Genomic DNA, 72,089 nt, shown 5'->3' with positions numbered 1-72,089 from the left:
ATGGATGAGATTTATGGCTTCTAGTCATAATTTGTCTTGGCTTACTTGGTTATGTGAAACCTTGAAAACAAACTGTAGAGCATTAAGTTCTTTGTAAGGCTAAGCCATATCAAGAGGTCAATCTATTATGTTAAGACATAGGTCTAGTTAAGCAAGTTCTATTAATCGATTATAGGTACCGTGATGAATGTAAGTCTTCAAGTATTGTAATGTAAAAATTGAAGCTTGACTCTACTAAGAAAGTAAGACTTAATAGAACGAAACTTCTCTTAATTATTCATTTTGAAGGAGTCTTACATATATATAGTGATGTTTAGAGTGTTTTAGACACTTGATTATAGTTGTATTACGTTAGGGCATTCTAGATATATTTATTTATAGCTATACAAATCTCATAACATCTAGACTCTTCTACATTCATCTTAACTTTAAGACTAACCAAAAATTACAACAAATAAATTACAAAAAAGACAAAATTATTCAGGAAAAATCTCACTTTTGCTGTCAGGTGCATCTCTCAATTAACTATCTATTTGATCTCCATTAGGTTTCATGGGAATTAAATATACGTAACTAATCCTCTTGTTAAATCTTAGATAAAAACAATGTTTAACTTAAGCTACTTATCCAATTAATCAACTAAGTTCACCTACATTCTAGCTAGAGGAAATTAGTTCATGATTAAACTAAGATGAATGAACATGGTACTAAAAATGAAGCCCATAAGACATTCATATAGAAAGAAGTTCACTGTGAACATAATAAAAGAAAAGCGATACTCATGTAGGCTTCTTATTGGAATAACAATCCTCTAATAAGAAGACAACATCCTAAAACCCATGTGTAAAATTTATAAACAGGAGCTTAAGGGAATATCTGAAATATGTTAAAAAACTCTAGCCTCAATTGCTTTCATTATTCTTAAGAGTGATATTGATTTTGACATCAGAGCGTCTACGTCGAACAATTGTCACCTTTCTTATTTTACAGGGAAACATTTAAATGATAAAGCGCTTTTGGTGAGTTGTGCGTTCAAAAATTACACAAAATATCAACTAATATTTTGTAGATAAAGTTATTTCAGATTTTATTAATGATACATTTAACAGAATCTTATTACTTGTTAATTTATTTTCATGACTACACTATCTAAACTCTACTAGTGTATACATATAATCAAAATTAGTATTAATTTTGCACAATTTTATATGTAGAGTTTAAATTTGTTTTTCTCGGAGAACTATATGACTAAATTTGTACTTGAGGGTGATACATATGTGAAAATAGATTAAGACCCTGTTCTTTTTGACTGAAATTAAATTAAGGCCATGTTCTTTTTGACTGAAAATAGATTAAGGCCCTGTTCTTTTTGACTCAAAATTTGAACTATTGGATCTATAGTTAGTAAAGTCGGAAAATGATTTATCTATAATAACTATCATTTTACGGTTTATAAGGAGAGTTTATATATGTTGTCTTCCGGTGACTAATTTTGTATCTTTAAAAATGAAAATAAGGATAATTAATTTATTAGTTTCTAAATTTGTGTATATTAAACTAGTTAGTCCCTCTATATATATATTTAGAAACACACTATAGCATCTTTGAGTTTCAACAACACTAACTATTTATTCTCTTCATCCATAAATTTATACAAATGATAAGTTTACCTTTCTATCACTAATTAAAATTTTTTTATATTTAATTAAATTTTACATAATTTTATTTATTATATTAATACAAGAATAAAAAGTAATATTAGTAATAAAATTATATTATCAATTAGTATATTTTTAATTAAAAATAAATAATCAAATGTATAATAATTTAGTATTTTTTCAATTTAAATATATGTTTCAAATAATATATATTTTATATGATATTTGTTATATATGCACTATTGAATTTATAAATTGTGAATTAATATGAAACCTAAGTTAAATAGTCAATAGTTTTTTTTTTTTTGTAAAATATAAAAATAATAATATAAAATTAGTTAATATAGAAAAATATATTTGTAATATATATTTTTAAAAATGTGTAAACATTAATATTTCAATAACAATATCATTAAAACAATTCAAACAGCTATGGTTTTCTCCTTCTCGTGGGAGCTACGGCTTGTGGTTTGGTTATTTTGAGGTTTGTTTTCTCTCTCTCAGAACTGTATTCTCTCTCTCAGATCTGTCTTCATTATATCTCGGATCTATTCTCTCTCTCAGATCGATCTTCTCTCTCTCAGATCTGTCTTCTCTCTCTCTCAGATCTGTCTTCATTCGATCTCAGATCTATTTTCTCTCTCTCAGATCTGTCTTCTCTCTCTCTCAGATTCGTCTTCTCTCTCTCAGATCTGTCTTCATTCGATCTCATATCTGTTTTCTCTTTCTCAGATCTATCTTATCTCTCTTAGATCTGTCTTCTCTCTCGCAGATCTGATGGCGAAAGACAGAGAGAGAGAGAGACCTAGGGTTAGGCGGACCTTGGAGGGGGGCGGTGATGGCGGCAATTCCGATCTTGGTGAGGCGGATCGGGCGGCTGGGGTAGGGCGGGCGTCGGATCTGGTGCAGGATGGAGTGTCGGCTGGCGGCGTTGTGGCTTCGGCAGGGGATGTAAGGGAGAAGAGGGGGCATGGAGAGCGGGTGAGGGACCGCTCCCGGGAGCGGGGTCGGGGGGCTTGGCAAGGGTCCGATGGGTTAGATCAGGCAGGATGCGGCGCCGGTTTAGGGGATTGGGGGGCTGGAGGGGCCTGGGATCGTGGGGACAGGGGTGTGGCGCCTGGATCGGTTGCCTTGCTTGCGGATTCGGCTGGGACGCAGGCGGCGCCGCTGGAGGGGGATTCATCGGTAGGGAGGTTAGACGAGCGGTGCCCTGTGCCTGGGGCAGTGGTTGCAGGATGTTTGGGGGGTGGGCGCATGACGCGGTTGCCCGCCCCTTGCTCCCCACGATCCCGGATGGACGGGTGGGCAAGTTGCCGCCTGCAGACTGTGCGGCGCCTGTCCTCCCTGCCGATGGCGCCGGGCACCGCAGGGGGCCTGCCATGTTGGGGCTGGGCCTTGGCTTGGTTTTTCCGGTATTGTGCCTGGCATTGATTGTCCTATTTCGGTCAGTGTTGGGCAGGCTGACGCTTCATTTGGGGGGCAGGTTGCCTCGAGTCAGAGCCCTTTTGAGGCTGGGCATGATATTCAGGGACAGGGGAACATGGCCTCCCCCAGGACTGCAGTTGGCAATAATGGGATAGGTAAAGGGTCTTGGAAAGACACTGTTATGGGAGTGGTTGAGGAGGAGCTCTGCTTTGAGGAAGTGGAGATGGTAGGGGATTCTGCGGATATTTTCTCTGATTCGGACGAGGAGGATGGTGTCCAGGATGATCCTCTTTGTCCGGTTATTAGACTGTCTTCGGAAGAGAAGAGGGAACTCAGAGAGAAGTGGAAGGTGTCTTTGATAGTTAAGGTGTTGGGGAAGAGGATCAGCTTTAATTATTTTGCCCAAAGGATTCAAGCCCAGTGGGCTAGGAAAGGGAAAGTCAATATTACTGACCTTGAAAATGACTTCTATGTCATCAAGTTTACTAGAGTTGAGGATTACAATACTGTGATCAAGGGGGGCCCATATATTATTTCCAACCACGTTTTGGCTTTACGGCCTTGGGTTCCTAATTTTAATCCCCATGATTCTACTGTTAATAGGATTTTGACTTGGGTTAGGTTTCCGGGCCTTCCCATTGAGTATTACAGTGAGAAATTCCTAAGCAAAATAGGAGGCATGGTTGGGAAGGTCCACCATGTGGATAAGACTACTATTGGTGCCATTAGGGGCAAGTTTGCTAGGGTTTGTGTGGATGTGGATCTTGCAAAACCCTTATTATCTAAGTTCTGTGTTCAGAACAAGGTGTTCTTTATCGAATATGAAGGCTTACATAACATTTGTTATGATTGTGGCATTTATGGTCATTCTCAGGAAGGTTGCCCCAAAAGGGAGAGTGTTTTGAAGGAGACTGTTATGGAGAGTGGGAGTATTTCTGTAGGTAACAAAGGGAATGAAGGAAACTTCGGTCCTTGGATGGTAGCTAAACGGACTACTCGTCGTAGAACTCAGCCTCCTATTATGCAGAATCTTCCTCCTGATATTATCAAGAAGGGGATTTCCGCTCCTTCTAAGCCTATGGCTGCCCCTAGTGTGAAGGAGAAGCCTATCCCCAAGGCTAGGGAGGAGGCTGGTACCAGCTTAGCTCTTAGGTCTGGCTCTAGGTTTGGTGCCCTATCTATTGAAGACGTTCATGAGCCTGTCCAGGGAGATGAGCTTATGGAACACAGTTTGCTGGGTCTGGAGTCTGTTGTGTCTTCTGAGCTAGTGGTTGATTCTGTTAATCCCCTCTTTGCTTCCAAGAATGAAGCTCAGGGGGCCCCCTGGTTCAGGCGGCCCGAAAGATGAAGGAAACTAATGAGGGTGGTTCTTCTATTCTTACTGGTGGACCTGGAATTGGGAATCCAATGGGGGTTATTATACCTGGCTTGAAAAAGCCAAAGGGCAAACAAAAAAGCATCCAGAATTCCTTGGCTTTTTCAGAGAAGAGGGGACCTGCGGGTACCTCGGTGAGGCTCTCAGGAGCCCCTAGTAAATACCTGGCTTAGGTAGGTTGGTGCGGTCAGTCTCCTCCTTTCTATGGACTTGTTGTGCTGGAATGTTAGGGGTGCGGCTAGCAAGGCTACCCGTATCCATATTAATGACCTAATTAAACAGTTTAACCCCTCGTGTTTTGCTTTACTGGAAACTAAGATTAGTGGAGAGAAAGTAGATGAGGTGGTTAATAAGTTTAAGAACTGGAGGTGTGTTAGATCGGAGGCTACTGGCCGAGCTGGTGGGATCTGGCTTTTCTGGAGGCCAGATCGGATTCATTTTGATGTTATTAGTATCGATAAGCAGTTCATTCACTGTAAAGTGAGCATTTCTGGTATTACTCCCTTCTTGACTACCCTTGTGTATGCTGATCCGATCTTAGTTAATCGCAAACGGCTGTGGGAGATCCTCTTTTCGATGAGTGGCAGCATCTCTGAGCCCTGGTTTATTGCGGGAGACTTTAATGATATCGGCCTTATGAGTGACCAGAGAGGAGGTTCCAATCATTATGTTAATCGCTGTCTTCACCATAAAAATAATATGGATTTATGCGGGCTTTCCGACTTGGGGGCTTCGGGTCGTAGATTCACATGGAAACGCAATAGTACCTTTGTTCGTTTGGACAAGGTCTATGCTAATGTGGCTGCCCTGACTTCTTTCCCTGAGTGTTCTGTTTTAAATCTTCCGTTCCGTCATTCGGACCATTGCCCTATTTTGTTTAGACTTTTGAGAGGCAACCGACCTAGGGGGAAGAGACCGTTCCGGTACCAGCTGGCGTGGGAGTCCCATCCTAAGTTTAAGGAGTTCGTCCAAGATAATTGGAAACCTCATTCGAATGTCCTGTAAGCTTCTGAAGGGTTCAGGAAGAAGGTGCTTGGTTGGAATAAGAATGTCTTTAGGCACATTATTAGAAGAAAGAATAAGTTGTTAAAAAGGATGGAGGGCGTTCAGCGTAGGTTGGATGTGAGGTTTGATCACAGTTTAGATGGCCTCCTTAGAACCCTTCAGAAGGAGCTGGAAGCTGTGCTTAGGCAGGAGGAGCTTCTCTGGTTCCAGAAGTCTAGGAAATCCTGGATTAGGGATGGGGATCGTAATACCAGGTACTTCCATCTGTCTACCATGATCAGGCGGCAGAGGAATAGAATTGAGGCTATCAAAGATTCTGATGGGGAGTGGGTGTATGAAGATGAGGTGATTCGGAATTTGGCTCTGGAGTTCTATAAGGAGCTTTTTAAAGAGGATCATGTTCAGCTGGAGAGGGCTCACTCTATTGCTACCTTTCCTTTGATCAGTGAGGATATCAGTCAGAGTGCTTTTCTTCTTATTTCCCGAAAAGAGATTGACCATGCCATCTTCAGCATTGGGGCGTCTAAAGCGCCTGGTATTGATGGTCTTCCAGCTGGCTTCTACCACAAGCACTGGGGTGTTGTGAAGGAGGGTATCTATGAGTTTATCATAGGTGTGTTCAATGGGTCTAAGGATATTGAGCTGGTTAATAGAACTCTCATGGTCCTTATTCCTAAAATTGATAAGCCTTCTTCCTTTTTGCATATGAGACCCATCAGTCTTTGTAATGTTCTTTACAAGACGATTACAAAAATTGTGGCTAATAGAATCCGTGGCATTCTTCCGGAGATCATTTGTCAGAATCAGGGTAGTTTTGTACCCGGTAGACAAATGATGGATAATGTGGTGATTGCCCAAGAAATGGTGCACACTATGAAGATTAGGAAAGGCATTGTGGCTCTTAAGCTGGATTTGGAGAAGGCCTATGATCACATCAACTGGAACTTCCTGATGGAGAGTATGGAGAGAGCTAGGATCCCGAATAGTTGGAGAAATCTTATTAAGGTTTGTATTACTTCTCCTGTGTTTCAGGTTATGGTGAATGGGGATATGTCGGAGGAGTTGTAGACACCGAGTCGGAGGACCTATAACGAAAACCTGTAAACAAGACGGGCGAAGCGGTTGATTCCGGAAGTTTTAAAACAAAAATATATAATAAGAAAAGAAAAGTTAATGTGAGTCGCGGTCGTCAAGTGGACGGCTCGCGAGTGCTCAGCGACGTGGTGCGAGCGCCTAGCGGCAGCCGACGTGTGTCCGACGACAGTTGGACGCACGCCCGGCAGCGCGGGGCGCACGCTCGACGCCCGGCAGCGCGGAGCGCGCGCTCGACGACCGGGGGGCGCGCGCGCCTGACGGCGCGGGGCGCATGCCCGACGGCCGCTGGGCAAGCACGCCCGGCAGCCGCTGGGCGAGCGCCCAGCGACGTTGGGCGGACGCCCAACGCTCGTTGGGCGAACGCCCAATGTCAGTTGGGCACGCACGCCCAACGCTGGTTGGGCGCGCGCCCAACGAAAGTTGGGCGTTCGCCCAACCGGCTTTGGGCGACGCCCAATTTTATTTGGGCGTCGCCCAAAGCTTCCGGGATCCGTTGCCTATTTAAGGCACGGATCCCAATGCATTTGAGGAGAGGGATTTTTGGAGACTTTCTCACTCTAGACATTTTTAGAGAGAGAAAGTGATTTTTTTTTTAGAAAAATATTTTTTTTCTCAAAAAGTCCAAATTTCCCAAAAGTTAAATTTTTACTAAAAAAGACGAAAGACACAAAAAACCCGGAAAATCCCGATTTGGGGAATCAACCAACTTCGACCGTCAATACCGAACTTGAGGTATTATCCGAGGACTAGACTCGTTTTATTTTATTTAATTTATTTCCTTTATTTATTTATTTTTCATGTTATAGTTTTATTTATTTAGTTGTTTATTTATTTGTCACGTTTTATTTAATTTCCCGTATTTATTTATTTTTATCCCGTGTTAAATAAAAATTCGGTTTTGTTTTAAAATAAAAAACCTCGTTTTGATATCCCAATATGAACCGTGATCCGATTAAAAGGTAGTTCGGGTATTAAAAAACGTTGTAATTATAAGTTTAAAAAGATATTTTCAAATAACGTTTTAAAATAAAAACGTCGTTTTAGGAAACTCCGTTATAGAATATGATCCATTTTTGGTAGTTCGGAGATCCAAAACGATCGAATTAGACTTAATTTAAAGCTTTTGAACGAATCTGGAAAGTTTTAAACTGCTGCTGTAATTCTCCCTTTTCTGTCACTAATAGCAGCTTGGCGACGGATTTTCCGTCGATAATCTACTGGAAAACGAAAATTCATCTTTTTAGCCCATTTTCTCCACCTTTTGGTATTTGATTCTTATATATATAAGTATGTAATTATATAATATGACTATAAAAATTATTTTTGGGGTCATATAACTATTAATTATCTATTATGTAGTTATTTACTCCACATTTGAAATTTAATTTGTTTTGATTCATTATTTATATATATATATATATATATATATATTTTTGGGTTATCAAAATGTGGGGTTTAGCTATTATTTGGGGAGGGGTTTTCTATATACTTATTATATCAATTTTTTGTATTTATGGTCTTCCATTACTTTTACATGGTTTTAGTTAGGATGAAAATGTATTATATTTTGTATTCTTTTTCATTTTCTTTATTATATCATATAGCATTTCTCACTTATTTTTATATATAAATATATCCTTATTTTTAGATAAAATCATATATATATATATATATATGTATTTCTATTTTATTTTTGGTATACATGTATATATTCCAAATGAGTTTTACTTGGTGAATTTTGGTTTAATTGGTTCATTGGTGTAATTATGTGTGAATAAAGAGTTGATTGAGTGAAAAAAGGGAAAATAAAATCACAAAAAGAGACTTTAATTGGTTTATTTAAATTTAAGTTTTCTAGATATTCTTAAAGTGTAAATAACGTTTTCTTGACCTTTTTAAACTATTTCCAAAATATCACGTGTTGAAACCTTAATCCGTTCCAACGACGGATTAGGCGAACCTTGTAATTAAAATCGTCTTTATTGTAAATAATAAAGTTTTGAATCGTTTTCTTAAATGATTTGTACAAAATAAATTGACTTGTATGCCTAACCACGTTTTTGGGTTAAAATTCTTTATTTCACGTCTTCAAACGCTCGAGTCGTTCCAACGGCGATTCGAGTAGATGCCATGTAAATCAACGGGGTTTTTGAAACGTACCTAAATCGTTCCAACGGCGATTAAGGTACGAACCATGTAAATAAACTCGTTTTCGGGGAGTGAGTTTAGCGTAGAGTTAACATATGGATCGAAGCACAAGACACACTGAAAAATAAATCAATTCTCCCTTCTCCCCTTCTCTCTTTTATATATTTGGCATCAATGTAAATGGGTGATTCTTTACCAAAAGTGGCTTTTAATAATATATGCTCAAAACGGTTTCAAAACGAGAAAGAAAAGGGTTTCAAATGAATTTTAAACTTAAAGAAATATGCGATTAGTCCGTTATCGCCTAACACACTGAGTAGGAGGCCGGTGGTTCATAACCGGGCGATGTCGGGGTGCCTAGTAGCCTTTCTCCGGAAAGGAGCTAGCCTTCTCGGCTCGTACCTAAGTTTCCCGAACCCTCACTGGTCTCCCACAAGGGATCGGTGTTCATTTTCCCATTCGTGGGTGGCGACTCTTCCATACTCCGAGCTCCGGTCCTGCCGAGCAGCTTGATTCCACGATTGGTTGCTTTCAGCGCCAATCACCGCTTACGTCGCCATGAGGTGTCCACCCCCCGGTCCGCCCGGGAGATTAGGCCGCGGCACCTCGTCTAACAAGTGGCGAATCTGCTGGGAAAGCGAGAAATTTGATTCCGGAAGGCATGTATTAAGCCATTAACGGGGACAGATCGTATTATTTCTTTTCGTATGCATTCATAAGCATTATTGCAAACCTTTTGGGTAATTTCCGCGAAACCTCTAGCGAGAGTCCATTCGTCGCTCGAAAGAGGCTAGTGTAAGTTCCCCCTTACAGTAAGGCGCCAAAGGGTCCCCATCCATTCGTTAGGGGCGAATTTGTGCGGTCCTGTGAGGTCCCGCGATCAGCCGTGTCAGCATATAGTAGCCTTAGAAGTTGCCATAGGATTACCCGTTACTATTTTTGGTGTGATGAATGAATCAGTTCGTGTTTTCAAATTGCCATGATACGTGTCTAAATCCTAAAATATGTAAAGAAAATGAAACGATACGTTAATATATACTCTTAAACCGATATACAAACTACCCCAAAACATCAAAACGATTCGAACTAAAAACGACTTAGTCATCTCGTATGAATGAACTTGTGCGACCCGCCTGGTCCCTTTCCGTGTCCCGAAGAAGGCATATGTTCAGGAAATACGTTGTGATGTAAGCACGTATTGGTTCAAGTCGGTTTGATATTAAGGATAGTTATATCTCGATTCAAAAGACTATATTAACAGTAGCCGTTATTCACATTCTTTAAATAGGTTAGGATGAAACTAGATTATGACAAAACGAAAACAAAGAACATTTCTATTTCGAATGACCCCGTTGTAACGTAAAGAGTTTCGCAAACGTGGCCCGTCCCTTCCGAATAAAAGACGAGCTCTTATGTTATGCCTTGTGTCGTTCTTAAGAGAAATGGACGTGTCCGCAAAAGTGACTAAGAAAATAAAAGAAAAGCAAAAATAAACAAACGACCAAAGTCATTCTGTATCTACGATATATATCCATCCCAAGGGTAGTTAAAGAAAATGAACCAATACCATTGAATACGTGTCTCGAGTCGATATGTATGCCGTTTAAAATCACAAAGCCGAATTAAGTTAAACCATATAATGGCGCCATGTGGACGAGACTGTGGGTTTGACTAACGACTCGATCATTTCGACCGTTACCAAAACTACAAGAAATATGGCCCGATATGCATGTTTGCTTAAACTCGTGCCTAAATGAAAAAGAACGGTAATATCCCTGCTTCGAATAAGCATGTGATTCAACGAAACGTTGATTTTCTATAACCACGCTAAGGTGATATATCCCGAAGATTGGAAAGAATAAAAAGTTGTTGCTAGCCGAAAGATTACCGTGCGCTCAAATAAGACTCACCGTCTTTTTACGTAGCCAAAACGAGCAAGCGGATTCTTAACGCTAAAAACAAACACGTTACGCGATGAGTCCGTTCCTTAAAATAAAAGTGCTTTCATCACTGAATGAACACGTGGTTATGTCTCTCGATAGATCCAAAAGATCCCGTCGTAATCGAGACACGAACCCACATGAATAAAAGGGAACGAGTCATTGTCAATAATGAACGATTGAACCAGAAGAATAACTCGTACCGCGTCTAAATCTGAGATACCCTCAAAAGGGAATCAAAACCCGAATGAATGCGTCTCGCGAAATAACAAAAGATGAGTTATTTGAAGGGACAATCCACTTGGTCGATATCTTAGTCACTGAACGTTGATACGTCAAAACGAACTGTATTGTCTGATGAATGATTTACTTTTCTGCAATAATCGTCAGCATCACACGTCCCCTGGACCGCAATGTGAGCCCCAAACCAAAATCCTAGGAAAGAGACTTGGACCATCGAGTGCGTGGAGGAATAAGGGTGGAAGAGAGATGATGTGATACGTGTAATTAGACTGACGTTTGTTCTTCTTATCTTATATATCCGTAAATAAATAAACGTACACACCACGAATCATGCATATAAAATCATGCATACATACTAATGGACGACCGTCCGCGCAGACTTCATCATTAAGTGGTTGTGGTTTCGCGAGAGTAACCGACTAGCCAGGCAGTCTGATCAGCTACGGGTTGACAGTTCCGAAGCAGCAGTTGTGACGTCCGAATCATCGTTGTCCGAATCAGCTCAGTCTTTGGTCGGTATGTCTACGCCAGATGAGAGAATATCAGTGTTAGAAAGAGTGGTAAACAACCTCAACGATCAGTTAACCGCAATTTTAGTCCAGCTGGACGAGCTTGCAATTAAGAGTAACAAGAGTGGCAGTAAACCAGCTGAGAACATTGTGAGCACGGGTCCCCGTTTTAGAGATAACTATCAGGATTGCGTAACAAGCAGTTTGGGGAAAAGAAAGAAAAGGGAAGAGGAATGGAAGCAACACATCACTCAGGAAGTGCATGATCTACGCGGGATAGGCTCCGGGAGTCAGGATTTTTATAACTTGAAGAACTGCTTATCGACGACTGCTTTGCCTTTGAAATTCCAACTCCCAGACATGAAGAAGTTCGATGGAACTGGGGATCCTACCGCCCACGTGAACCAATATGTGGCAGCAATGAAGCACATAATTCTGACGGAGGAACAGATCCTAGGGCTGTTCAGTGCCTATCTGGAAGGAGTTGCCCTTGTGTGGTTTCATGCATTGCCGCTGGGAACGAAGAGAGATTGGAAAGAACTAGCAAAGACATTCATCACCCAATATAGCTTCAACACTATGTTTGAGATTACTTTGAGGGAGCTAGAGAGCACCAAGCAGCAGGCTGGGGAGTCTTTGTCCGACTTTGTGAGTAGGTGGAGAGCTAAGGCAGCAGTTATGAAACAAAAGCCATCGGAGCAGGATCAGATCCGGGTGGTAATCAGCAACACTTTGCCGTATGTTAAGAATGAGTTGCGGTGCATACCTTTCACCGATTTTAATCAGATGTATGGCTATGCTTTGACAGTTGAGGGGGATGGAGAGCCGAAAAGAGCGTGTACTAAACGGACGAAGTCGGGGTATAGTGCCGGAGGGCCAAGTACTAATATAGAACCTACCGCAGTGAAAGTGCTTGAACTTAACGCTAATCGGGAAAAGGCAGTTCGCCCAATTTGATCTGACCTATGCGAAAGTTTTTGAACGATTGCAGAAAAAGGAATTGTTGAAAGCCCTTACTCCCAAGAACAAGACAGGACCCACACCACGGATGATAACCAGGGGGTATTGCGAGTTCCATAGTAACTACGGGCACACCATTGAAAATTGTGAGAGGCTAAAGCATGAGATCCAGGATCTGATTGAGAAAAAGAAAATAGTCGATCCATCGTCAGCAAACCCTCCCCTTAGGTGCAATCCATCACCTAGTCATAGGGTGAGCGCAATTGGATCTGGGTTGGAAGAGAGCCTTGTGATGGAGTCATTCTGCGAATTTAAGGAGGAGTTGTTGGACTCCTATGAGAAGAATAATGTGGGAAATGGTTTGTATGTGTCGGCTTTGGAAGAGGAGCCAACGGAAGAAGTGATGGATGATGGAACTAAAACTGAGAAAACCGAGGAAGTATCATCTCGGAGGATCATGCCTGTGTTGAAACTGTTTAGTGGGGTAGAAGACCCCGAAGCTCATTTATATGGATACGTGTGCGTTATGTTTGGGGAGCCATACAAAGTGGAAGAAGTCGCTCCATGGTTCTATCTCTCGCTGGTGGGCGAACCTTTGAAGTGGTTTCAATCGCTACCTGACTCGACTAAGCATGATTGGTCACTGATATCAAGCTTGTTTTTGGTGAAGTATCGAAAAGCCCAAACACATGTGGGGGAATATAGCGCGATGCAAATTGGGCCTATCAAACGTTCGTTTCCGACTGTCGGCAAGTATAATGAAGGCAAGGACCCCATGGAGCACTTGCATTTTTACCTATCCGCTATGGGTCCTTTGGGCTTCAAAGAGGACGAAATCACGAGTTTGTTTTACAACTCGTTGGCGGGAGAGTCACTAGTGTGGTATATGTCTCTTCTGATGAACGTTAAACTGAATTGGGCTGAAATGACTAAGAGATTCATCAAGAAGTACACCGCAGGGGGATACCCAGAGGAAGTGCCGATGTTACCCGATGAGGAGACACCTGAGGCGGTGTTAACCATGGCTAAGTACAAAGGAGGTGAGAACCCCATCGACCACATAAACTGTTTTCGTGCCTACATGTTTGACACAGGACTCTATCGAAGTGAGTTGGTTCAGCATTTTCCGAAGACACTCGTAGGAGAAGCTTTGATGTGGCACCGAATGCTCTTGGCAAAGGCAAAAGGGGACTGGGGGTCCCTCATGGAGGCTTTCGTGCAGAGATATGAGATGTGCATCCCGTGGACTGGGTCGTTGGAAGATTTAGAAAGGATCAAACAATTTCCCGAGGAAGCATTCGTGGATTATGCTAGGAGATGGAGGTTCAAGTATGCCTCATGTCGGGTCACCTTGAGCGATCAGGAGCAACTCATGTGTATCCGAAGGGGTGCTATTCCACTCGTCGCTAGAAGAATGAATGGAGTGTTCCTCAGGGACTATGAAGAACTGATAGGCTGGGCTCGGTATGGATCGTCGGACCCTTCCTACGTAAATCCGAACGTCCCTCACGTAATGGATCTGATGGTCGTGGATATTTGGGGAAGTTCCTCCGACGAGGAGGTTATCAATCAGAGAGTTCCGATCAACATCTGGGATGAGTCTGATGATGAGCTGGAAATGGCTGCTAGCACCGAAGGAAAGATTCGGCCAGGTTTTGAGATTTTCAATGATGTTACCGACTGGGGCAAAGGAGAAGCAAGCTGTTTCATCGAGGAGATCATGATGTTAGATCTTAATGTCGAGGAGCAGTTGATCACTATTGAGGCCACTGTGGGAGCGGTGGATGAGCCCAGTACCTCCAAGACTTATGAAAAACCCGAGAACCCTGTTGATGACAACTAGATTACCGCTTTGTTTGAATCTGATGATGTACTCACCGATACTATCAATGAAATGAATTCTGATTTTGCTTACTTGCTTGATGCTGATTCTGATCATTCCATGCATTCTCATTCATATAACATGCCTACATTTGAAATCAATGCAATAGAAATGTCAACTTTAAATCTTGGCACGGATGAAAATCCTAAACTTATACAAATTGCTCAAGAATTAATTATTGAAGAGAGAAAAGAATTTGAGAGAATAATAAAAAAATACGAAATAGTGTTTGCTTGGACGTACGAAGACATGCCAGGAATCTATCAATCAATCGTAACTCACCGTATTCCAACATACCCCGAGGCTAAGCCCGTGAAATAGAAACTCCGACGCATGAGGCTGGAATGGGCAGATAAGATCAGAGAGGAAGTGAAGAAACAGTTAGAAGCAGGCTTCATCGAAGTAATCGACTATCCCATTTGGGTCGCAAATGTAGTGCCCATCGCGAAGAAGGACGGCAAAGTGAGAATGTGCGTCGATTATAGAGATCTTAACAAGGCGTGCCCCAAAGATGAATTCGCATTGCCTCACATCGACGTATTAATCGACAGTGCAGCATCGAGCATCTTGCACACAAATGTGGACGGCTTCATGGGCTACATGCAGGTTCAAATGGCAGAAAAGCACAAGGCAAAGACCTCGTTCACAACTGAGTAGGGAACGTACTGCTATAGGGTAATGCCGTTTGGTTTGAAAAATGCCGGGGCAACTTATCAACGGATGGCTACGGCACTGTTCCATGATATGATACACAAGGAGGTGGAAGTTTATGTGGATGACGTGATGGTCAAGTCAGAGACAAGAGAAGGACATTTCGCGGCACTCGAGAAGTTTTTGGCCCGAATTGCAGAATTCAAACTAAGGTTGAACCCGAAGAAGTGCTTCTTCGGCGTTTCATCGGGGAAAATCTTAGGTTATGTGATCAGTAACAAGGGAATTGAGGTAGATCCCGACAAAGTGAAGGCCATACGGGAAATGCCGGCACCAAAGAATGAAAAAGAAGTGAGAGGATTTCTAGGACAGGTTCAGCATATCAGTCGGTTCATAGCAAGACTCATTGCGATCTGCGAGCCGATCTTTAAACTGCTACAGAAATATCAACCCACGGTTTGGAACGATAAGTGCCAGCAAGCGTTGGAAAGTGTTCGGACCTATTTGACTAATCCACCGGTTTTGAGGCCGCCTAAACTCGGAAAACCACTTCTCCTCTTTGTAGCGATCGAGGAGCGATCCATTGGAGCAATGTTGGCCCAGTAAGGGGACACCGGGGTGGAGCATGCGGTGTATTATCTGAGTAAGAAGTTCCTGGAATACGAGCTTAAGTATAATATGATCGAAAAGACATACGTGGCAGTAGTATGCCTAACGAAGAAGCTGCGACACTATTTTCAGTCTTACAAAGTGATCATTATTTCCCGGATGGATCCCGTGAAGTATCTGTACCGAACTCCATCCTTAATCAGAAAGCTGGCCCGATGGTTGTTGCTTTTGTCAGAATTCGACATCGAATATGTAACGAAGAAGGTTATCAAGGGGAGAGCCGTAGCAGAATTTCTGGCCAATCAGCCCCTAAGTGCGGAAGAAGAGGAGACGAACTATGATTTCCCCGACGAGCATTTGAGCGCCATAGAGGTTATACCGGGGAAAATGTTCTTCGACGTCGCAGTTAATTTAAATGGAGAAAGGGTAGGAGTGTTACTTATCTCGCCAGAAGGAGAAAGGATCCCAATGGCAAAGAAGTTATCGTTCCCTCTCACTAATAATACGGCCGAGTATGAAGCGTGCGTCTACGGGTTAGAGTCTTTAGCAGCATTGGGAGCATTGTACGTTGAAATCTGGGGCGACTCAAAGCTGATTATCAAACAAGCACAAGGAAACTGGGAAGTAAGGGAAGAAAGGTTGCGCCCATACCTAGACCAGCTGGAGGGGTTGGCACAGAGATTCAGCGAGTGCCGCTTTTATCACATTCCTCGAGCACAGAACCAAGCAGCGGATGCTTTGGCCACCTTGGTGTCGGTGTGGGATAATCCACGGAATCTTGCCTCAAAGCCTTTGGTGCTAAAGAGGTCTCACAAACCGTGCTATGAAGACGTAATGTTGTTGGGAGTGGATGAAAAGCCTTGGTATTTCGACATCGTGAACTTCATGAAAAACGGGATGTATCCGACGGGATCAGAACTTAGGGATCAGGCTGTGATCAGAAGGCTAGCTCAGCAATTTGTTATGCACAACGATCTGCTTTACAAAAGGCACACCGATGGGTTACAATTGAGATGTTTAGACGAGGGAGAAGGCCGTGAAGTAATGGAGTCAGTGCACTCGGGAATTTGTGGAGCCCACAAGGGAGGAGCAGTGCTAGCAAAGAAAATCATAAGGCAAGGCTTCTATTGGCTCACTATGGAAAGAGATTGCAATGAATATGCGAAGAAATGCCACGATTGTCAAATCCATGGCGATTATAATCACCTGCCAGCTATGGAACTGCACGTGTTGGCACCCGTTTGGCCGTTTGCAGCTTGGGGCAATGATATCATCGGTGAGGTGAGGCCTAATGCATCAAATGGACACAAGTTCATCGCAGTTGCCATTGATTACTTCACCAAGTGGGTAGAGGCAGAATTGTTTAGTAAGCTGGGATCGAAGCAGATGAGAAAGTTTATTGAAAAGCATCTAATCACCAGGTTTGGGGTGCCTCACCACATGATCACGGATAATGGGATCTAGTTTCAAGGGGAAGTGAAAAGTCTCTTCCAAGAGTACGGTATTGAACATCACAGATCTTCTCCGTATCGTCCGCAAGCTAATGGCGCAGTTGAGGCAGCTAATAAGAACCTTAAAAGGATTCTCGTAAAGACAATAGAATCGCATCGGAACTGGCACGAACAGCTTCCGCTCGCTTTATGGGCTTATCGCACGACAGTTAGAATGTCAACTGGGGCAACGCCGTTCTCCTTGGTATACGGTGCAGAAGCTGTTCTCCCGATTGAGGTTGAAAAGCGATCGATGAGAATCGCAGTAGAAGCAGAGATTCCCGAGACGGAACGGGTGAAGAAGCGGTATGAACAGTTAGCATTGGTGGACGAGAAAAGGATGGAGGCCCTTTACCATGTGCAGTTATATCAGCGAAGGATGGCCCGAGCCTTCAACAAAAAGGTCAAGGCCAGCCCTATCAAAGAAGGGGATATGGTGCTGAAACAGATCCGAATGACGCACACTAACCCTAGGGGCAAGTTTAGGCCAAACTGGGAAGGATCGTTCTTCGTGAAGAAGATATCGAGCAAGGGGGCGGTGAAGCTTGCTACTATGGACGGCATGGAGTTCTCTGAACCTACCAATCTGGATAGGCTTAAGAAATACTTTTCGTAAAAAAAAAAAAAAGAAATAAAAATACCCGATAGGTTGAAAACCCGCAAAGGGCGATCTATGCAACAATAAGGGACATCCCAATGAGTGGAAACCCAAGAGGGCGCTCATTTGAAAATTCCGGGATAATAAAAGGAGAGTTGAAAAATCGCTGGGACCTGAAAATCGAAAAAAGGCGGGTCCTGGTAACAGTAGTTGTATCTTGAGCAATTATAAAAATAATGTATAAGCGGCTAAGTATTTCTGTTGTTTGTAAATAAATAAAGGCATGAATATATTTGAAGAGAATGATTGGAATTGTTATGATCGACTGAATGCATGGCATTGTAAGTCATGAGTTATACATTTCTTTTCCCCACCACCAAATAAAAAGCCTACCCAAATATCTTTTTCACATATACCCGCCATACATTACGGTAGTACTAATAAAGTTGTATACCGAAATAATGACGGGACTATCAATGAGAAGGAATCCCAAAGTCCCAAAAGCCCTCAAACGAATCAAAGCCTCCGAAGTAAGGTTCCCACTCCTCGACAACTCGGCGGCTCTCCACCGCAATCCGCAAACTCCCCTCAGCAGCTCGCTGGGCTTCTATATCCACACGGCTCCTCTCCTCGGTTGCTCGGCCTCGCTCCTTCCAGTTGGAGCGCTCATCCTCCCTATCCCGACTACGATGTCTGATCTGAGCGTCAACATCCAGTAGCCGCTCCCCTTGCCCAACCGCCACGTTCTCCTGTAATCTTCGGTCAATAGAATGGAGGTCTCCCTGTAAAGAAAATAGGAGGGAAGCAATGTATAAAAAAAAAGAAGAGAAAAAGAGAGAAAAATATTCATTCATAATCATGTGCATACATATCATCACACTAGGTCATACCATAAAAATATTCACCAGGTGATGGGCGTGACTCAAGTCAAGCCGCATGCAGAAATGCTCGGATAGCTCCAAGAAATCCGTGCGAGTTTAGGCAGGCTCCGATAGGTAAATTAAAATTCGATCAATGGGCACAGGCCCCGCTATGGACTGTGGTCTACGACATTATCAATGGGCACAGGCCCCGCTACGGACTGCAGTCTACGGCATCATCAATGGGCACAGGCCCCGCTACAGACTGCGATCTACGGCATCACCAATGGGCACAGGCCCAGCTACGGACTGCGGTCTACGACATCATCAATAGGCACAGGCCCTGCTACGGACTTCGGTCTACGGCATCATCGACTCCGGTCAAACGTAGACGATCCTGGTAAAAAAGAAGCGACTGCGGTCACAAACTCTCGGACGAGTGATAAAGCCCAAATATCAAAGCAACTGCGGTCATAAACTCTCGGACGAGTGATAAAGCCCAAATATCAAAGCGACTGCGGTCAAAAACTCTCGGACGAGTGATAAAGCCCAAATATCAAAGCGACTGCAGGTCAAAAACTCTCAGACGAGTGATAAAGCCCAGCTATCATCAACAAAGGACGCCTGCAATCGTTGTAGAGATTAGGGTCGATCGGTTGATTTGGAGATGTGCAAACGAAAGGACGTCTGCGATCGATGTATAGATTAGGGTCGAATGTTCGATTTGGAGATCTATGATACAAGAAAACGCATGCGATCGATGTAGAGATTAGGGTAGAACGATGAATTTTGAGATATGCAAAACAAGAGGACGCCCGTGATCGATGTATAGATTAGGGTTGAACGGTTGATTTATGTTGGGGTTTTGTGTCCTATAGTCAATTGTTGCAGGATACAAACTTATTGTAAATGAATTGTTCTTTATATCATTTGTTTTAATGAGATATATGTTTTATAACTATATAAAGGCAATCCCTTTTAAGCACTAAATAAAGTCTAATAAAAGGAAATCCGTAAGTTTGTTTAAAGTGATTATAAAGTGTTCATACAAGCATGAAGTGAGACAAAACTTTATAATAAACTAATAAACGTAAAACCACCCCAAGTCAAGTGATATATTTAGGATTGATATATCACAGTTGAGACTTGTATGTAACAATGTCTTCTGTCCGACAGAAAGCTGATCTCACAAGCTTCACATATATAGATATCTGGACAGTTACATAGATCCGGTGAAACGTTGTTCATTAGGATTGGGGATCCGACTTGAGATAACAGGATGGGTAGATTCATCCTTGTCAACTGTTCATCTCATTGGTATTAATAGGTATAACTAATCCTCAGACACAAAGGAATGTTAATTGGTCATCCTGAATTACTGAATGTGAGACTTTGATCCTGTGGTCCCACGATCCTTAACAGAGATGACTCTAGGGTGTGAACTGCAAAGGTTGGGTGTCACAGGAAGTAATTTCAGGGTAGTTATACATTGGATTGAGCATTTATCACTCCCGATTAATGGGAGATACATCCAAGGATCACTTGTGGAAGACTCGACTCTAAACCCTTGCAAGGTGATAGCTTAAGAGTAGAAATTCGGATTTCACTTAACCTATCTTTTTGAGTTGACTCGGCCAATAACAAGTAAAATGAACGTCTCGCTATATGTGACTTGACATTACCCATAGTCATAAGATTCAGTTCAAGGATGTAGTTGATAAAGGATCGTATTATACCGTAACTAATACGGAAGGGTTAACGACAGAATCAACCTGTCTTCTTAATGGACTCTGGGGGAATGATTACGGACTTGCCAATAACATACTCTGTACATCATTCCGTTATGCAAGGGATTAAATATAATTCTTGAAGAAATTAATTTAATAGGTTGCATACGGCCAGAAGTAGTAAGGACCTAATGGATCACACATAAGACTTGGAACCAAAAGAGAGATGGATATGATTAATAGATGGAGGCCCAATTGAGCCCAGTAAGGCCCAAATACAAGGAGGGGGCCGAAATTTATATGTATTAGTAAGGAATTAATTTTATTCCATTAATCCTAATTAGATTAGGATTATGAATTAAATTAATTAAGAGATAATTTAATTAGGAGTTTTAATTAGATTAATATTCTCCTATCATTATCCAATTAGGTTATTTATTATTATCCTAAATATATTAGATATATAATGAGATAATAATTACGAATCCTTTTCCGAATTGGATTCCTATTAAGTAACCTATTCCTATCTAACTAGGGTTTAGATACAAGCTAATATATATACCCCTTCCCCTAAGGAATTTCGACTAAGCCTATATCCCTCCCCTTAAGTGATTTTCGAAATTGCTTAATTAAGAGAGAAAAAGAATTCTATTCCCCAAGTTCGTGGACAAGAATTAATTCGGCATTCCATCGATTGATTAATCTTATTCATCCCTCTTTCTCTTTGATCTTGTGTTGGTTTATTAGAGGCAATCTATTTTGGTTGCATCTCATAAGGGTTGATTTCATCTTAGCCTCAACGTATTAAACTTTGTGGTTGGAATCTCGGAGAAGAATTGTGGGCGCTTCTTTAACAACGGTAGATTGTTCATCGAAAGGTATTCCTTCTTATCCCTCTTTATATGAAATAACGATTAACGGATCCTATGGTTAAAAGGAAGTAGGCTAAAATTTTTATATTTCCGCTGCTATACCTTAGCCTTAATTTCCCTCAGTGGTATCAGAGCAAGGTTAAATCCGTTATTTCATATATGAAAATATAGAAGTTTTCAATAGGATTGAATAAATATTTATGGTTAGGATTAATTGACAAATAGTATTGATTGATTAATTCTAAAGATAAATAAAGTTTTGATTAATTGTTAATTAAAACTGATTATGCTTATGTTCCTAATTATTTCGGTTGATAATCATTATAACAAAATCTATTAGTTTTATAGTTAGGTTGATAAAATTAGTTTTATTAATTCTAAATGATAAAACGGAAATCTATTGTAGATTATCCTATTTCTGAAAACCGTTTTAAAATTATTTTAGAACTGATATATATATAAATATATATATATATATATATATATATATATATATATATTTACTATAAAAAAAATATGACAGCAGCCCGAGTCGCGCCTCACGGCGCGACTGGCCGCTGTCACGCGGCTGCTGCCTCGCAGCAGCAGCCGCGTGCGGCGCAGGGGCGCCGCTGCCGCAAGGCGGCAGCGCCCCGCGTGCCCTAAGGGCTGCTGCCAATCGGCAGCAGCCCGCCCTCGGGCCCGGCCCGATACCCACTTGATTTTAAAATAGGTTTAAAATCGTTTTATGTTAAATGTATATATATGTTTCAGAAATTAATAGTTTTCTGTTTTGATTATCGAATGAATAATTCGTTTAAATGTTTGTTTTTACAAATATGTAAATCAAAGTGTTAAATGAATTAAAATCAAAATAAATGGGACGAGCATAATCAACGTTTTATATGGTTATATTAATCTAAGGATTAATATAAAGATATAAAACGATTAGAAGTAAAATTGGATGAAAGTTAATTTGACAAGTTAATGTGATTAACCTAAATATTACATAAGCCGGTTATGTAATCAACCAATTAAATTTATTTAATTGAGTCTATGCATGTTTGGAGTTATGGACATATTTGGACCCTCTTTTAGTCTTTTGGTATTTTTGAAATAGGGCCTGCGCGTCCTGCCTTTCTACTATCTATTGTAATTTCTCCTCTCATCTGATTCCCTTCAATTCAATTGAAGTTTTCTTATAGTAGTATAGAAATTAATATGTAATTTCAAGGCGCCATGGAGAAGACGGAGGACCTAAAGAGAAATATGTAATAGTTAGTATTTCCTTAGGTTTGGCCTTTTATTCCGTCTCTGGCTCGACGGAATAATTTAGATGATATGTCCATAACGCCAATGTATGTGAATGTATGTATGTCTGATGTATGCTAAAGCAAATCAAGACTAAGTTAGATTATGAGACTTAAATAAAATCCCTCATTAAAAAGTTAAGTAAATAAGTAAGTTATTAAAATCGGTTGCCCCTCCCTAATATTATAATTCAGCCGGCAGTACTGGGGGCCTTTGGGTTGTTGAGTAAACTCAAGCTCGGGGTCTTATGGTAACACCTAAATTATCGAAAATCATTTTTCATGAATATGGGGTAATACTTAAATTAGATTATGATAATTGGATGAGTAAACTCATGTTGTCATAAACTAATGGGCAAAACAGTTGGGATTAATATGAATAGCATATTAGTTACTAATGTGGTTAGTAACCCAATAACCTAGGAATCACATTAGAGATGTGATTGATTATATGAATCTACCTAATGAATGAGACTAGCTTGTTGAGTAAACTCAAGGCGAAATCTCAGGAGTTAGGATCCTAGCTCACTAAAGGATTTGTGAAATTCTTCGAATTAATATGGAGGGTTATTAATTTGGCAAAATAGTGCGAGCAATCTGAAATAAATTAAAAGGCCTATAATTTTAGATTGTTAAACTTTAAAGCAAATGAATGACATACGTTTACTCTTTCTCACTCTTAGGTTTTGTTTAAACACACACTCTTAAAATCATGACTAAAACCAATCTGCAAAACATCCTTACCGATAACAAATTGAATGGTTCAAACTTCACCGACTGGTTTCGTAACCTCAAAATTGTTTTGAAGTTCGAGAAAATTGGGTATGTACTTGATACATCGATACCCCCTGTCCCTGAAGATGATGCTCCCATCGAGGAAATTGATGCTTATCAGAAGCACAAGGCTGATGATGATCATGCCGCTTGCATCATACTTGCATCGATGACATCGGAATTACAAAGGCAACATGAGGAGATGAATGCCTATTCCATCATCATGCACCTAAAGGAATTGTTTGGGAAACAAACCAGGTGCGAACGCTACGAGATATCAAAACTGTTATATCGTTGCAGGATGCAAGAGGGCACATCTGTCATGACACATTGTGTCAAGATGATAGGCTATATTACCAAACTTTCTAGTATTGGATTTGTGATGGACAACGAATTAAGTACCGACTTGGTTCTTCAGTCCCTCCCAGAGAGTTATTCACAGTTCATCATGAACTACCAAATGAATGACTTGCAAACCTCTCTTGAAGAGCTTGCAAACATGCTCAAATCAGTTGAGCCCAATATGAAGAAAGACAAGGCCATACCGGCTCTTGTAATCGAGGGATCGAGGAAAAGAAAAGGGAAATTTCCCAATTCTAAACATCCCAAGAAAGGTAAGAAAGATGTGTCCAAGGGAAAGGAAGTTAAGAAGCCCAAAGGAGAGTGCCACTTCTGTGGTAAAGACGGGCATTGGAAGAGAAACTGCAAGGAGTATCTAGCCACCCTCAAGAAGGGAAAAGGCGGTGCTTCTTCATCTGGTATGTTCTATATTGAAATAAATACGGTTTCATTGTCTGAATCTTGGGTACTTGATACCGGATGTGGATCTCATATTTGTACAAATATGCAGGAGCTAAAACAGACTAAGGAACTAAAGAAAGGAAGCATAAACTTGCAAGTGGGAAATGGAGCAAGAGTTGCCGCCCTCGCAATTGGAGATTATGTTTTACTTTTGCCCTCTGGGCTTGTTAATAGAATTAAGGAATTGTTTATACGTTCCTGAGATGTCTCATAACATTATTTCTATTAGCCGTCTCGTTGACGACGGTTTTCATATTTCAATAAAGAACAATAGTTGCAATTTTTATAAAGATTCGATCTTTCATTTTTCAGGAATATCACAAAATGGGATTTATGTGTTAGATGATAAAACTCCTGTTTTTGCAATTGATACCAAAAGACATAAGCTAGATAATTCAACTTACTTGTGGCATTGTCGTTTAGGCCATATAAACAAGAGACGCATGCTAAAGCTACATTCAGATGGGCTTATAGATCCAATCGATTCTGAATCATTGGAAACATGCGAATCATGTTTAAAAGGTAAAATGACAAAGACACCCTTTAGCAATAAAGGTGAGCGTGTATCAGACACTCTAGGACTCATTCATTCAGATGTATGTGGTCCTATGTCAGTCCAAGCAAGAGGAGGATTCAGATACTTCATTAGCTTCATAGATAATCATACTCGCTATGGTTATATCTACTTGATGAGGCACAAATCAGAAGCTTTTGACAAGTTCAAATGCTTCAAGAATAAAGTGGAAAATCAATTAGGAAAGAAAATAAAAACACTTCGATCTGATCGAGGTGGCGAATATCTTTCTGATGATTTTCTGAATTATCTAACTGAATGTGGGATATGCTCACAATGGACACCTCCCTATATGCCACAACACAATGGTGTATCCGAGAGGAGAAACCGTACCCTATTAGATATGGTACGATCCATGATGAGCATGGCCTTACTTCCAAAGACGTTCTGGGGCTATGCCTTAGAAACTGCCCTCTTCACCCTAAATCGAGTACCAACTAAATCCGCTAGTTCCACGCCATATGAATTGTTCGTTGGTAGGAAACCCGTGTTCTCTTTCATGAGAGTATGGGGTTGTTCAGCATATGTCAAACGCGTTGCGTCCGACAAATTAGATTCTAAATCTGATAAATGTTTCTTCATCGGATACCCTAAGGAAACTATGGGATATTACTTCTATCATCCAGATGATCAGAAAGTAATCGTATCCAAACACGCAACCTTCTTAGAGAAAGAGTTTCTCGAAGAAACACAAAAAGGAAGCGTGATTGAACTCGATGAAGTTCAAGAGGAAGAAACACTGACTGAAACAATGGAGGCGGTCGAGGTACCCGACGAAGTCCCATTAGATGAGACTCTAGTGGCACCTATTCGTAGATCACGAAGAGTTCGTGAACTCCCAGTTAGATATGGTTTTCTAGTGGGAGATGATGACGAGGTTCCCGTGTTAGACGACGAACCCGAAAACTACGAAGAGGCTCTTACTAGTCCAGATTCTAAAGCATGGCTTGAGGCCATGGATTCTGAAATGGATTCCATGTATACTAACCAAGTTTGGACTTTGGTTGATCCACCCGAAGGGATAAAACCCATTGGGTGCAGATGGATCTTCAAAAAGAAGACTGACATGGATGGAACGGTTAGCACCTACAAGGCTAGGTTGGTAGCGAAAGGATATCGTCAAAAACAAGGTGTTGATTATGACGAAACCTTCTCTCCCGTTGCTATGTCCAAATCAATCAGAATCATGCTTGCAATTGCCGCTCATTTTGATTATGAGATTTGGCAAATGGATGTGAAAACAGCTTTCCTAAACGGAAACCTGCTTGAGGATGTATACATGATGCAACCTGAAGGTTTCATATCAAAGGATGCAAATAAAGTTTGCAAACTTCAGAGATCCATTTATGGACTCAAGCAAGCATCTAGAAGCTGAAACAAGCGTTTTGACGAAACCATAAAACAATTTGGTTTCAAACAAAATTGCGAAGAAGCTTGCATTTACAAGAAAGCAAGTGGGAGCTCTATAGCATTTCTCATACTATATGTGGACGATATACTGTTAATGGGAAATGACATTGCTCTATTACAGTCAGTGAAAATATGGTTATCTGGTAACTTCTCAATGAAAGACCTCGGTGAAGCAGCCTATATACTTGGTATAAAGATCTATAGGGATAGATCACGTAGACTGCTTGGTCTTTCACAGGCTACATACATTGAAAAGGTGCTAAATCGGTTTAGCATGCTTGAATCGAAACGAGGTAACTTACCCATGGTACATGGAGTAAAGTTAAACAATCATCAATGTCCTAAAACTGATGATGACAAACGACGCATGGCTGTAGTCCCGTACGCCAGCGCGATCGGTTCGATTATGTATTCTATGTTATACACTAGACCCGACGTAGCGTTTGCGTTATCTGTAACGAGTCGTTACCAAGGGAATCTGGGAGACGAGCACTGGATTGCCGTCAAGAACATTCTTAAGTACTTGAGAAGAACTAAAGATATGTTTCTAGTGTACGGAGAAGGAGATCTGAAAATACAAGGATTTTCAGACGCTAGTCATCTCACAGATGAGAATGATTTTAAATCCCAATCAGGATACCTGTTTATCCTAAATGGGGGTGCGGTCAGTTGGAAAAGTTCCAAGCAGGGAAGCGTAGCTTTCTCTACGACCGAGTCAGAGTACATCGCTGCTGCGGAAGCAGCAAAGGAAGCAGTTTGGATTAGAAAGTTCATTACAGAACTAGGTGTGGTGCCTGACATTGTCAATCCCATTACTCTGTACTGTGATAACAATGGAGCCATTGCGCAAGCAAAGGAACCACGGTCTCATAATGCATCCAAGCACTACCTAAAGCGATACCACATCATTAGAGAGATTGTGGCTAGAGGAGATGTGAGAATAGAAAGAGTACCTACAGAGGACAACGTTGCAGATCCGTTGACAAAGCCTTTAACCCAGAAAGTACATGATCGTCATTTAACTTCTACTGGGATAAGTTTTAGAAACAATTGGCTTTAGTCCAAGTGGGAGTATGTTGGGGTTTTGTGTCCTATAGTCAATTGTTGCAGGATACAAACTTATTGTAAATGAATTGTTCTTTATATCATTTGTTTTAATGAGATATATGTTTTATAACTATATAAAGGCAATCCCTTTTAAGCACTAAATAAAGTCTAATAAAAGGAAATCCGTAAGTTTGTTTAAAGTGATTATAAAGTGTTCATACAAGCATGAAGTGAGACAAAACTTTATAATAAACTAATAAACTTAAAACCACCCCAAGTCAAGTGATATATTTAGGATTGATATATCACAGTTGAGACTTGTATGTAACAATGTCTTTTGTCCGACAGAAAGCTGATCTCACAAGCTTCACATATATAGATATCTGGACAGTTACATAGATCCGGTGAAACGTTGTTCATTAGGATTGGGGATCCGACTTGAGATAACAGGATGGGTAGATTCATCCTTGTCAACTGTTCATCTCATTGGTATTAATAGGTATAACTAATCCTCAGACACAAAGGAATGTTAATTGGTCATCCTGAATTACTGAATGTGAGACTTTGATCCTGTGGTCCCACGATCCTTAACAGAGATGACTCTGGGGTGTGAACTGCAAAGGTTGGGTGTCACAGGAAGTAATTTCAGGGTAGTTATACATTGGATTGAGCATTTATCACTCCCGATTAATGGGAGATACATCCAAGGATCGCTTGTGGAAGACTCGACTCTAAACCCTTGCAAGGTGATAGCTTAAGAGTAGAAATTCGGATTTCACTTAACCTATATTTTTGAGTTGACTCGGCCAATAACAAGTAAAACGAACGTCTCGCTATATGTGACTTGACATTACCCATAGTCATAAGATTCAGTTCAAGGATGTAGTTGATAAAGGATCGTATTATACCGTAACTAATACGGAAGGGTTAACGACAGAATCAACCTATCTTCTTAACGGACTCTGGGGGAATGATTACAGACTTGCCAATAACATACTCTGTACATCATTCCGTTATGCAAGGGATTAAATATAATTCTTGAAGAAATTAATTTAATAGGTTGCATACGGCCAGAAGTAGTAAGGACCTAATGGATCACCCATAAGACTTGGAACCAAAAGAGAGATGGATATGATTAATAGATGGAGGCCCAATTGAGCCCAGTAAGGCCCAAATACAAGGAGGGGGCCGAAATTTATATGTATTAGTAAGGAATTAATTTTATTCCATTAATCCTAATTAGATTAGGATTATGAATTAAATTAATTAAGAGATAATTTAATTAGGAGTTTTAATAAGATTAATATTCTCCTATCATTATCCAATTAGGTTATTTATTATTATCCTAAATATATTAGATATATAATGAGATAATAATTACGAATCCTTTTCCGAATTGGATTCCTATTAAGTAACCTATTCCTATCTGACTAGGGTTTAGATACAAGCTAATATATATACCCCTCCCCCTAAGGAATTTCGACTAAGCCTATATCCCTCCCCTTAAGTGATTTTCGAAATTGCTTAATTAAGAGAGAAAAAGAATTCTATTCCCCAAGTTCGTGGACAAGAATTAATTCGGCATTCCATCGATTGATTAATCTTATTCATCCCTCTTTCTCTTTGATCTTGTGTTGGTTTATTAGAGGCAATCTATTTTGGTTGCATCTCATAAGGGTTGATTTCATCTTAGCCTCACCGTATTAAACTTTGTGGTTGGAATCTCGGAGAAGAATTGTGGGCGCTTCTTTAACAACGGTAGATTGTTCATCGAAAGGTATTCCTTCTTATCCCTCTTTATATGAAATAACGATTAACGGATCCTATGGTTAAAAGGAAGTAGGCTAAAATTTTTATATTTCCGCTGCTATACCTTAGCCTTAATTTCCCTCAGTATGCAAAACGAGAGGACGCCCGCAATCGATGAATAGATTAGGGTCGAACAGTTGGTTTGGAGATATACAAACGAAAGGACGCCTGCGATCGATGTATAGATTAGGGTCGAATGTTCGATTTGGAGATCTACAATACAAGAAAACGCCTGCGATCGATGTAGAGATTAAGGTAGAACGATGGATTTTGAGATATGCAAAACGAAAGAGTACATGCGGTCGAGATAAAGACTAGGGTCGCTAGAAAAAGCAACTTTACATGCGGTCCAGATAAAGACTAGGGTCGCTAGAAAAAGCAACTTTACCTGCGGTCGAGATAAAGACTAGGGTCGCTAGAAAAAGCAACTTTACCTGCGGTCGAGATAAAGACTAGGGTCGCTAGAAAAAGCAACTTTACCTGCGGTCGAGATAAAGACTAGGGTCGCTAGAAAAAGCAACTTTACCTGCGGTCGAGATAAAGACTAGGGTCGCTAGAAAAAGCAACTTTACCTGCGGTCGAGATAAAGACTAGGGTCGCTAGAAAAAGCAACTTTACCTGCAGTCGATGTAAAGACTAGGGTCGCTAGAAAAAGCAACTTTACCTACGGTTGATGTAAAGACTAGGGTCGCTAGAAAAAGCCATTTACCTGCGGTCGATTTAGACTAGGGTCGCTAGAAAAAGCTATTTACCTACAGTCGATTTAGACTAGGGTCGCTAGAAAAAGCCATTTACATGCGGTCGATTTAGACTAGGGTCGCTAGATAGAGCTATACACCTGCGGTCAATTTAGAGACTAGGGTCGCCGGAAGGAGCGTTCGTCTGCAGTCGACTCAGAGGCAAGGACGGGACAACCAAGGCGAAGATCGAAGACAAGGCCGGAGCATGCGGCATGGAGATCAGGTATTCTTCCTCATACTCTTTACGTGTCTCTTACTTTTATATGTTTTACATTGCATGTGTTGTGTTAGCAAAAAACGTTTTCAAAACACATACATCACTGTCAAAATAGGAAAGTAGGGGCAACTGTAGACACCGAGTCGGAAGACCTGTGACGAAAACCTGTAAACAAGACGGGCGAAGCGGTTGATTCCGGAAGTTTTAAAACAAAAATATATAATAAGAAAAGAAAAGTTAATGTGAGTCGCGGTCGTCAAGTGGACGGCTCGCGAGTGCTCAGCGACGTGGTGCGAGCGCCTAGCGGCAGCCGACGCGTGTCCGACGACAGTTGGACGCACGCACGACGCCCGCTGGGCACGCACGCCCGGCAGCGCGGAGCGCGCGCTCGACGACCGGGGGACGCGCGCGCCCGACGACGCGGGGCGCACGCCGGGAAAGCACGCCCGACAGCCGCTGGGCGAGCGCCCAGCGACGTTAGGCGGACGCCCAACGCTCGTTGGGCGCGCACGCCCAACGCTGGTTGGGCGCGCGCCCAACAGAAGTTGGGCGTACGCCCAACGATAGTTGGGCGTTCGCCTAACCATGTTGGGCGTTCGCCCAACCAATGTTGGGCGTCCGCCCAACGAAAGTTGGGCGTTCGCCCAACCGGCTTTGGGCGACGCCCAAAGCTTCCGGGATCCGTTGCCTATTTAAGGCACGGATCCCAATGCATTTGAGGAGAGGGATTTTTGGAGACTTTCTCACTCTAGATATTTTTAGAGAGAGAAAGTGATTTTTTTTTAGAAAAATATTTTTTTTCTCAAAAAGTCCGAATTTCCCAAAAGTTAAATTTTTACTAAAAAAGACGAAAGACACAAAAAACCCAGAAAATCACGATTTGGGGAATCAACCGACTTCGACCGTCAATACCGAACTTGAGGTATTATCCGAGGACTAGACTCGTTTTATTTTATTTTATTTATTTCCTTTATTTATTTATTTTTCATGTTATAGTTTTATTTATTTAGTTGTTTATTTATTTGTCACGTTTTATTTAATTTCCCGTATTTATTTATTTTTATCCCGTGTTAAATAAAAATTCGGTTTTGTTTTAAAATAAAAAACCTCGTTTTGATATTCCAATATGAACCGTGATCCGATTAAAAGGTAGTTCGGGTATTAAAAAACGTTGTAATTATAAGTTTAAAAAGATATTTCCAAATAACGTTTTAAAATAAAAACGTCGTTTTAGGAAACTCCGTTATAGACTATGATCCATTTTTGGTAGTTTGGAGATCCAAAACGATCGAATTAGACTTAATTTAAAGCTTTTGAACGAATCTGGAAAGTTTTGAACTGCTGCTGTAATTCTCCCTTTTTTGTCACTAATAGCAGATTGGCGACGGATTTTCCGTCGGTAATCTGCTGGAAAACGAAAATTCATCTTTTTAGCCCATTTTCTCCACCTTTTGGTATTTGATTCTTATATATATATAAATATGTAATTATATAATATGATTATAAAAATTATTTTTGGGGTCATATAACTATTAATTATCTATTATGTAGTTATTTACTCCACATTTGAAATTTAATTTGTTTTGATTCATTATTTGTACATATATATATATATATATTTTTGGGTTATCAAAATGTGGGGTTTAGCTATTATTTGGGGAGGGGTTTTCTATATACTTATTATATCAATTTTTTGCATTTATGGTCTTCCATTACTTTTACATGGTTTTAGTTAGGATGAAAATGTATTATATTTTGTATTCTTTTTCATTTTCTTTATTATATCACATAACATTTCTCACTTATTTTTATATATAAATATATCCTTATTTTTAGATAAAATCATATATATATATGTATTTCTATTTTATTTTTGGTATACATGTATATATTCCAAATGAGTTTTACTTGGTGAATTTTGGTTTAATTGGTTCATTGGTGTAATTATGTGTGAATAAAGAGTTGATTGAGTGAAAAAAGGGAAAATAAAATCACAAAAAGAGACTTTAATTGGTTTATTTAAATTTAAGTTTTCTAGATATTCTTAAAGTGTAAATAACGTTTTCTTGACCTTTTTAAACTATTTCCAAAATATCACGTGTTGAAACCTTAATCCGTTCCAACGACGGATTAGGCGAACCTTGTAATTAAAATCGTCTTTATTGTAAATAATAAAGTTTTGAATCGTTTTCTTAAATGATTTGTACAAAATAAATTGACTTGTATGTCTAACCACGTTTTTGGGTTAAAATTCTTTATTCCACGTCTTCAAACGCTCGAGTCGTTCCAACGGCGATTCGAGTAGATGCCATGTAAATCAACGGGGTTTTTGAAACGTACCTAAATCGTTCCAACGGCGATTAAGGTACGAACCATGTAAATAAACTCGTTTTCGGGGAGTGAGTTTAGCGTAGAGTTAACATATGGATCGAAGCACAAGACACACTGAAAAATAAATCAATTCTCTCTTCTCCCCTTCTCTCTTTTATATATTTGGCATCAATGTAAATGGGTGATTCTTTACCAAAAGTGGCTTTCAATAATATATGCTCAAAACGGTTTCAAAACGAGAAAGAAAAGGGTTTCAAATGAATTTTAAACTTAAAGAAATATGTGATTAGTCCGTTATCGCCTAACACGCTGAGTAGGAGGCCGGTGGTTCATAACCGGGCGATGTCGGGGTGCCTAGCAGCCTTTCTCCGGAAAGGAGCTAGCCTTCTCGGCTCGTACCTAAGTTTCCCGAACCCTCACCGGTCTCCCGCAAGGGATCAGTGTTTATTTTCCCATTCATGGGTGGCGACTCTTCCATACTCCGAGCTCCGGTCCTGCCGAGCAGCTTGATTCCGCGATTGGTTGCTTTCGGCGCCAATCACCGCTTACGTCGCCATGAGGTGTCCACCCCCCGGTCCGCCCGGGAGATTAGGCCACGGCACCTCGTCTAACAGGAGTTCTCTTCGGGTCGGGGCATCCGTCAGGGTGATCCTATGAGTCCCTTCCTTTTCGTTATTGCTATGGAGAGGCTGTCCCACCTTATTCAAGATGCCATTGATATTGGGAGTTTCCACCCGGTGGCCATCAACAGTTTCTGTCCCCAGGTGACCCACTTATTCTTTGCGGACGATGTCCTTATCTTTCTTGAAGGTAATGAGGAGCAGTTGAGTGTCATTATGGATATTCTGGATTGTTTTTGTTCGGCCTCTAGTTAGAGACTCAATATCCAGAAATCTAGGATGATGTGCTCTAAGAATATGAATCCGAGAATTTGTAAAAGATTAAGTGATTTGTCTGGTATTCCTCTTACTAATTCTCTTGGGAAGTATATGGGGATTCCTCTCCATAGTGAGAGAGTGTCTAAAGTTTCTTTTAAAGATACTTTGGACAAAGCCAATACGAGGTGTGCCACGTGGAAAGCCAAGACTCTCTCCCTCGCTGGTCGTTTGACTTTAATTCAATCTGTGAATTCCGCTGCTCCCAACCACATCATGCAGGCTTGTCAGCTTCCGAATCCTGTGCTTAATGATCTTGATAAGATTAACCGAAGGTTCCTGTGGGGGAAGCTGCGGAGGGAAGAAAGATCCACCTGGTGCCTTGGAGTGAGGTTTGTCAGCCCAAAGATTCAGGGGGTTTGGGCATTAGGAGAGCTAAGGATAATAGTAAAGTTTTATTAATGAAACTCCTTTGGCGTATGTGGCAATGCCCCTCCTCTCTCTGGGTTCGCCTTCTTTGTGGTAAGTATCGAAAAGATAAGATCTTTGGGGGCCCGAAAGAGAGAGTTATCAATTGTTCCTTCCTCTGGAAAGGGCTTAGCGCCGTTTTTGCTGAGTTTTGCTCGGGGGTTGGTCTGGATGTGGGTAATGGTAAGTCCATAAGCTTCTGGTTTGATACCTGGATTGGGGATAAACCTTTAGTGGATGTGTGCACTTCCCCCCTGCCTAGTGATATCCAAAACTGGAGGTTAGCCGATGTGGTGGACTCTGAAGGGGACTGGGTTTGGCCTAAATTTGATTCTTTCTTTAGCCTTGAGACTCTCCTTAGAATTAGAGGAGTGAAGGTGAGTAATCAAGAGGAAGACATGGATAAGCATTGCTGGGCGCTGACTAACAATGGAGTCTATTCTTGCAAATCTGCCTTTGAAGCGTTTTCCCTTAACAAGACTGATAATCCTTCGGATATTTGGAAGACCATTTGGTCCCTTAAAATCCCCTACCGCATGAGGAGCTTCCTGTGGCTGGGCATTAAAGATAGATTACTTACTAACTCAGATAGATACAGAAGGCATTTGGCGACCTCTGGAGCTTGCGGTAGATGTAGAGGCCATGTTGAATCGTTGTGCCACGCTCTTAGGGATTGCCCTAAGAGTGAAGAGGTTTGGAAGAAAATTCTCCCTCATCATACTTTCTTTTCCTTCATGTCCCATTCTGTGAACGACTGGTTCTCAGATGGTATTAGGGGAAAGTTATTATCTTATATGGAGCATGGGGACATTTTCTTTGCCATTATCTGTCATCAAGTGTGGAAATGGAGGAACGAGGAGATTTTTGATAATAAAGCTGTGCTTTTGCCTAACTTAGCTGAGTTCTTCTTGAAGAAACTCTCCTCTATTATTGATAGTTTCAAAGGTGAGTCCCTTGCCAGATCTTCCCCGAGTAGTGATGTCCACCTCGTGAGCTGGAGCAGGTCGAGAGAGGGGGTTGTGAAGCTGAATACTGATGGTTCCTGCCTTAGTAATGGTAAGATTGCTGCCGGAGGTGTTCCTAGGGATGCGGGAGGCGCCTGGCTTTCTGGGTTTACCCAGAATTTGGGTTTGGGTTCTTCCTTCTCTGCGGAGCTCTGGGGCATTCTCTCTGGGATCCAGCTGGCGATTAGGCTGGGTGTTAAGAGGCTTTCTGTGGAGTCTGATAACTTGGAGGCCATCAATATGATTTTGGGTAGTCATGCCATGGGTCTTCATAGCCGCAACCTTATTAAAGCTATTAAGAGGCTTAGCCCCTCATTTGATATCCTTGAGTTCAGCCACATTTTCCGGGAGCAGAACTGTGTTGCAGATCACTTGGCGGTGGCAGGCCATGAGGGGGTGTTAGGTGTTTCTACCCTTACCGTTCCCCCTATCGCTCTTTCTCCTCTTCTTTTAGAGGATAGGATTGGGGTTAGCTTTCCTAGGCTAATCCCGGTGTAGTTGCTTGTTTTGCTTTGCTTTCCTTTCCTTTTCTACCAAAAAAAAAAATTTAAAACAATTCAAACAAATAAAATATAATGTTCATAAGTAATATAATTCACCATAAATCATGGAACAATGTTATAGTCTTAGGGCCCGTTTGTTTTACCTACTATTTGCTGTTACAATTTGCTATTTGTTGTTGGAAAAAACTGTTTTTCCAAAAAGCAGAGATCTCTGCTTTTGTAAAATGCTGCTTTTCGGGTGTAAAAGACAAACATAAGGTCCCTAAACAAACACCTAATGTTGCTTTTCAAATGTAAAACGCAAACAGAAGATCACTAACCAAATACCTAAAACTGTCCCTATTGAAGTGGAAAGACAAACTGGAGCATGAAAAGGAGCAACCAACCATCCCCTTAAGTAATATCATGAAAAAAAGTAGAGAATAGAATTAAACCGTAATATCCAAAATACTAAACACAGTTCACAAATAATAATGCGACAATGTTCAAAAGTGAATTATAAAGAAAAAAAATGCTTTTGTTTATCGTTGCTTAGTCGGAGCCTAGACGGCTAAAAATCATTCAGGGTAAAGAAAAAGGTGGGTAAATTACGCCCATGGCCACTGAACTTTACCCATTTTAACATTGTGGCCACTAAACTTCAATTCTTAACGGTATGACCACTTAACTTTACACTTTTTAATATCGGTGGCCACTCAACGTTAAAACGATAGTTGATGGCCTCCAAATAAAAAATTCGAAGAGTTAATGATATTCTAAGGAACTTTGATTCTTAAAAAATTTCGTTTTGAAGTCATTTAGGTGTTGTTTGGTTAGGAGAGAGAGAATGGATTTTTAGAGAGAGAAAGTTTCAAAAAATGTGATTTTGGAAAATAAAAAATGTGCTTTCATGGTAAATGTCGTTCTGAACAACTTTAATTCATAAATATTTTTATTTTATGGTCTTTAATGGTCATTTTGAGGAGTTAGTTAAAGTTGAGTGACCACCGATGTTAAAATGTGTAAAGTTCAGTGACCATACCATTAAGAATTGAAATTCAGTGGTAACAATGTTAAAATAGGTAAAGTTTAGTGGTGATGAATGTAAAAAAGCAAAGAGGGCTTTGAACAGTCAAGGCGACATTCTTTTTTTTTAATAATATAATATATGGTACGTAAATTACAAACATCACATAAAATAAAATATTATATGAAAAATAAATTTACTATTATTTAAATTAAAATTCTTTGGTTGCACGACTGTTACATGTTAGATATTATCCTAACGCTTCTTTTTTATCAGCAGATTATGGTCATAATCCATCGTATGTATGGCGAAGTATCATCGCAGGCCGCGAACTGCTCCGTAAAGGAATCCGATGCAAGGTCGGGAATGGTAGATCGATAAATATATGGATGGACCCATGGTTACCGGATCCAACGCACCCAACTTCAACAAGTTTAATCCCCATTTCTGATCCACCAGAAACGGTACACAGTTTATTGCTCAACACGGGACAATGGAATCAAATGCTTCTTACTCGGCATTTTAATGAACGCGACATGCAATTGATTACGTCTATTCCGTGAAGAAATATGGCCCGATCAGATGGTTGGTACTGGATGTTTAATAAAAACGGAATGTACACGGTTAGTAGTGGTTATCATATTAGTAATCCTTCACTCACTACTACACCACAACCAGTAGATTGGAATGTATGTTGGGCATTGACAGTACCTCCGTGAGTAAGAAACTATATATGGCGTTTTTTCACTAATACGCTTCCTACAGTTTCTAATCTGAATCGCAGGCATTGTGCAATTGATAACACCTGTAATCGATGTCAATCAATTGGTGAAGACGACGAACATGTATTCCTCTAGTGTCCAGTTGCATCGGATACATGGAGGCTATTCTTTGGAGATGATCGTGTGAACAGACTGGGATCAATACGGATCTGGCTGGCCACAGAAGTGAACAGATTGAATAAACCGACAGTTGAAAGAATAGCAATGGTGTTCTAGTCTTTATGAAGAGCACGTAATGTTTATGTTTGGGAAAGAAAGATGACAACCCCAAGTCGTATCATAAGCGAAGCTCGGTAGGAATTGGAAGGTTGGCGGAATGCGCAAATCAGTCGAACAGTATCAGCGAGATGTCCAACAGCAGCGAATACGTCCTAGCAACGACCACCTGAGAATCAATGGTACTGTAATGTCGATGCAGGTGTCAGTAAGGAGAAGGATTTTTGTTCATTTGGCCTCTTACTCAGAAATCATCAGGGGCAATGTGAATATGCAATGCATGGTGCAATTGAGGGGCATTTTGAACCAACTTTAGCTGAGGCTATGGCTGTACGTGAAGCTTTGTCTTGGTTGAAATCAATTTCGCATAGACGAGTTACAATACAAACCGACTGTTTATCAGTTGTTATGGCAATCACACAACCATCGGTGCAATTTTCTTATTTATCTGATATTATTCATGATTGTCTTTCTATTATGCAAGATTTAGATTATATAGCTATCTCTTTTGTTAGACGTTCAGCGAACCAGGTCGCTCATACACTAGCTAGGGCAGTCGGGTCTATGTCTGTACGTAGTGAGTGGGACCGTCCTCCCGCTTTTCTGCTTGATGTTCTTTGTTCTGATTTATGTTTAATATAAAGTTCTTTAGTTTCAAAAAAAAAAAAAATTAAAATGTTATTATTATAAATTTGATTACATATTTTTAATTAAATATATACTAAATAATAATAATATAATATTATAACTAATATTATTTTCTTACTTGCATTGGTAGTGTTAGGATTAATATTAGGATTAATCTGACCAGTCCGAAATGGAATGGGCCAGGCTAGGGATATTAAACTTGGATTGGGTGGATTGTAATTAGATTTTTACTCATGTAAGGATACTACTTCATGAGTTGGATGAGTTATGTGAGTTGAAATAATTTTTTTTAGATGAATAGGGTGAGTTGGGTTATATGGGTTGGGTGGGTTATAGTGGGTTCAAACTTATTTTGTTTTCTTTACTATTTTTCTTCTATTTTTTGTTTATCTCAAATAGTGTAGGTTAAGTACTAAAAAAAAGTTAATTTGATATTATATGGTTTAAAATATATTTTTATTCTTTTTACTTTTTATCGAACCACAAATCTCAAATAATAAATAAAACAATAAAATATAAGGTCAACGATTAAATTTGACCCCAACGTTTACAGAAAAGTGTCGATTTGATTCTAATATACGAAATAATATAAATTTATCTCTAACGATTCTAAACAATATCAATTTTATTCTTATATTACTGAAAATTTGAAAATCCTGATTTGACTGTTATTAAATATTACATCGTCCAACTTTAATTATTTCTAAGATATATATATATATATATAATGTGTTACCAACATAATTACAAAAAAAATTTGTTAAAATTTTAATAACTATGTTTGTTACATATAATCAGTTAAAATAACTTGAGTGGTTAAAAGCCTCAAGTGGAGAAAGAAATAGAGAGAAAGAGAAAAAAGAGTTAGGATTCGGAAGTAATAAAATTCGTAGAGTCTTTACTTACAACGTAATAGAAAGTCTCATAGTTTTCTTCAAAACTCCCTTTAATTAGGCCAACATTGTTTTTTTGATCCGTTTAAAATTTTAAACACATATTTTTTTAATGAAGTACATGAATCACCAGAATCGGTAGACTCGCTCGATTCACCACCGATTCAGACGTCATGTCCGATTCAGGTACGCTTTTTTCCGTTTTAGATTTTTTTATTGTTTTCTCAATTCTCCGGTTTTACAATTTTCAAAATTTTCAATTTAAAATATAAATTGTCACATTTTATTTGAAATTTAAATAAGATAAATAAAAGACAAAGTGGGAATATAGAGAATTATATGGGTTGAGTGGGTTAGACGAGTTGTTAGATAGGTTATGATAAACCATAAAAAAAATAAGATATATAACTCATTCAACCCTTCTAACCAATTGTCACCCACTTAACATTACTTTTCATGGGTTGAATTTTGGTAGGTTATAATAACTCAACCAATTTTGAATACCCTTAAGATGGAGTAATTAGTATTTTGGGCTCCATATAAAAGGAACACTACTAAACCATACACAGTCTCCCTTTTCTCTCTGCCTCCTGCGCCTCTCTCTCTCTTTTTCGATCTCGCAATCGGTTCGTCTTCTAGTCTGTGGATTATACATTCTTCCCCGGCTAAACACCGAGTGGTTGAGTGTCTGCGGTGGTACAAAGACCGTGGTGATTAGATCCGCTTTCGCTTCTAACGAGATTAATCGGCTAAATAAGGTACGTATGATCCTTTAATCTCAATTGGATTAGTTGACGCTAATCCCTTCAGATAGGATAACTTTTTTATATAAAAACTTAATTAAAAAACATTTATATAAATTAATTAATTTATAACTTAGAATGTAAAATTTATGAATAAATAGATCAAGTAATTACTTTTGTCAAAATTCATAAATTTTATAGTGTTTTAAAAAATAGAATGCCTAATATGTGTTGAAATTGATATTAGGTCTATGATAGTTAGTGTGGAATTGTATGCGTGATAACTTTATTCTTTAGTTGACAACTGTTCACATCTGTCCTTCTTTTCTCTTTATATAAATGGTTCACTCTTGTATTCTTCATTAAGATCTTTTGGAATAATAATACAGAGAGATTTTTATCTCTCATTCCATTTCACGATTTCTAGATGGTATCAGAGCAATAAGGCCGTTAACACGCTTCTTTCATGGTGAAAGGGAGAAGAAGAAGCTACGCTGAAGTTGTTGAAACTAGTGGAACCAATAACGATCAAGAAGATCGAACATCGCTGGAGGCTGAGAGCTTGTCGGAGACTGAGAACTCATCGGAAACTGAAAATTCATCGGAATCACTTGAAATTGAGAACGTGCTGAAATCAGAGATGGAGCGCAGTCGCAATCAATCTGAATCGAGTTATCTTACAGATAATCCAGGTTTAATTTTAGTTCACTTTCCTTTAATGGGAAGCAATTACTTATCCTGGAAACGATCTATGCTTATTGCATTAGCTGTTAAGAAACGAACTAATTTCGTATTGAAAGATGATTTAGAACCTCATGATAGAGAATCTACTGAGTATAAGACCTGGCTTCAAGGTGATAATCTTGTTTTTGCATGGATATTTGTCAAACACTATTCTTTTCCTCTTTTGGTTACGTGCTTCAATTTCTCTGACGCGACTTCTGACTCGTACGAGATTTTCACTAAAGCTTGATTTCTCACTCATTTCTACTCCATTTTTGCTCCTATTTGGATTTTTCCAAATAATTAACACCTTGCACACAAAACAACAAATACCAACGTGAAATCTATCCAAAATAACATAATTAATATATATTTTTCATGAATTTTAATATATTTATGCATGCTAATTTAGGTATATTTTGGGCTTATCAATATTGAACACTTTAGACAAGGATTTAGCAGAAACGTTTCTTTATGCACATACTGCTAGAGCTTTATGGAAAGAATTGGAAGCTAGGTATGGTGAAAGAGTCGGACACTTGTATTTTCATCTAAAGAAAGAATTGAGTACAATTTTTCAGGGAAATTCCTCTCTTATTGTATTTACAATAGATTGAAGAGATTATGGGATGAGATAGCTACTTTAAAACCTATACCTAACTGCAAATGTAAAGAAGCAAGGGCGTTGATCCGGGATTTATATGATGAAGATAAGCTTATGCAATTTTTGTGTGGATTAAACATAGAGTATGAACATGTTTGTAATCAAATATTACTTACTAATCCTCCACCTGATTTGAATAAAGCATGCTCTATGTTTGTGAGAATTGAGAAGCAAAAGGAGGTCAGTGTTGGAAATGTTGCTAGTAGTAGTGAGTTTGTGAATTTGTCTATGTCTTCAAAGAATACACAGGGTGCTTCAAGTAGTAAGAAAGGAGGAAATTCCAACAACATGTTTAATAAGGATAAGGAGGATAAGTGCAAGCTGTTTTGTGACATTTGTAAGCGTACAAGACATGATAAGACAACTTGTTTTCGAGTTTATGGATATCCAGACTGGTGGATGGGGCCTAAACCTTGTGGATCATCTAATGGAGCTGCATCCAATAATCATAGAGTTATGCTTACTCAAGGCTCAAATACACCTTTTTGATGATTATGCTGGTTCAGATGATGATGAGCATACTGCAAAGCAGATTTCTTAAAATATGCAGAAAGAAATGCAGAGGATAATGCAGGTGGAGATTCAAAAGTATCTCAAAGCAAAATGCAAAGGAGTTCAAAACAAGAGCTCATCCAATTCATCAATGGATTTCAGTGCTTTTGCATCTGCCTCAGGTACCCCTAACACACATATAGTGTTATCTGCTCATGATAATTGTGAAGAAGCCTAGTCTGGAGCCACTGCACATATGAGTTTTTGCATTCATATGTTTCATGATATTGAGGATCTATATCCTCCTAGGAAGGTTTTTCTTCCAGATGGATCATCGCAAATGGTCACCAAAGCAGGCTCAGTGATATTCACATCTAATGTTAAAATCAGAAATGTGTTATATGTTGACAATTTCAAGTATAACCTTCTATTCGTGCCACAGTTGCTTAGAGATTCTTCTCTAGCTGATGTTTGTTGGTATGAAATGCTCTTTGCAGGGACCTAAGCACTGATGTTGTTTTGGCTACAGGAACCTTATACCAAGGCTTGTATCTACTTGATTCAAGTGCTACTTGTAAGTCTAGTGGTGTTTTTAATGTTGCTTTAAATAGTACTATTGTAGCAAACATTCCTAAGTCTACAAATGCATGGATATGGCATTGTAGATTAGGTCATGTTTCTGCTTAGAAACAGAAACATTTATCTATCTTTTCTCTTAATGATGTAATTCAGAATTGTGTTATCTGTTATCAGTCAAAACAGCATAGGTTACCATTTGTAAATAGTTCTATTCACACTAGTAGACCATTTGAAGTCGTTCATGTAGATTGTTGGGGACCTTATAAGCAAAAGTCTATGACTGCTGATAGATTTATGCTTACTTTAGTTGATGATCATACCAGAACTACTTGGACAATACTGTTCAAAACTAAGGATCATGTGTCACAGTTACTTACTAGTTTCATAAGAATGGTTAAGACTCAGTTTGAGCTTACAGTGAAATATGTGAGAACTGACAATGGGATGGAGTTTGTAGGTCAATCTTGTCAGCATGTTTTTCAGTTGTTTGGTATTGAACACCAAAGGACTTTTGTATATACCCCTCAACAAAATGGGGTTGCTGAAAGAAAGCATAAACATCTTACAAAAGTAGCAAGATCACTTTTGTTCCATACTGGAATGCCTATTCGTTTTTGGGGAGAGGCTATTTTGCATGCCACTACCCTCATCAATATCATGCCTACAAGAGTTTTAGAATGGAAATCTCCATACTTAAAGCTGTATGGCAAGGAACCGATGTATGACAGGTTCAAAGTTTTTGGCAGTGAGTGTCATATAGCCAATACTAATCCTCATAAGGATAAATTTGAAGTAAGAGCATATAAGTTTGTGTATGTGGGCAACTCTTTAGGCCAGAAGGGTTATAAGGTATATAATCTTGAAACTAAGAAAATTTGTGTATCTAGGGATATTGTATTTCACGAGGACAAATTCCCTTTTAAACATTCCGATTCCAGTACAGAACATATGGATTCTTCTGCAGTGTCTTTACAGCCCTTGTTTGGTGGTGAGCCTTCTATTGTTTCCCCACATTACACTAACCACTTAGAACTTAATGAGCCTAATACTATCCAATCTGACTCCCTCATTCAAAATATTCAACCCAACCCTCCTTCTAACTCTCAAATTCCTATTGTTACGTCTTTAAATCATATTCAAACCACTACAACAGATGTCATAGTACCAAACACAAATAATTCAGTAATTCATGCAAACATACCAATTAGACACTCAACCAGACCTCATAAAAAGCCCACAAAGTTTAATGATTTTGTTTTACAAGCCAACACTTACAGCCAGACCTGTTTTGCTTACTCATTTGATTACAAAGCTTTTTTAGCCAATCTAACCAAAATTCATGAACCTAAAAACTATGCAGAGGCTTGTGGTGATCCTAATTGGCAAAAGTCCATGAATAAAGAGCTTCAAGCTCTTGAATCCAATGAAACATGGATTTTAACGGAGTTACCTGAAGGGAAGAAACCTATTACATCTAGATGGTTGTATCGAACTAAGTACAATTTAGATGGGTCAGTTGAGAGGTATAAAGCTAGGCTTGTGGCGAGAGGGTTTACTCAAACCTATGGTGAAGATTATACAGATTGTTTTTCTCCAATTACCAAAGTGATAACTGTGAGTGGAATATACACCAGGCAGATATAAACAATGCATACCTACACGGTCATATTGATGGGGATTTGTACTTAGAGCCACCTGAAGGTTATAATAAAGCTAAGTCTGGTCAATATTGCAAGTTAGTCAAGTCGTTATACGGTTTGAAACAAGCAGGGAGGCAGTGGAATTTGGAGTTTACAAACAAACTATTGGACATGGGGTTCCAAAGGTCCATTCATCACTATTGCTTATTTACTAAGCATATTGGTAGTGATTTTTTGCTATTAATTGTGTACGTGGATGACATTTTGATAACAGGGACATCTGATTTGTTGATTGAATAAGTTGAGAAAGAATTAGACAAGGCTTTTACTATAAAAGACATGGGGTTTGCCAAGTTTTTCTTAGGTATTGAACTTGCTAGGTCTTCTGCTGGCATACTTTTGTCTCAATAAAAGTACATTAGAGATATGGTGAATGATGCAGGTCTTCAAGAGGCAAAAGCTGTCTCTAGCCCTGTTGCTAGCAATTTGTAATTGACTGATGACTCCCCTGTTCACAGTCAGCCTGATCAATATAGAAGGTTAGTGGGGAAACTTCTTTATTTAGGGTTTACCAGGATTCATAAGCCAACAGCTTAGTCAATTTATGACTAATCCTCTTGAAATTCATATGCAAATGGCAATGCATGTTTTAAAATATCTTAAAGGCACCTGCACCTTAGGATTATTTTATCCCAGCAATATTGATTTCAAACTTAATGCTTACTGTGACTCTAATTGGGGGAGATGTAAGACTACTCGAAGGTCTGTAACAGGTTATTGCATCCTTCTTAGAAACTTTCTTATTTCCTGGAAATGCAAGAAGCAAGGTACTGTTACTAAATCTTCTGCAGAGGCCAAGTATAAGGCTATGGCTTCTATTGTTTGTGAAATCAAGTGGTTAGCCTATTTGCTCAAGGAATTTAACATTAATTTGTTTCTGCCTGTTCCTTTACATTGTGATAATCAATCTGCAATCTCTATCGCATCTAATCCAGTGTTCCATGAACAAACAAAGCACATTGCTATTGATTGCCATATTGTGAGAGAATGTCTAATGACTGGTTTCATTTCTACTGCTTATGTCACCAGTAATTCTCAACTTGTTGATGTCTTGACTAAACCATTGAGTTCTGCTCAGATGCTGGCCAGTTTAATCAAGTTGTGATTAGTGAATCTACCATCCTCAACTTGAGAGGTGGTGTTGAAATTGATACTAGGTCTATGATAGTTAGTGTGAAATTATATGCACGATAGCTTTATTCTTTAGTTGACAGTTATTCTTCTTTTCTCTTTATATAAATGGTTCACTCTTGTATTTTTCATTAGGATCTTTTGGAATAATAATAAAGAGAGAGTCTCTCATTCCATTTCATGATTTCTAGAATAGGTATGAAATCAGGGAGTAATAAATTGTTTATCCCGAAAATAAACAGCAAGTTGTGCAATGAGATTAGGAAATTTAATGTGCAAATTCCAAAACCATTTTATAATATCATGTGCAAATTTCAAAACTATTGTTGTTTGATAAGTTAAATTAGTAATGATTTGAGCACTCAAAATCCGGATTTAAAGACAGAAAACGTGTAATTAAAGCAAAGATAATTGTATCCTTAAAAAGCTGTGGTGTAGTTATATTCGATGCCTTCCACATTCTGCAGTCTGCTCTGTAAAGCATAAGCTAATAGTAGCTGAGCTGAGGAGGAGAGATCATGAATGTAAAAACCCATATCTCATTTGATTTCTTCTCTCTTTTTTAGGTGAAAAACTAGTACAGTTTTTCTTCTTGGCTCTGGTCTAGATTAGTAGTAGGTTATTGGGAATAAATTGACCAAAGATGAGAATTGAGAAAGCAGCCAAAACAACACAGATACATAAATGATAGGGACTGAAAGCAAGAACTAAATTAAAAAAAAAAAGAAAGGAAGGTAAAGTATTCTCGTGAGATACAAAAAATGAATAAATAAACAAACGCCAAAAAAGGTTCATCGTAGATTGTGTCCCTTGTTTGCAGGGAAGAAGGGTATGCTTCTTCTTCTTGACTTGACACTCTTTCTTCCCCCTTTTTCCTTCTCTTCTCTCTTCCAAACCCCACTATCTCTTGCCTGGTCCCATTTCTTACTTGTTCTCCCTATTCTTGAATCTTTCTTTCATTCTCTTTATAAAAACAAAATGCAACCTCATCACCACAGGAGGCTCATTCTTGTTATTCTTCTTGTTGTTATGTTGGTGTTGGTGTCTGCAGGACAAAAAGAAGTGGTTCATAAAACAGAGAATGAGCAATCAAGAATGCAAGAAAAGAAGCAGCAGCAGCTACACCGATTAAGGCACCCATTTGGTGTTTTCTTTTCAAGTAAAAGAAAGGTTCCAAATGCTTCTGACCCTCTACACAACCGTTGAAGATAAGCTCCAACTCTCAATGAAAACTCTAAAGATGCAATTTTGTGGTTAACAGTGTAGTGTGCATCCAACATTTGTGGCTTTTTCAATGACTTTGTATACCAATTCTCAATTGTATCTTCTTGTATGTAATATATTCAGTAGTAAACTTTGAAAAGCTTCTTCTCTTTGTTTTGTTTTGTTTTCTTTATTTGTATTTAATAGTGAATGCTCAGTTGAGTTGGGTCATCTTTTTCTTTTTCAGAAAGCTTTCAAAATTGTCTCATCTTCCTTTTCTTCTCTTTTCCACTTTTTCTAAACTAAGTTCCACAAAATCATACTAACTGCAGTAGCAGAGCATCAACAACTGGCGACCTTATTTCCTTGCAGGAACTCCAATATATCAATTTCATTTGTTGTATGTCAACTTCTCTAATTCACTATATGTCCTTTAGTAAATTAACATGTTACAAATTAATTTTAGAAAATTGTGAATTATGTGAAGTAGCAACTATAAATATTTGGTACAAAACGTCTCCAGGCCTCTATCATTCTGATTTGGTAGATTGAACCATTGATTATGGGTTTGAAAGTTGCATTTTTAGTTGTTTAAAACTAAATGATAGAAGCAGATTAAGTTAGATAATAGGCATTGCTAGTTGTGGAGATGGATGTTAAAGTATGATTATTTGTCCGTCAGTGTTTGCAGTTGCAATGAAGTTATTGTGAGCAAGATTTTTGTAAAAGAAAGAAAGAAGAGGTATTCTGAAAAGCCGCTTTTGCTGCGTTGCAGACAAAGGGGAGGGCAGGGCAAGGCAAAGCATCTGAAAGCAGCTTTTCCTCTAATATTATTATATTTATGGCTTCTTCTTTAAGTGTAACCTGCCACTGTTGTCTTTTCTTATCACAGTTTACATTACTATATTATTTAGGAAAGGTGTTATAAAAAAAAAAAGTTATCAAAAAAAAGAAAGGTGACCGAGATAAGAACACAAAAACTAGAGATTTCTCACCAACTGCATCAATTTGCTTGAATCCATGGCATCACATCAATTGAGACAAGGGGATGTTTAGTGTTTCACTACTAACGCTGTGAAATATAAAAGTTTGGTTAAATTTATACGACACCAATATTTTACACATTTTTTTTTTGTCTTGATGGTTTTGCGAGTCTACCAGAAGACAATGTTTGAGCCAAAATAGGCTCAGATAGCACTCGTTGATCTTTTGTCGTTAAAGCACCCATCCTAATCGATGTTGGAGTAACAGCGAATGTGATCTATAGATTTAGTAGACATGACTATTCCAAAATTAGGTGTGCCCTGAATGTAGCGCATAACTCGTTTGACACTCTTTCAATGCTCATCAATGAGACAGTGAAGAAACTAGCACAGCTTGTTGAATGCAAATTTAATATCAGGATGAGTGAACATTAAATACTGAAGTGATCCCACAATGCTTCTGTATTCATCCCCGGAAGACAAGCTGGTGCCAAGATCTTTGGAGAGAGTTGGCGTAGTATCCATGGGTGTTGATATGGGTTTAGAGTCAATCATCTTAACCATGTCAAGGATGTCAACCACACCCACATACTTGGCCTGATACATATAAATGTCATCATTCTCATACTGAATCTCAATGCCCAAAAAATATTATGCCTTGTTGAGATTGCGATTGGGGACCTCCAATTCAATGGTTGTAATGGTGCTAGTGATGTGTGCTGGAATATTGCCTATGATGATAATATCATCAACATAATGCAGTATGTAGGTCTTCTCAGTCTCTGTATACTGAATGAATAAAGAGTTGTGAGTCTATGACATTTTGAACCCAAGTGAGAGTAAGAACGTTCGGGGGCGAGTGAACCATTTACGCAGTGTCTGTTTTAATCCATAGAGACTCTTTTTAAAAAATATTTCGATTTGTCCTGATCTTTAAACCCCTGTGGTTGTTCCATGAAAATACTCTCGGACAGGTTCTCATGAAGAAACTCATTTGAGACATCAAGTTGATTAATGAACCACCCATTTCCCGTTGCAATGGCAAAGACCGATCTGATAGTTGTAGCTTTGACCACGGGACTAAACGTCTGCTTATTGAGTGAATCCTCGTGCCACCAGACGAGCCTTGTATCTATCAACTGTTCCATCAGACTTCATCTTTATGCGAAATAACCATCGGGAAGTAATGACATATTGATGTCGAGGGCGAGGAACTAGTTTCCAAGTGCCATTGTCAATAAGGGTTTGAATCTATTCAGACATTGCCTTGCATCATTCTGGGAGCTTGTTTGCCTTGTTAAAACAAGTGGGATCAAGTGTGCCACTCGGATGAGTGCCAATAAAAGCCTCAAAATGCCCTCTAGAATGTAGTGTGGATTGTCGAAGTTGCATGTTATGTTGACGAACTAGACTAACCAACGTTGTGGATGTGGAATGAGACTATATACCAACTGTAGGTAAGGGAGTGATTGATGAAGCTGGAACAACTTCGTGTACTGCAGACTGTATTGTGATAGGTGTCATATGGGTGGTTGAAGTATTGAGTCTTGGTGTAGCAGTGGAGTCAGTTGTAGCTAATGAGGTGTTGTTCAGAGAATCGACAAGCGTGGCAATCATGTTATCAGACCTAGAGATTGACACATGTATGGATGCATAGCAAGTGGTGTAGTCCGTAGTTGAACCAGAAGAGCAGTGTCCGTTTTATCAGAATCTGAAGGTATGTTTCGAGCGGCAGAACCTAAGATGGAGTTCACAGGTGCAGTGGGATGTGAAGAAGAAGAATCAGAAGCAGAGGGTGTAGGATTAGGAATAGGGAGATTACCTAGATACAGGTCGAGCAAAGATGGAAGTTGACACAATATGCTTTCCACCGGGGATGCTAGTAGATGATGTTGATGAAACAGCTAACGAGGCAGGAAACACATCTTCACTTTATTGAACAAATTTGCAGATATATACTAGACCAGTATCAAAATCAAGACAAATATCCCCAGAGTGATTTGCAGAATGATCTAGATAGACACACAACTTAGATCTAAAATCAAACTTATGCTGGTTATATGGACAAAGTAGATGATAGATTCTACTTTTAAAGATCGCCAACTGAAACTCGATTGAAAGGAAGAACCTGAGTCTGTGACGTAAGTATTTGCAGGTTGTGCGATTGAAGGAAGAGCGGTGGATGTCAGATGATAAGAGGTAGAACTTGGTAAATCAGTTGATTTAGATGATGCGGAAGTAGAAAGCTTTGATATCGTGTTGAATGTATAATCAGTGTTTTGAAAACCGGACCGGACCGACCGGTCGAACCGCGAACCAGTCAAGTGTCCGGTCCGGTTTTAGCTATACAGGTTCAACTATATTAAACCGCATCAAATCGGGGTTGAACCGCGAACCAGTGTTGAACCAGTGAACCGGATTGACCCTGGTTTTTTGCCATTTTTTGAAAAACATATTGAATTAAGGAAAAAATTTAAAAATTAGGTAGAGAACAACATCTTTAATAATTGGTGTTAATTAATTTAATTTTAATCTTAATATTGTGTTAAACTATGGGTTTGATTTTAGATGTGTGAATTTTTAATTAATGTGTTAAATTAAGGATTGGTTACCGATGTGTGAATTTTTATATTATCTGTATGAATTTTTAATTTTTAATTAATATGTTAACTTAATAATTGTTTATTATATGTATGAAATTTTTAATTTTATGTTCAATGAAACGTCATTTTATTTTTTATATATATATTTATTTATTTTTTATCCAGTTGAACCATTCCGGTTGAACCGGTTGAACCTATTAAACTTTGAACCAGTTGTCTCACCGGTTCAACGTCCGGTCCGGTTTTCAAAACATTGTGTATAATAGATATACGGTGAGAATATTCGTATAATGGAGATAGAGAGAGGTATAAAAATATAATGAATTCTCTCAATCAGTGGCGGATGCAGGAATCCAAAGTAAAGGGGCTAAGTTTAACCTTACATGTATATCATTTTTTTGTCATGCGTATATAAAAAATAAATTTAAACTATATAAAATCTAAATACTATTGAAAAAAATATTTAAAATATTGTTATATATACGATATTATTGATAACTGTTTTTTTAATAACATATTGGTTTCAACTACCGACAACACAAAATTTATTAAAAATCAAGAACCAACACAAATATTAAAAAGTATCACAAATTTTCAAAACAATTGCAAACTTAAATTCAAAATTTCAATAACTTCAACTTTAGAAATTGAAGTTTCAAGCTCAAATTTGAAAAATTTCTGGAAAAAAACAATAAAATTAAAAAATAAGATTGACATTTTGATTTAAGAAAAAAATTAAAAATAGATAATGATTGAAAAATGAGAAATTAGTTAATAAACTGATGGGAAAAAATAATAAAATTAAATAATAATAATAATAATAATAATGGAAAAACAATTATTAGAGAGTAGCCAAATGCAATACTTGCGGTTCAACTTTAGAAATTGAAATTTCAAGTTCAAATTTGAAATTTTTTTTAAAAAATAATAAAATTAGAAAATAAGATTGATATTTTGATTTAAGAAAAAAATTTAAAATAGACGATGATAGGAAAAAAAAATGAGAGATTAGTTAATAAAATTAGATAATAATAGAAAAACAATTATTAGATTAGAAAATAAGATTGATATTTTGATTTAACAAAAAAAATTAAAAATAAATAATGATGGAAAAAAATAAGAAATTAGGTAATAAAATGATGGAAAAAAATAATAAAATTAGTTAATAATGGAAAACAATTAGATAGTTGCAAAATCCAATACTTACCAATTGAACTTAGAACCCTTTGCTTAGGTCTTCATTCCTACTTATACCAAGTATACTATATCATTCTTTTGTTAAATGTTTATGTTTTGCTTAATATATAATATATACTTTTTTAGGGGGCTAGAAAAAACGAAACCACTGTTCCTTAGGGACGGAGCCGGAGACCGGGGGTTCGGGCCTCCTGGGCTCTGGGCTGCGTCGCCTCAGCTCTCAATTAAGGTTAGGCATAAAACCTTCTGTTTATAGCGATAGATAAATGAGTTAATGTAAAATTATAATATGTAATAAGTGTTATGAACCATTATAAACACTAATCTAATTATCTCCAACATTATCTCTAATTAAAGATACAAAAATATACCATAAAATGCCCGGAAAAGTGACTGGTCCGTTAAACCAGATTGACCCGGGCGGATCAGTCCGGTTCACAACATTGATAAAAAAAAAGAAAGTTGAGGTTTATGGATAAAAAACATATGGATATAATATCTGGTCCACATCTATGAGTGCTTTGAATTAAATGCAATAATCCCTCAAGCTAAAAGTTTGCAGTTACTACCCCCTTTGACTCCACCATGCTGTCTCCTCACTCTCCCCACCCCACCATTTTGGACTTAAATTGCTGTAAATTTTCCAACCTTTCTAATGACTTGTAGTTAAATTAAAACTAGACTCACCTCACCTCACCTCACCGCTGAAATGATAAAATTTTCTTGTAAAAAAAACACTAGTGTCAAAGTTTAGGTCTTTATTGTGAAGATAAAAGGAGTATAGTATAGTATACAATACATTAATTTCAAAGCTAACGACGGAGACATGTTGTGGGCCAATCGGAATCAACGCTTCACCACCAGAAAATACAATAAGAGAGAAATAAGCCTTCGCCGGTGGAAATCTATCCTTCCTTTCAATGGAAACCTTGTTTTTTCACTTGGGTTTCTTCTTCTTCATCATTTGGTTACTTTACAATATCTTTTTCCATCGGAAGCAAAAATTACCTCCTAGTCCTTTTGCTCTTCCAATTATTGGCCACCTGCATCTTCTCAATAAATCACTTCCGCTACCCCTAGCTCTGGAAACTCTCTTATCACAATTTGGTCAAATCATATCCCTAAAGTTTGGTTGCAGGCCGGTTCTTGTAGTTTCTTCACCATCTGCTGTCGAAGAATGTTTAGCCAAAAACGACGTCATATTCGCCAATCGGCCGAAGTCTATGTCAGGGGACCATTTCACCTACAACTATGTGACCTACGTTTGGGCTTCCTACGGCGATCTTTGGAGAAGCCTGCGCCGTCTTACTGTTGTTGAGATGTTTTCTTCCAAGAGCCTTCAGAGGACTTGTGCTATTCGTGAGGAGGAAGTTCATAGCCTTCTCCGCCGACTATTTAAAATCTCCGGAGGTGGTGGGAAGCAAAAGGTGGATATGAAACATCTGATTTCTCTTCTAATGTGTAATATAATTATGAGAATCGCTGCTGGAAAGCGTTGTGTGGAGGAGGAAGATGAGGATACAGAGGTGGAGAAGCAGTTATTTCGAGATTTCAAAGAGAGATTCTTTCCGATTCTCTCACTGAATATTTGTGATTTTGTCCCAATCTTGAGGTTAATTGGGTTCAGAGGAATAGAGAAGAGCATGATAAAGATGCAGAAGTTGAGAGATGATTATTTACAAAATTTGTTGGATGAAGTTCGATTTAAGTGCTGCAATTCCAAAATATCAGAATTGAAAGAGAGGATGTCAGTGATTGAAACTCTTCTTGCTCTGCAACAACTAGAACCGGAATACTACAGCGATGAAGTTATCAAAAGTATAATGGTGGTAAGAATACCATACTTTCCCCTTATAGTAGTCTTTTTTAACTTCAAAATCCAACATTATAAGGCTAGAACTTTTATTAACATAATGAGCCATTTTATAGTTACTGTTCATCAAAATCCTCCATTAATTCAATATTTTGGGATTGAATTCGTTTAGTTGTTTTTAGTTAGAAGAGGAGAAATGGTTGTTTAGAGTGAAAGCTTATAAAATGATTATTTGAAAACTCAAAAACTGTGATTCTAGAGGAAATATGTTTCGAAACAACTTTAATTTTTAAATTTTTTCACTTTTTGGGGACCATAATGAAAGCAATAATAAAATTGAAAGGTCATAAGTGTAATTTCCGTTTTACTTGTATGTTGTAGTTTGTCTAACAACCAATAGATCATACATGGAGAATGGATGTGTAGTTAGTTTTGATTATTTTTTAAAATGCAATAGAGAAAACATACTTCACTGATATAACTCAAATGCTATGTGGAATTCAATTTATTGTCATTCTTTAAATCCGCTCATTGGTCAACCCTTCCATCCTACTGTCACTCACTCATAAGCTTTTCATTGTAGTTTGTCTATAAAATCTATTAACTAATTATTTAGGTTTTGGATAAGGTGACAAAATGATCTTGAAAATATTAGGGAAGTGTAAATTTGAACTGACATATAAAATAACACCAATTTAATCTCAATGTTTATAAAATTATATTAATTTAATACCAGCACTTTATGGAATTGTGTTAATTACACTGTAACATTTTAATATTTTCTTCTCTGAGATAATTAGAGAAGGTTATAGTTACACCATTTCATTGACATTGTAGTTAAATTGGTGTTATTTTGTTTAAATTGGGACTTCCACAATAACTTAAGTCCATTTTGATACCTTATTGCTTAGATTTTTGAATACTTTGAAACCAACATTGACAATCAAATTTATGGTACAGATGATGTTTGTTGCGGGAGTGGAGACATCAGCAGTGAGTGTAGAATGGGCAATGTCACTTCTGCTGAACCATCCACAAGTAATGCAAAAACTGAAAGCAGAGATTGCCAAATATGTTGGAAATGACCATTTACTAAATGATTTGGATCTTACGAAGCTTCCCTACCTAAGGTGTGTAGTAAACGAGACACTGAGATTATACCCTCCAGGCCCTCTTTTATTACCTCATTTCTCATCTGAAACATGCACAGTTGGAGGGTATGAGGTTCAAAAAGGCACAATGCTATTGGTGAACGTATGGAGCATGCATAGAGATCCCAATGTTTGGGAGGATCCAAATGAGTTCAAGCCAGAGAGATTTGAAGGAGATATAGGGGAGCAAGTTGGGTCAAAGTATATTCCATTTGGGATGGGGAGGAGAGCTTGTCCTGGTGCTGGTATGGGAATTCGCATGGTGTCACTGGCATTGGGTGCACTTATTCAGTGCTTCAATTGGGAGATTAATGAGAAAGATGGGTTGGATAAAGTGGACATGGCTGTCCATTTTGGAATTTCTCTTTCTAAGGCTAAGCCTTTGTCTGCTTTGTGCACTCCAGTCCCGGAGTTGGTTCAACTTCTTTCCCAACTTTAAATCAACTGAAGCTATTCATTGTTAATGTTTTGAAAACCGGACCGGACGTTGAACCGGTGAGACAATTGGTTCAAGATTCAATAGGTTTAACCGGTTGAACCAGACTAGTTCAACCGGATAACTATATATATATATATATATATATATATATATATATATATATATAATCATTTTTCATTAAACATAAAATTAAAAATTTCATACATATAATAAACAATTCTTAAGTTAACATATTAATTAAAAATTTAAAATGTATACAAATAATATAAAAATTAACACATTATAGCCAATTCTTAATTTAACACATTAATTAAAAATTCACACATCTAAAATCAAACTCATAGTTTAACACAATAAATTAAATTAAAATTAAATAGGTTGTTCTGCTGTCTAATTTTTTAGCTTTTTCTTTAATTCAATATTTTTTTTCAACAAATGGCAAAAATCAGGTTCAATCCGGTTCCCTAGTTCAATATCGGTTCGCGGTTCAATCCTGGTTTGATGCGGTCTGATATAGTTAAACCTGTATAGTTAAAACCGGACCAGACACTTGACTGGTTTGCGGTTCGACCGGTTTGACCGGCCGGTCTGGTCCGGTTTTCAAAACATGTTGTAGCATTTAACTCTTTGTCTCATTCTGGATATTTTAATGGGATCATTGAGAGTTTCGTTTCAAAATGGTATGGGGGGACCATGATCTTCAAAGTTCAAACTAAACCGGAATCAAATCATGATAATGACCTTTGAATTTGAAAATTCAGCATTTTGATGGCTATATAGCTCATTCTGATTAGTGGATTCGCTACAAAATTCAAAGTACCACAAGACTTTTTACCATGAATTGATGGAATAAATTAACAGTATCTGGGAACATTTTATTACTTGTCTAGATTTGTTTAGATATTTACTTCAAATGATAACAATAACTCTTTAAATTCTGGATGAGTGGAATTTTTGGACAAGTTAAATGTACATACATTTAAGTAAGTTTAAGAATTTATAAATCATATTAAGCAAATTTAAAAACTAATAGATTAGTTTAAGTAAATTAAATACGTTAATTTAAATAAATTCAAAGGTTAATGAAGAAACATTTAAAAAGGAACTTGTATTATATATATTTATTTATTTTTTACTTTCAAAATTTCACGTACTTATCAAACAATTATTAGTGTTCATTTGGTTTACTTGTTGTTTACTGTTACGGATTGTTGTTTGTTGTTGAAAAAATTGTTTTTCTAAAACTCTCTTCTTAAAAATGAAAAAACGGAAAGAGAAAAATATAACCAACATCTTCTTAGTTTTTTTTTAAAGGAAATTTATATGAAAATACCGTTTTTATAAATTATTTACAATTATGTCAAATTATTAGTTGAATTATATCAAATCAGAAAAATCACAATTTTTAATATATTTTAAGGATCAAGATTTATAAATTAGGAGCATTAGGGTTAGAATTTATGAATTAAGGTTTAAAATTTATAAATTAGGGTATAAAATATATTTATTTATGATTTTTATAAAATAATGACATAGTTAGAATTAAGTTTTGTGATATGATGTAATTGTAATTTTTATAACTAATATGATTTTTATGTAATATTTGTACAATATCAAATGGGCCTAAGCCAACACCATGGGAGACTCTTTTTTTTATGGAATAGCTTAACTTACCAATTTTGAACTGGTTTAAATAAGTCCATTTTAATTCCAGGTCCTTCTAGTTTTTCTTTCCATTGTAGTTTTCCAGGAATTTCCACCTCTTTCAACCCTCCAATTTTTTCTACACGACTTCTCCACCAACTATGATCCTATCTTATCCTATCATTTTCCTTGGATTCAAGTTTGAATCTAATTCAATTAATGACTATCTTACTTTTTACAAAAAAAAAAAAAAAAATACAAGGTACTATACTCTAAAGTTTTTTAAAAAGTATTAATATGAACTTTACGTAAAAAAAATAACACTAATGTAGGCTTAACGTTTAAAGGAGTTTACCAATTTAGATATTTAGATATCGATAATAAAATGTAACAATTCATTTGAAACAGTTGAATTAAATACATAATGGAGATGTGAGATTTTGGATTACTATTCTTCTGTTGGCCTTCTCGTGTGCTGGTATCGCCCCCTCTGAAAGCACTCTGACAGTCAAGTTAGTACTAGACAGAGATAGCAAAAGACTAGTGACCAACGAGAGTAAGAGAGAGAGAGAGAGAGAGAGAGAGAGAGGGTTTCAGGTCCTCTACCATAAACGAGATCTTACTATTTGTAGGGGTTCAATGTCCCTACTACCCTTGTGCTGCGGCTAAGTGGACTTGTTTCCTGTTGGGCTCGCCCTTTGGACGTGCGAAAAGGGATGAAATGGATTGACTTGGTCCATTGGCCCATATTCTTCATCAATTAGTCGCTCTCCACCTAACATTGGCAATCAAACCATTTGATTAGAGGTCCGGAGAGGAAAACAGAGTGCAATGGCTGACATCGGTAACAGGAGTGCACCCACCATTATGCTTGGTTATAAGTAACCTATGTGAGTGTTACGTGTCATTTTAAACGCTAAAGTTTATTGTTACCTCTTGATGAAGCATGCTTGTAAAAATCATGTCATTAAGAGGTAAAAAATGACTGTTGTGTCAGAATGACATGTGGATCGAGTTTGCAATAAATGGTAATAATTAGTATGACTCTTCATCTTCCCACAGTAAGGAGAAAATTTGTCTGGCAATAAAATTTTGCCTATTTTAAATTTTCTCTAAGAGCAAGAAGAAAGAACAGTGCTTAGCAAGGAGGGATCAAATCATCATTCTTTGTAAAGGAGTTGTCAATCAAGAGTGTCGTCGTCGTTGTTTCCTTTGAGCCATTGACTACAAAGAGAGTAAGGTCAGTCCATTCTCCTTTACTCTGTTTAAATATGTTGGTCTTTTTTGCACCTGCTTTCGCGTGGCTAAGGTCTATTGGTTTGCTGAGTGTTCTGGTGAAGTAAGTGTTATACACTATCCTCAAGGATTCGACCCTTGTAGACACTGGTTTGGATGAGACAGATGAAGAGGAAAGAGGTTCAGTCAGAGGGTGACCAGCCAGTGAAAGGGAAGAAAGGAAAATGGTGGTAGGAAAACCACGAGGGAGAAAACCACCAATTGTGAAAATGACGCTTTTCCTGCCACGAACTTCAAGTGGCGTACGGTCGAATAAGGTGAAAGTTGATGTGATCATTCAATAGTTCCACTTTCTTTCCACGTGCTTCACTAGGTGAAAGTTTTTTTTCCTATAATATGATTGGTATATTATATATAAAAGTTAGTCCTTTTTATGTGGTTATCTTTTACTATTTTGATGACTTTTTTTTTAATTGATTGAAACGATTTTATTGAAATAGAAATAAAATTTTAATGCTTTTATTGAAAGAAAATAAAGTTTAATGACCATTTTAAAACAAACTTTAAATTTTAGTAGCCATCGGTATAATTTACGTATATTTAAATGAGTTTGACATTTGATACGAGAGATTCTATAAGACAATACTCTGGTGACTGAGATGATCTTTCTGGTGCCTGACAAAAAGATAGTTAGAGCGAGACCGTTCACAGACGATCTCACTTCGACGTCTAAGTTAGCAAAATTCAAGGTGACATACTAAGCAATTGAGAGTAATTGCAAATAATGTGCGTATGTACCTTAATTGGAGATTTCTAGGTGCATTTATATGATATCTCTGTCCATAGACTCCTTAAAAGACAGATGACACGTAATTTTAAGTACATTGTGTTATACTTTATTTGTTCCACAATGGATTTCTTTTAAAGTTAATGCAAAATAATTAATAAATATAATTAATTTTAAATAAAAGATTTTGTTATCCTTGTATTAATTGTATCAACTAATAAATTTTTATATATTCCTAAAATAAAAAATCAATTTAAATAAAGGCATATTTGGTAAAAAAAAAACATGATGTATTACGGAAAAAAAATTCTAAAATAATATCTATTATGGAACAAAGGAAATAGTTATTTTTAGATTACCTTAATTCTATGAGAATTTTGCCGTACGTGATCTCAGTTGGATTTGAAAACTCTCTCTTGTTAGTTCATCTGTCAAAAAAAGGATGATATTTATGTTTAGTTGAATTTAACGACTCCTATTATTCCAGACGCTTTTGTTAACTCAAAATGGAGACATATAATAATATTATTTCACTATATTATTAACATTTAATTTTGTTTTTATTTTCATTTAAAGTGGTATTTTTTTCGTTATTAGTAAGGTGTTCTCTCACTTCATCTTCGAATAAAATTATATTCAAATTTTGGTGTTTGATGTTAAAAATTAATGACGCTCCATTATTATATTTGGAGAATAATGTGTAATTTATTAGGTTGTTTTATTGTGCTTCGACCTGGACAAATTTGTTGGCGTCCTTCCTTTCTCTCCCACCCCAGCTATGAAACTAGAGGGGTTATTTTGTAATTTCAGCGTTATCAGTTTAAGCAAAAATTAGAAAAAGATCGACCACAGTGGGAGTCGAACCCACGACCTTTTGATCCGAAGTCAAACGCGCTAATCCACTGCGCTATGCGGTCTTTAATGTATTCACAGTGTACAAACGTTATTTAATACGGATTCCATAAAAAGAGTGAAATAAAGTCTTGTTCTTATCGGAGATTTCCAATTTGCCATTATCTTCCAATCGCTGATAAATTAAACCCAAGCCGACAGCCTAATTTCCTCAACCTTCCAAGCTGAAGAGATGGAAGCTGCATACTGGTTGAGCTTAGCTCTCTTCTTCATCCTAATTCCCATATCTAAATTCATTTTACTAAAATATATAACACGCAATAATTTCCCTCCATCTCTCCCTTCTTTTCCCATCATCGGCCATATCCATTTGCTGAACCAACCACTTCACCAGACTCTTCATCACCTCTCTTCCAAATACGGCCACGTCTTTCTTCTCCGATTCGGGAGCCGTAAGGTTCTCGTCGTCTCCTCTCCAACCGCTGTTGAGGACTGCTTTACCAAAAACGATATCATCTTCGCAAATCGCCCTCGCTTGCTCGCCGGAAAACACCTCAATTACAATTACAGAACCATAGGATTCTCTCCCTACTGCGAACAATGGCGGAACCTCAGGCGATTAGCGACCTTAGAGATTTTCTCTTCTGCTCGTCTTGCCACGTTTACTTCTATTCGGAAAGACGAGGCCCGGCTGTTGATGAAGCAATTATATGAGGATTCAAGAGAAAAAGAGGTGAGAGTTAATCTGTCTTCAAAATCTGTTGGTTTTGCTTTCAATATCATGATGAGGATGGTGGCTGGAAAAAGTATTACGGAAACGATGTAGTTGATAGAGAAGCAGATCGATTTCGGGATATTATGAGAAAATTTGCAGAGGCTCATAGTGCGATGAGTATGAATGATTTTTTTCTAGTACTACAGTGGATTGATTTTCAAGGAGCGGAGAGGAAGATGCAGACGGTAATGAAGGAAATGGATAATTTCCTTCCGTCTCTTGTTGATGAGCATCGGAAAATGAGGAGTCAATATTTGTTGGGTGAAATTGAGAAGAAGACGACACTGATTGATGTCATGTTAGGGTTGCAGGAAGAACAACCAGGAGAATACACCGATATCAATATCAAAGCTGTTATGCTGGTAAGTCATAATTCTACTGCTCTTTCTAGAAGAATATTTATGAAATTCGCCCAAAATATGAATTTTGAAAATGTTTAGTTCGGTTTTCCGCATCTCGATTTTAATTAGGGTTCGAGAGAAATATTTTTTTAGATTTTTTTGGTTTTAGATTTTTTTGGTTAAAAGGGTAAATAATTTATTAGTTGCAATCTTTCTACGGAAATATTGTTTAGTTTCTTTATTTTGAAAAAACATATTATAAGATTGTTAATATTAATTTTTTTTTAATTTTTAATTGAACATATCTTAACTTTCAAGATAACTGCAATACGACATAAAATAATCATGTTATCTATCTATTTATGTTAAATATAACAGTTAAAAATCTAAAAAAAAAAACAGAAGAACCGTATCCACCTCTAATGTATCTGGTAAAAATAATGGTACTAAAAGCATCTCTAATGGGTGTTACAAGTTTGTCACTTGTAACACCCATCCACTAAACCTATTGTCACAAGTTTGTTGCATAAATTAGTAAGTTGCTTACTGAAGCAACAACAAAAGTAAGGGACTGAAAATAAAAAGAAACAGATAAAAGGCAGAAAGTGAAATCCACGAAGACTTCCTGAGAGCTGAAAATGGCGCGTGTATATATACAACATTCAAAAGCCATCCAAATTTCAAGTTAGTGGCAGAGAGACCACTGTTTCCCACTTTTAAACAATATCCTACTATTATTTTTTATTTTTTTAAGCCATCCTTTTACTTGTAATTTTAGGACGGTAAGATTTGTTTTGTTTATTAAAAACATTTTTTTTTAAGAAATTATTTTACTTTTTTAAACATCAAATCCTTTTATTATAATGGAGTGTTTTTGTGGATATTACTTGTGCCTATGTGGCACTTAATTATTGTTACATTCATGGTTGTTAAAACCGGAGCGGTCAAACAACCGAAAAAGACAAAGGGTTAAGGGTTTTAGGTTTAATCGGGATCCAACCGGAGTTCAACCGATATTCAAAAACCATGTGCAAATTATATTTTTATTCATATTTAATGTATAATATTAACTATATTCATAAAAATTATACTAATATAATAACATTTATTTAGTATCAAAACATGATATCAAATTAATAAATTTAACATGACAAATAAATATAAAAATTAAAGAAAATATATACTTTTAAAATTAATACTGATTATTTTTTATTAATAACTAGCATGTAAATATGCTAATAGGATATGTATTTTATAATTCAACTTAAATTTGAATTTATTAGATTTTTAAAATTTATATGTATATATTTAAAATCAAATGCTAATTAAACTATATTAATATTGAGAAAATATAATAATTTTTTTAACCCGAAAATATAATATTTTTTTAATGATATTTATCTAAATTGAAAAAATAATACTAAATTATATTTTTAATTATTTATGTTTATCAAAAAAAAATTATTTAAGTTATAACATTATTATTTATTCTTAAATAGTTAATAATAAACATAAGTGAAATGGTAGTGTAGTGGTGAGTGTTAGAGTTTATAGACCAAAGGTCTAAGGTTCGAATCCTACCTTTATCAAAATTTATATATTTTTTTATAAAGTAAACATTCCTAAAAGCAAACCGGACCAAATCGCTTAACCGATACTGGGTCAACCGATTCATGATTGAACCGGACGGTTCGAGGGGATTTGAACGGTTTTCACCGGCTCGAAATTGTGACCGGTTCTGGTCGAACCGGATTGGACCGGCCGGACCGGTCCGGGTTTGATAACCTTGTTACATCCATTAAACTTGCTCTAATAAATTATTTATCTTTCAAGAAAACAAATTTAAATTAGCTAATGATTCAAATATATAAAGAAAATTACTTTTTAAAGCATATTCAATTTCTTCTTACTTTTTTAAAACATGCATCATCTACCCACCATTTTTTCACATTAAAAATATTTTATTTATCAATAGAAAAATTATTACCTAATATTTTTTAAAACACAAACAGATTCTTAATATCACTTTAAATTTGTTTAAATTGACCTAATGACATTAAACCTGCTTATACACATTTTAATTTGTCTAAATCTATTCTATTACAGGAATTTTCACATGCACCTTAATGAGCAAGTAAAATTTGTTCATTCACCGTTAGATCTAGGCTTATTAGAATTTTAAAGTGGAGATTCAAAGCATCCTGGGACTTAGATTTAATAAGCCTATATCTAACGGTGAATGAGCAAATTCTACTTACTCATTAAAGTGCATGTAATCAGGACTGATTCTATTAACATATAACTATTACATTAAGGTAGAATTATTCATTAGCTTGTTGGTCTGTCCAGTCCTCCGAAACTTGCCTTCCATATATTCGTCTGAACGTGTATATTTAATTTTAGTCCAACCTAGAAGCTCGAACATAAAATGAATTAAATTTGATATTTATTTCAAAATCTATAGCCAACCAAGCCCGCCCTTCTAGAAAATGTTCTAACCCTCTAATTTTAATATTTTATTTTGTATTTACATTTGTGGCAATTTTCATTTTAATTTATCATATCATGCTTTTCAAACATGTCAGTGTACCAATACTTAATTGTAACAAAAAAAATCTAGGATACTTAGTCTGCAACTTACATCTAGATTTTAATTATTCTATCATTTTTTTAATATAAATATATTAGTTTTACGGTTTGGTTGAACTCGATTTGAAAATTTGAATTTTGAACCTGGCCTGAGTCCGATGTTAATAAAATGTGGGTTTGAATTGGACTTGTACAAAATAGTTATATGTCAAATTTGATTAAACCCGGCTCAAACCCGATCCAAATCCGAACCCGATATAAATAAAATGTGAGCTGGTTAAACTTAGTACAAAATAATTATATGTTAAATCAGATTACGCCCTGTCCGAGCTCGAGGTAAATAAAATACAGATTGTGTTGGGTTTATATATACTAGTTAGGGAAATTTAAATTTCGATTAGACTGGCTGGAGCCCGACCTATGAATCGGTCTATATTGAACGAATTCAGAGACTAATCAACCAAGGGCATATTGCATCATTAGCCTTGATTCTTTAATTTACAATGAACAATAACTTACTCAGATCTGTTCTTTCGGCAACATACAACAATAGAGTTTAATAATGTTACATTAAACGAATTCCCAGACTAAGTTTATTACGCTAAACAATAATTACACCTGATAAAATTTAGGAGGTCAAACAGTTTGTTTAACCAAGTTGAAAAGTCCTAATATATTTAATCTTGATTCTTTAATTATGATGTTCAATTGTTGTATTTCATCGATCACAAGCAAATATTTAATGTGTGATTATAATTAATTAAACTTCATATATATCATAATAATTAATCGAATGTTTATGATGTCAATCAAAATAAGTACTTGATCAGCAAAAACCAACAGATATGAAGATTACTTAAAATTGGTGTGTTATGAAATGGTACAGACAATGCTGGTTGCTGGAGCTGAAACGTCGTCATCTACCATGGAATGGGCAATGTCTCTGCTCCTCAACCATCCAGAAAAGATGAAGAAGGTTGTGGATGAGATAGACGCCAAGATTGGAGTAGACCGTCCACTCGAAGAAGCAGACTTATCAAAGCTAAATTATTTGCAAAACGTAATCAACGAGACATTTCGTCTGTACCCAATACTTCCCTTTTTACTGCCACATGAATCTTCTGATGACTGCACTGTCTGTGGTTATAATGTGCCAAAAGGGTCGATGTTGTTTGTTAACTTATGGACAATTCATAGAGACCCTAAACTTTGGGTAGAGCCAGACGCATTCATACCGGAGAGATTTGAAGATGAAGAAGGTGAAAGTTACAAGTTAATTCCATTTGGTGTGGGCAGGAGGGCTTGTCCTGGTGCTGTTCTGGCTAGACGAGTGATTGGTATGGCGTTGGCTACTTTGATTCAGGGGTTTGAATGGAGCAGGATTGATAATAAGGATCTTGATATGTGTGAAGTTATTGGACTTTCCTTGCCAAAAGCTCAACCTTTGGAGCTGCTTTGTAAGCCTCGCCCATACACAATCAATCTCGTCTGGCTCTCAAACTTACATTACAGGGTTAAAAATTGAAATGCACCTCTGTTGACTATCTTATTATCCTATTATGTTTCAATTAACTTAATTTCTAAATTAAATTTTATGAAAAATATAAAAAATTATAGCGGAAAATAAAAAAAATGTGAAAATATTATAATTTTTAGTCAACATACCAAAACGACAAAGTCTGTCCAGCCCTAACGGGATGGACTTCGAAAAATTACTTCTAATAGTCGGACTAAAATTACTCCCCAACTGTCAATTCTTGGCTCCGCCACTGCTTAAACCCGAAGTGAGATGAGGTCTCCTGTAGATTGGAGGCGGGACATTAAATATCAATTATCAAGCAGATAGAGAACAGTCGACGGGTAATCCTTGAAAAAACCAATACCTATTCATCGCTTCAAGAAAACGTGAAACGTTTGTGCTCTGCCTCACATCAAGCAGTTGAAGAAATGCAAGGTCACAGAGTCAAACTAGTGTTACCTCTCTATGATGCATAATGTTTACAATAAAAAAGAAAGCAAAAATTGGAGTGAAACAACAAAATATATGTAAAAACTAGCATTATTTGCCTTCTTTCACCTCAATGTATCAGGTCAGCAAAAAGAAACATAGCTTGAGAAAAAACACAAGCATAGGTCCAAAAACTTGTTAAAATTAGTGAAAAATACATAGCTTTATAAGGTCAAAACCATCCAATTGTACCCTTTCATAATAGTCACATAAGATAACCAACTAAATCAAAATTAAACCATATACACTTGTTACTAGTTACATTCTCGAATTACACCCAAAATTCAAAAGATCTCTCGACCTTCTCAAGTAGCAGTGGTTGAAGTGTAATCTCTTTGTTACCAAAGTTAAAGTTAGAAACTCCAAAGGGTATTTTAGAATATGTAAGACTTGAATAGAGCAACCACTCCTAAAATTATATCACTTGTTCTATCAAACTTTTAAGTTAGTATGAATGGTACCCATTTTTTCTAGACTTCAATTCAATACACGTGTACATAATGCTGAGATGGGTGTAGTGCAGATTGATAATAATGACAATACTATTAATAAAAGCATTAAACAGGAATGCAAGTCCAAAAGCCTATTGCTAGTTTAATTCAGTTGCAAGAAGAACATGTACCTTAGGTCCCTTCACTGCAAGACAATCAACAAACACTCTGTATCACCAACGTGCAACTCTTAATAACAATCACAAAATGGCCAACATCAGAATCCAGTGTAGTTGGAGTATCTGCTTCCATTTCTGTGTTCAATCAAGAAAACCTGTGAATTTGATACAATTTCTATTTTACTGTTCAATTAACATGACTCTAGAAAATGATACAAACCAAATTAACACGACTCTAGAAAATGATACATATCAATTTCTATTTTACTGTTCAATTAACACTACTATAGATGATATTGAATTTCATAGGAGATAAAAGTGACAGAAAAAAAAAACTTTAATAGATTCTAGTTTGACGTTTAACAGTTTAACACAATATAGAGATGTTAATACCCTAGGATAGTTGTCACCATCAACTTTCTGAAAACGAGTGGTAAGATCCCTTGCAGCTTTGGTAAAGTTTATTTTGGCCCTGCATCTTTAATTAAGAAAAATTATTAATGCATTCATCCTATGAAATGTATTTTTTTAAACAAAAAGCAAAAAATAAATAATTTATAAACTCATCCTAAAAGTCACACTTGTCCTGTCCATAATTATTATGGCAGTTGAATCACATTTCAATTATAGAAATAACACTTACTATTAGTGTAGTGGAGAACATATATCAATAGGATGCGATTACAATGTATACTATTGGGTATAATTCAAACAGATACAAAAGTTTATATTTTCAGGAATTTCATTCATACAATGAACCAAACTGTATGAAAGGGAAATAAAGCATAGAGATGAGGAAAAATACGAGTTTCTGGGATTTTTCCGAATGTATGACGAACTTTATCTTATACGTCCATCAGTAGTCATGTATACATGAAATTGCCTTGCTAGCTGAACAACTTGTTCCGCAGTTAACCCCGAGAAGCAGAACATTCCAATTGTAGTGTCTCCAAAGCCCTTTTTTTTTTTTGTAGTGTCATAATCCCATCATATTAATTAACTCGATCCAAAGGATTTTTTTAAAGAGTATTCTAATGTTTTTTCTTTTTTTTAAAAAAGATAACACTGCAAATTGGAAAAAATTGGCAGCTATGACTACATATTTTGTTTCAAAGATATACTGTGCTCATCCACACACAAATGCAGATGTACATATATAATTTATAGTGTATATAGAAAGAGAAACATAAATTAAGAATTTGAGAGAGATCGATGTAGCATTTCACAACAAATTAAACATCATCGTTACAGAATACAAACCTTAACTTGGGTGTAGTATAGTATTGGTTGTTTTCTGTTACGAGTATAACCAACCATCTCCATATAAGAATTCCAAAACAAGGAAAAAGAATACTCCTAAAACAACAATCAAATTATTCACTGTTTTTCCTTTGGCTTGCAAATTATCATAGCCCTTACGGACGTAATTCACCAATTGACGTTACCCGGTTTATAAATTATTATGTATCTTTCAAAAGATTATTAGCAGTCTTCATATTGTTATTATTATTTTATATTTGCTTGTCTTGGTATATGATTAGGTAGGTTTATATACGGACGGCTCTTTAGAATCTAATTAATGTTTACATATGCCCTTATCTCTTATAGAGAGAAAATACAGCTCAACGTTGGGCCATTAGCAGTAGCTCCTCCTGATGGGTAAGAGAGTGGCGAAAGTGGCACCTGTGACCATAGGGACACACTTGACCAGCCAGAACCATCCTGCAAACCTGTGTCTTGTACCTTGGGTGCCTTATGACCGGATGCAGCTCTTTGATGCCATGCGCAAATTGACAATTCTCGCCATATGGACATGCACCAGTCTCCTGCCATTTGTTGCACAGCTCTGTTTTCCACATCCCTTGATTGTATACATTGAACTCCACCGCTGCGTTCTCTCTCGTGCTTCCTCCTGCCACACATACTCTGGGTTGCACCTGTTAACATCACATATAACAAATACGCATTTTCATCACGGTTTTGACGGAATAATGACAGATTGTGCTTTTTCTAGTTTATACTCGCAATGTGTTAACTACGAATCCAAGTAAATGAAAGCATTTATTAGCAATTCTCTAAGTTCTAGCGCGATAATTAGAATTAGCCAGAGTTAGGGTTCTACCGGATGGAATGAGCATACAACACGTGACCTGGCAATGCAATGCTACTGGAACCAATCAAAACGAAAATTAGACTCACCGATTCAGAGGCGAGTTGATCTAGATGATTCGTAACTCGTGTCCGAGTTGAAGAAGTACACTGGCCGCCATTGCTTGCACTAGCTCGATTCACCTTGAGATAACCACTAGAGCGGACAGAAATGCTTTTTGGCACCGTTACCTTTTCTGGATTCCTCTTTTCGATCCTGTTTGGCTCCACAATCTCATGGCTGTTAAAGCGGCGTGGAATAGCTGCGTGAGAATAGATATTGAGAAGCTTGAGTAGCTTGCTGTTTGCTAATCTGAGATCAACATTTTCTTGGCGAAGCAACTCAATCTCTTTGGTGAGAGATTGGAGGCGAGCTAGAGAGAGCTCGTAATAATCTGTAAGCTCTTGGAACTCCAAAACAAGTCGAGCCTGATTAAGACGGTGGTCGGTGTCAAGTCGAACCTGATTAAGACGGTGCTCGGTGTCAAAGTCATCCGTTAATGCGGCCGAGGATGGGGACGAGGTAGAAGGCGTAAAAGAGAAGGAAAAGGAGTCTGGAGAGGAAGAAGATTTTGGCGGGAAAATCGAATGGTATAGTGAAGTGAAAGAGGAAGCAAACTGTTCAGTATGGTGATCGGCAGGCGGAGATAAATCAAGCGACGGCGAGATTGATGACGGAGTAGAAGCCGATTTCGGGTCCATGGTTGGAGACGCGCTTCTCTCCATAGTCGGCGATAATTGGAAATGTAACTGCTCAGAAAACAAAGTTCAGATTAAAATAATTAAGGCGAAAAAATACAAATCTGATACTTATGCGTCAGAAGAAAATCGAAAAGGAAAACAGAGCAAGAGTGTATTGATTACCTGAAAAGCGAGATAGAGAACCAGAAATGGCAGATTGGGGAAGGTACACAAGTGATCCAGTGGGTGTGTATGTACGATAGAAAAAATTTAAGAAACTTTTCAGATCAGTGGTTATAAAAGAGGAACTGAACACGTGGACGTATTGGATAAGTGGAAATATCTCAAATGGCTGAAATACACTAGAAAATCTCCCAACTCTTGATGGAATAGTGAAATCTTTGCTTCCCGCCAAAGCAGGCCAATGAAAAACTGTTGAGAAAAACAGTTAAGCGAGGGTGATGCAGATGTAGCTTGAGGCTGAGATCTATTACATATATAAAAAAATTGTTTAGTTAGTAGAGAATGACGTAGGATTGAAGTATAAAGTTGTTTTTTTTTTCAATTAAACATATTGATTTAACAAAAAAAAAAAAAAAAACAATATTCATGTAGATTTAATACGTGGATTCTCCCAGAATTTAGAGTTGGGTTCTTCCTTTTCTGCGGAGCTCTAGGCTATTCTTACTGGAATCAATCTTGCTAAAAGGCTGGGTGTTAAGAAGCTCTCTGTGGAGTCTGATAATTTGGAAGCAATCAAAATGATTTCTGAGAATCATTCTATGGGTCTTAACAGTCGCAACCTCATCAAAGCTATTAAAAGGCTTTGCTCCTCCTTTGAGTTCGTAGAGTTCAGACACATTTTTAGAGAGCAGAATCGTGTTGCTGATCGCTTGGCGACGGCGGGCCATGAAGGGACGTTAGGCGTTACTACCCTTCATGTTTCCCCTAATTTCATCTCTCCTCTTCTCTTAGAAGATAAGATTGGGGTTAGCTTCCCTAGGCTAATTCCTGGGTAGTTTGTTGTTGTTCGTTTTTCTTTTCCTTTTCTACCAAAAAGAAATACGTGGATAAATAAGTAATTTTTTTCTTATTTATCTACATATTAAGTTTATATAGAAAAAAATTTAAAAATTTGTTATATTGATATGCCACATGTTAAAAGTTGTGTCATATGGAAAAAGAATTAACTAATCGATTAGTTTTCCATATAAAATAAGTTAAATATCACGTATGGAAATACTCTAGGAGTACATGCTATTAAATAATATCATATGGGCCAAAAGACAAAATTTTGGCACAAAGATCAAATAAGGGTTTGATTTTTTTTTCAAAAATAAAAGTACATGTAAGAGTTACGTGTGAGATGGGTTTGATATAATTTCGGTATTTGGAAATCTTAAGAATTGTACTTAATAAAAGTCAAAAGTACAATTCAGTTTGTTTTAATTATAAAAAGGTAATTATTTAATTCGATTCTCAATTTTTTATTTGAATATTCATCCCAATTCAAGAATCCCTAACAAATTTGCTCAGTAATATTGCAAATTTAAAAATTTTCAAATTAAATTGCACCTAATGTAAGTAATGGTACAACTCGGTTCAATTCAAATGGCTTAATTATTTGGGTATAGGTCGAGTTTAAGAACCTTCAATATTCATGCTTAACACTAGTGATACCATGCGAATATAAACACGCCCATATGGCACTTACAAAGCCCGAACAACCACCTGGGAAAGAGAACACGTGGAGTCATCACAGTGAATATACTCAGTGTGATCCAGCCTTAGGGTTTTGGCTCGGGAAGTCTCTATAGACTCTGTGAAAAATTCACCAATGATAGCAATCACACCCAATCCCGTAAATAACGGACCGACTGGGCTTGAGGATAATAATCCTCGATAAACAGGCGCATGTTCATTTATCAACAGGTGACACATAGCATGCCATGTTAGGGTTTTACATCCTATAGATAATTGTTTTAGGATATAAATTATTTGTAAATGAATTGTTCTTTTATCAATCATTTGTTTTATGAGATATAGCATGATTAACAATATAAAGGCACTAAATCTTTTATCACAACTAATCAAGATAAATAAAACAAAATCCCAAATTTATTTAAGTAATCATAAAGTGTTCATACAAGCATAAAGTGAAACTATACTTTATAATAAGCCAATAAACTTAAAGCTGCTCTAAGTCAAGTAATATGTTTAGTGATTAACATATTGCTGTTAAAACTTGCATGTAATAATGTCTTCTATTATGAACAGAGAGCTGATCTCACAAGCTTTAGATATTGAGATATCTAGGCAGTTATATGGATTCAGTGAAGGAGTTCATACAAGCATAAAATGAGACTATACTTTATAATAAGCCAATAAACTTAAAGCTGCTCTAAGTCAAGTAATATGTTTGGGGATTAACATATTGCTGTTGAGACTTGCATGTAGTAATGTCTTCTATTGTGAACAGAGAGCTGATCTCACAAGCTTTAGATATTGAGATATCTAGGCAGATATATGGATTCGGTGAAGGAGTTCATTAGGATTAGGGACTCGACTTGAGATAAAAGGATGGATTTATCTAATGTTACATGTTTCATCTCAAAGGTATTAATTGGTGATTCTGGATTATGGAGTATGATGCTTTGACTTTATTTAAACACGTTCCATAACATGAGGGCTCATGAGGTGTGTGCGAGCAGGCGTTAGGTATCACATAAAGTAATTGCATGATAGTTAATGTTAGATTGAGCATTCCTCACTCCCGATAGATCGGAGATATATCCATAGCCTCTTATGGAGAATTAACTTGAAATCCTTGCAAGGTGATAAGGTTAAGGGTGGAAATGACGATTTCACTTAACCTATCTATTCAGGATTAATTCTACCTAGACAAGTAAACCAAACATCCCATTATATGTAACTTGACATATTCCATAGTTACGGATTCGTTTAAGGATATAGCTGATGAAGGATCGAATTATAGGAGACCTAATATGGAAAGGTAAACGTCAGTATCAATCTGGATTCTTATTGCACTAGGGGAATGTTTACGGTTCTGCTATTCACAGTCTGCTCACTTATTCTGTTATACACTTAGTTGAATTTAATATGTTTAAATTAGTTTTCAATAACTGTATACGACTAGTAGCGGTAAGAACCTAATGGGTCACATATGGGACTTGGAACTGGAGGACGGAATGCTAATTCTAGAGTGGATATAAAGGAGGCCAAAATTTATATAGTATGGGGGTAAATTCATTTAATTCATTTATTTAGATAATTACAATTGGATTTTAGTTATGGTTAAATCAATTATGGGATAATATTAATTAGTAAGTATAATAAGATTGTATCTCTAAACTATTATCCTAACATAAATAGATATTCTAATGGGATTAGAATTAGAATTATTATTTATATTTATATTAGATAGATAATAATAATAATAATAATTGTATTTATTTATTTAATTAGTAAACTTATTTGGATTAGGATTCTACTTAAGTGTTTTAACCTAATAAGATTAGGGTTAGAAAATTGAAAAGCTATAAATAACCCATCCCCCTTGAGTATTTCGGCCAAGCAAAATAAGATAGAAGAAAATTCTTCCGACTCCCACTCGACTAATTACCTTTTTCGTTTACTCTCTCTTTGATCCTGTGTTGATTTCTTTAAAGGCAATCTATTTTGATTGCTATTCATTGGTTGATTACTAATCGTTTCTTTTGTTTATTTGTGTTCGTGATAAGACAGTTGATTTCTACGTGGGCACTTCATTTGCAACGCTGGACAGTTCTTCAAGAAATGTACACACGTTTAATCCCTTTTAATATGAAATAATGATTAATGGATCTTGGAAAAAAGGAAAATAGATAAAGTAGATAAAAAAAGTATATTTCCGTTACACCTACGTTTCTCTATTTTCTTTCAGTGGTATCAAAGCCAGGTTAAATCCGTTATTTCATATATGAAAATATTAAATATTAAACACGATTTATAGGATTTATGATTAGGGTAATTAATAAATGTGATTTGTTAATTAATCAAAGAATACATTGTTGTTTCAATTATTTGATAATTAAATTTATATTTTGGAATTAATTTTAATTTGATTAAAATTGTTTATTAAATTACAATAATAAAAAGAAAGTACGCGGCTGTGAAATTGGCTGTTTCCATAGGCAGCAGCTCATCGCCACTGCCTTGTGGCAGTAGCGTGGCCAAGATGTCTCGAGACAGCTCGGCCACACCGAACCTGAATTTAAAATTGTTTAAATTTTTTATTTTATGTATTATTTAATTTTCAGAATATCTCGTTTTAGGTTATTTGTGTTTTGATTAGTTTTGCAAAAGTTGTTTAATATTTTTAAATTAATTGTATTTGATACGGTTAAATTAAAATTTACATAAATTTTTGTGAAATAATTAAATGCATATAATCTATATTTTGTATAGTTATATTTTAGAATCTAATTAATTAAGTTTATAGTTGATATATTTTAATTTGAATAAAATATAAAAGATACAAAATTAATTAAAAGGTTTAAATTG

The 72,089-nt window shown here is 37.2% G+C and overlaps 2 protein-coding genes, 1 non-coding gene and 1 pseudogene across 8 annotated transcripts; 2 read left to right on the top strand and 2 right to left on the bottom strand.

Annotated features, from left to right (window-relative positions):
• Positions 1-51,273: 51,273 nt before the first annotated feature.
• On the top strand, positions 51,274-53,891 carry LOC136234710 (cytochrome P450 81C13-like). The gene is made up of 2 exons (XM_066024185.1): positions 51,274-52,281; positions 53,226-53,891. Exons 1-2 carry the CDS (start codon positions 51,373-51,375, stop codon positions 53,853-53,855), a joined length of 1,539 nt encoding a protein of 512 aa, XP_065880257.1. The 5' UTR covers positions 51,274-51,372; the 3' UTR covers positions 53,856-53,891.
• A 4,474-nt stretch (positions 53,892-58,365) lies between these two features.
• On the bottom strand, positions 58,366-58,439 carry TRNAR-UCG (transfer RNA arginine (anticodon UCG)). The gene has a single exon. It is a non-coding gene; the product is annotated as a tRNA-Arg (tRNA).
• A 107-nt stretch (positions 58,440-58,546) lies between these two features.
• LOC136234748 (cytochrome P450 81Q32-like) lies at positions 58,547-63,716 on the top strand (annotated as a pseudogene).
• A 62-nt stretch (positions 63,717-63,778) lies between these two features.
• Positions 63,779-67,973, bottom strand: LOC136234749 (zinc finger CCCH domain-containing protein 14-like). Of its 6 annotated transcripts, none has more exons than XR_010691458.1 (7): positions 67,710-67,973; positions 66,897-67,595; positions 66,441-66,634; positions 65,091-65,175; positions 64,710-64,852; positions 63,963-64,000; positions 63,779-63,878 (listed from the first exon to the last, which is right to left on the bottom strand). XR_010691458.1 is itself a non-coding variant. In XM_066024221.1 (5 exons), the coding sequence occupies exons 2-5, from the start codon at positions 67,569-67,571 to the stop codon at positions 64,796-64,798; spliced, it is 1,011 nt and encodes a 336-aa protein (XP_065880293.1). In that variant the 5' UTR covers positions 67,572-67,595; positions 67,710-67,973; the 3' UTR covers positions 64,658-64,795. The 6 variants fall into 6 exon arrangements, 2 of the variants coding, with proteins under 2 accessions (XP_065880293.1, XP_065880294.1); XR_010691460.1 differs by having other exon boundaries at positions 64,710-64,832; XR_010691459.1 differs by lacking the exon at positions 63,963-64,000 and having other exon boundaries at positions 63,784-63,878.
• Positions 67,974-72,089: the final 4,116 nt, after the last annotated feature.

This window comes from Euphorbia lathyris, chromosome 7 (genome assembly GCF_963576675.1).
Source record: "Euphorbia lathyris chromosome 7, ddEupLath1.1, whole genome shotgun sequence".
NCBI classification, from domain to species: Eukaryota; Viridiplantae; Streptophyta; class Magnoliopsida; order Malpighiales; family Euphorbiaceae; genus Euphorbia; species Euphorbia lathyris.
This window is presented reverse-complemented; position numbering and strand designations above follow the sequence as displayed.

Bases quoted from the DNA above. Each gene is read 5' to 3' on its own strand.
- LOC136234710 (XM_066024185.1), top strand. From the start codon at position 51,373: ATGGAAACCTTGTTTTTTCACTTGGGTTTCTTCTTCTTCATCATTTGG. The intron at 52,282-53,225 runs GTAAGAATACCA...TTTATGGTACAG, and splicing joins TTATCAAAAGTATAATGGTG to ATGATGTTTGTTGCGGGAGT.
- LOC136234749 (XM_066024221.1), bottom strand. From the start codon at position 67,571: ATGGAGAGAAGCGCGTCTCCAACCATGGACCCGAAATCGGCTTCTACT. The intron at 66,635-66,896 runs GTGAGTCTAATT...TGATGTTAACAG, and splicing joins ATCAACTCGCCTCTGAATCG to GTGCAACCCAGAGTATGTGT. The intron at 64,853-65,090 runs GTATTAACATCT...TCAAATTCACAG, and splicing joins ATGGTGACAACTATCCTAGG to GTTTTCTTGATTGAACACAG.